The sequence below is a fragment of the Lathyrus oleraceus genome, chromosome 3 (assembly GCF_024323335.1).
Source record: "Lathyrus oleraceus cultivar Zhongwan6 chromosome 3, CAAS_Psat_ZW6_1.0, whole genome shotgun sequence".
Taxonomy (NCBI): Eukaryota; Viridiplantae; Streptophyta; class Magnoliopsida; order Fabales; family Fabaceae; genus Lathyrus; species Lathyrus oleraceus.
The window spans coordinates 324746382-324818470 of NC_066581.1; the positions used below are offsets into that span (position 1 = coordinate 324746382).

A 72089-nucleotide genomic window follows, 5' to 3' on the forward strand; every position below is an offset into this window, starting at 1 on the left:
ATTTTCCTTTGCCTTTCTTTTGTCTTGTTGATTACGTCTGCAAAGCCACATCACTATTTGACTTGTTTGCATCTCTTTCATCCCTTCTTTGTTCATGAGAGTTAAGCTTCCCTTGAAGCTCTTCCTTTCTCAATGTTGACAAGTCTTTTGATTCTTTTATGGCTACTACCACATGATAGAATTTTGGAGCCAATAACCTCAAGATCTTTGTAACAACAGATCTTGATGTTAACACTATTCCACATACCTTAATTTGATTTACCAGTTTCGTAACCCCAGTGAAGAAGTCAGTTATACTTTCACTTTCTTCCATCTGAAGCAATTCATACGTTCTTTTGTGAGTTTGAACCTTACCTCTTTCACCTTTTCAGTGCCTCCAAACGATTTCTCCAAGATTTCTCATGTTTGTTTCGCTGATTCTACATCATTGAACTTTTCGAAATTATCTGGATCAACGTATTAATGAATCATAAAGAGAGCTTTATAATCTTTCTGCATCAATTCTTTGTGTGCATCCTTTTCTTTATCCGTTGCGTTTTGTGCAAGCGGCATCACTCCCTCAATCACAAGATACCAAAGATCTTGATAGCAAAAAATAATCTTCATCTGCTTGCACCAATTACTATAATTCTTACCACTCAGAAATAAAGGACTTGTTAGAAAATTCCTGTTCGGATGATTCATCGCGCTATACTTCCCAAGAATCACACAGTCAGTGCTCTAGATACCAGATGTTGGAATTACACCAAACCTATCGAGATCTCTAAATCAAACTTGATGAACATGAATCAATTCTTCAGATTGATTCCTCATCTTGTTCTTCACTCTTCACTCGAGTGAATCAACCACACTTTGGCTGCAAGTTGATTCCGCTGCACGGAAATTCGAGAAGAAAGGAGAAGATGAATTTGGAAGAAATGAGAAATTGGGGTTTTAGAGAAAAGGGTAAGAAAAAGAATATTTCAGTAGAGTTTCTCTCTGCCTACAAACTGAAGTTTTATTCAATTTTTTTCTCTATGCAACTGTTATAGTACAATGATAAGGTATCTCCCTATTTATAGGCTGAGATTGCTTTCACACCAATCAATCTCCAATTAACCTAACTAACTCAGTTAAATCAAACAAATAAAGCTAAGTAAAAATTTTGTCGAAAACACACTTCTTTAACATTTCGACATCTATACAATTTCTGCGCAGAGCATTTCGGTAACAACAGACTATGTCAAAATGGTGTTTTGACACAAGGAATTACATTATCAACACAAACACATTATAGCGTTGCCAACACACAATTTGATAAGAATGATATGATATTATCAAATGTTTCTAGAATAATATCTTAGTATCGAGTTTTAAAATCATCACTTATATTTAGAGATTTTAACTTTCCACACCCCAATTATACCTGACACCCCCCATACTTTCAAAATGCCAAAACTGTCAATGACTAAAAATTGAGTGAAATTTTCGTTCAAACTTTCCAGTAGACCAAAACAAAACTTTCGGTAGTGTGTTGTAAATTTCTGGTATACGGGAAATTGAAAAAGTTCTGGTAAGTTCCAATTAATACCATAAATTTTGAAATTTACCATTTGATACCAAAAATTTTAACCTAAGTGAAATTTTTGATAGTGTTATTTATTTGACATTTTAAATGCTCAGGATTTTATCGACAATTATTGATGGTTGTGATTGCATCGGCAATTTTGTGTGGTCTAGAGTAAATGCAGAGTTGTATGAATAGGGGGTCACTTGTTGTTTGATAAAAATATCTCAAAAAATGCTTCTTCCTAAAAAATTATTAAGGTAGAAGCGTAGTTCAATGGAGCTTCACCTCCTGTAGAGTTCTGGATTCCGGATGACACCATGACACCACATCTATTGTTCGCCTGACGTCCAAGTTAACTGAATTATTGCCTAATATTGAAAACAAGAAGGTGAGAAAGATCGAGTTTCGTGAAAATTAGATATGAATATTAACGGAAGGGGTGAATACAACCTTATTGAGTTGAAAACCGATGAAGATGTGAAGGATATGTGGAGATCATTTTGCCATAGGTTAACAAAAGGGTCGATCGGGTTAGATGCTAAGATTTCAAGGTCTGCCGATGACATAATGAAGATGATGAAACATTCAGAATCATCTGGTAGTGTCTATGTTTTCTTATTTATCACTTTTTCTAAAGCTATGTAATCCATTATCAAATGTTAGTTTACGTTGATTTTGCATGAATGGAAGATCAAAAATATTATTTAATAAAAAAGTTTATGATGAAGATGTCTAAGTAATATACAAATAATATAAATAATACATATTATACAAAAGATGTCTAAATAGATCCCTCACGGGCTATGTTTGCAGCCCGAGATAATCTAGTATAAACCTCGTCATCTGGGTTTACCAAACTCATGAGGTTATCCATTCTCCAATGTATGGTGTCCATAAGACATCATCTACAGTCAGCGCATCAAACCTTCTCATGTACTCAGCAACACCATCGAGTTGTGACTGCCTGACCCTCTATCTCCTCACCCGTGGGGACCCCACTAGGGAATGTTGCACTCTCCTGTCACAGATGGTGGGAAAATGCTCATATATTCAGTACTAATATAAAAAAACAGACATACCAAACAATAAATAAGAAATGTTATTCGTAACAATTAAATAAGAAATCAAATAACAAATAATAGTTCCAAGTATACCTGTAACAGACTCAAATAACCAGCAAGTTGTCTTATCTCAAATATTATCGTCACTCTAAGTGCAGTATACATAATGGTCAACGCAGCACACCCCCAAGCCCAACCGATAACCTCGAGGCTACTGAACAATCACATGTACCGAACGTCGATATAAACACCTGACTTGTCTGCAAAGAGAGTACATGTTATTAGATGCATCATGTACACCCTAGTGACAACCTCATAAATCACAGTCGCAACAAACTCGTCGTACATCTTCCGAAACCAAGACATATGAAGGTGAGCGTCCTTGTTGAAGGCAAACTCATTTTGCACGACCTCCCCAGAAACTCCCAAATCTCGTGCAGCAATAGGAAAAATCAAGGAACTCGAAAAGTCCTTCAACTTCGACCAGTGTGATGTCATCTTCAGTGGGATACAATCCTGTAATAACCAAATTTTAAAAAAATAGCAATTAGCTTTCATGGCATAATAATAAAATAATTAAAGTTACACAAAAAGACATATACATCTCTCTCATAGTCATAACACCACATGATCAACATACTCTGTAAGCATCGACCGATCAATGGATCCTCCAGGAAATCCTCTATCAGTGTTTACATAGGACATGATCAAAGGAGATATAACCTATGTGTCATCAGTAACAAATGAGACCGAATCAACAACAACATTTGGCTAGACTACCGTAGCAACCACTTCGTCAACAACCACCTCATGAGCAACCACCACATCAACAACTACCTCCCCAGAAACAACCTCATATGCAACAACATCATTTGGCACTCTGACCTCATATACCACCTCATCTTTGGGTTTCTCAACTTATCGTACATTCCGATGTCGAATGCTACAAGGTGCGTGGAGCTGACCTTGCTCAGCCAACCATTTTCGGTGTGAACTTGATGGAACCACTTTCTCGGCCTGTATCTGGGAACACTCACCCTCAGCTGCCCTAGCAGCCTGAGTTTGATCTGCCGCTCTATCAATCATTTTGTTTGTAATAATGTCGTCTTTGCCTCTGTATTTCACTATAAAAGAAGGAAAAATTAATAACTATCAAAAATTTCAGAATCTACGATAAAAAACAAAATTTTTATAACTACCGAAAATTCTAAAATTTTCGATAAAAAACAAAAATTTTATAACTATTAAAATTTTCAAAATTTCCAGTAAATTTTTTTTATAACTATCGAAAATTTCCGTGGGATTTTGTATTGAAAATTTTGAAATTTACGATAAAATGTTAAAATTAATATCATAAATTTTAAAATTTCCGATACAAAATCCCAAAAGTTATGATATTTGCGATAATAAATGTACTGATTTTAAAATTTCCGATCTCGCCTCAGACTTTTGAGATTCGCACGTGGATCTAGTAAATTTCAAAAATGATATGAAATAATTTTGCAAGAAGAGTGTTTGTCTTTTTATACGCAACAACGGGGGGTGTCAGGTTCAAGTAGGGTGGTGCCAAGTTAAATTCTTCTATATTTACTTCTCCCTCCAACCTTATTTTTAAGCAAAAGTCTTATAAATTTTTTAACCTTAAATATAAGAAAATGTCAACAAATTGACATGAACTTAATGTCTTTATTCCAAAATTACTCATATATTAAATACTTAATATTGTTAATTACTCATATCTTTCTTAATAAACGTGAAATTATATATATATATATATATATATATATATATATATATCAGATTATAGATACAATCCATAGGATGATCATGTATTCTATTGTTTGCAAGCAACATGGAAATTCAGATAGTTCTATAGCATCCTTTATAACCACAGGATTTGTTGGCCAACTTAGAGGCTGGTGGGATCATTATCTCACCGAATCTCAGAAATTAGAAATTCTTAATCATAAGAAAATCATTAAGATCGAGCCAGGAACCAGTAGAAGCACTACTTTGGCTACGACTATCACGGGAGAAGAAGATACAGTGTATACTCTGTGTCTCTCCATCTTACAGCATTTTGTAGGAACCAATGTCCCTATTGGAGAAAAAATCAAAACACTTCTCCAAAACCTTAGGTGTCCTTCTCTTACCCACTTTAGATGGTATAAGGATACTTTTCTTTCAAGAGTTTATCAATTAAACAATCTCAATTCTTTGCATTGGAAAGCAAAATTTATTGATGGATTACCCCATTTCTTTTCTGAAAAGATTAGACAATCTTTAAGACAGAAAAATGACGGGATAAATATAAATTATTCTGACCTTACTTATGGTCATATAATTAGCACTTGTGTTAATGAAGGATTAACTTTATGTAATGACATAAAGCTTAGAAATCAACTTAAAAAGCAAAAGCTTTCGGAGAAACACCAACTTGGTGAATTTTACGAACAATTTGCTTTTGATCTTGGAAAATCTCCAGATAATAATAATAACAAAAATGGTCACTACAATAAAGGTAGACCTAAAGAAAAATATTTTGACCCTAAAGGTAAAAGAAAAGCCAAAAAGTTTGACATAACGTGTCATAAATGTGGCAAACATGGTCATTATGTCAACCAATGTTGGACTAAAAAAGCTCTTAATGAGATAGAAGATGAACAATTGCGTTCTCAATTAGAAAAAGTTTGACTTCTCAATTCTGATTCTGAAAATTATTCTTCAGAAGAGGATATTAATATGATTTATGAATGCTCTACTGAATGCTCTTCTGAATATTCTGACAGTAATGATTGTCAATGTAATCAATTAGATTACTAGAAATCAATTGTTGATATGAATGTGTTAAATGTTTTAACCTCAGAACAAGACGAAGCTATAAAAGCTATAGAATATATTTCTAATGAAGAACTAAAAATAAAAATGCTTGAGGTCTTAATACAAGAAAACTCTAAAAAAGATTTTCCTATTATTACAGAAGCACCTTACCAATTAAGTGAGGTTTTGTCTAGATTTCGACAGTCTAACATCCGTGAAACTCCTGTTTCTATTATGGATTGAAATAGAGAAATAAATCTCTTAAAGAATGAGATATCTCAGATTAAAAGAGAAAACTATGGTTTATCTCAAAGACTCACTTTGTTAGAATCTAGTAATTCCAAGGTTGAAGAGAAATCTTCAACTAGTAATCCTTCACATAGTGATGAATTCCTTTCTCTCATTGATAGAGTGACCTCTCAAAAATGGTTTGTTAGAATAACTTTAGTTATTAATAGAAATTTCATATTAGAAAATGAAGTTGCCCTTATTGATAGTGGCGCTCATTTAAACTGCCTTCAAGAAGGAATTATTCCCACTAAATACTTTGATAAAACCACACAATCTCTTACCCAGGCTGGAGGAGATAAACTCACGGTTAATTATAAGTTGTCTAATGCTTATATCTGTAACAAAGATATTTGTTTACCTACTCATTTTATTCTTGTAAAAAATTTAACTCATAGAATCATATTAGGAACTCATTTTCTGCATAAAATTATGCCTCTAATTAATGTTGATGAAAAGGGAATTACCTCCGCTATCAATAACAAAAGAATTACTTTTGAATTTATTACTGATCCTCATACTAGGATGATTAATGAAGTTAGAGATATTCTTCTTAAAAAAGAAAAACAAATTTGTTTTCTTAAAGAAGAAGTAGATTTATTAAACATTGCTTCTCAACTTAAGAAACCTGAAATTCAAAATCAAATTAAATTAATTGATCAACAGTTTAGAGATGAAATCTGCAATGATTTAACTAATGCCTTTTGGGATAGAAAGAAACATGTTATTTCTTTACCTTATCTTGATGACTTTAATGAAAGTCAGATTCCCACTAAAGCTAGGCCTGCTCAAATGAATCATGAGTATTTGGATTTATGCAAAAAGGAGATAGAATCTCTTTTAGAAAAAAAATTAATAAGAAAATCCAAATCTCCTTGGAGCTGCACAACTTGTTATATTAATAATGTTGCCGAAAGGGAACGTGGGGTCCCTAGACTTGTTATAAATTACAAACCTCTTAATAAAGTGTTAAAATGGATTAGATATCATATTCCTAATAAAAAAGATCTTTTAGATAGATTAAACAATGCTTTAATCTTCTCTAATTTTGATATGAAATCTGGTTATTGGCAAATTCAGATTAATGAATCTGATAAGTATAAAACAGCCTTTACTGTTCCTTTTGGACATTATGACTGGAATGTCCTTCCTTTTGGCCTTATAAATGCCCCTTCTGAATTTCAAAATATTATGAATGATATTTTTAATCCTTATACTGAATTTATAATTGTTTATATGGATGATGTCTTAGTTTTTTCTAAAACTATAGATCAACATGTTAAACATTTAAAAATATTCAAAGAATTAGTTAAACATAATGGATTAGTTATATTTGTTCCTAAGATGAAACTTTTTCAAACAAAACTTAGATTTTTAGGACATGAAATTGACCAAGGAACTATAATTCCTATACAAAGAAGTATTGAATTCGCTTCTATATTCCCCAATATTATTACAGATAAAAAATAATTACAAAGGTTTCTTGGTAGTCTCAATTATATAGCAGATTATTATGAAAATCTTGCAAAAGATACTGCCATATTACATGCTAGGCTTAAAAAGAATCCTGACCCTTGGACTGATAAACATTCTCAGGCAGTCCAAAGAATTAAAAATAAAGTCAAATGTTTGCCTTGTTTATCCCTTGCTAACCCTAAATATTTCAAAATTATTGAAACGGATGCTTCCGACTTAGGCTATGGAGGAATCCTTAAACAAATTATACCTAATACATCAAAAGAAGTTTTAGACAGATTTACCTCTGGAAAATGGAATCCTGCCCAATCAAAATATTCTACTATAAAAAAAGAGGTGCTCTCTATTATAAAATGCATTTCAAAATTTCAAGATGATCGTCTTAATAAGAAAATTTTATTAAAAATTAATTGTAGCTCAGCTAAATCAATTATTGAAAAAGATGTTAAAAATCTTGTTGCTAAGCAAATTTTTGCTAGCTGACAATCTCAATTATCTATGTTTGAATTTGACATTCAACACATTAAAGGTGAAAATAATTCACTTGCTGATTATTTAACTCGTGAATTCTTGCAGGGAAAAAATGATGACCCCGTATAGGGGAAGAGGCCGCGGTTATGGCCGTGGTGGAAGGGGGAGTAACAATATGTTACCCCAGCCAGAATCAAACATTCCTCTAATAGGGGATTGGGCTACAATTTACAAAGGTAGAAAAATGCAACAATTACCTGCATCTTTATCTAAAAGGAAAGATATTCCTTCCTCCTCCTCTAATAAAAGTACAACTTACAAAGAAGTTGCGGTTAATAACCCACCTCAAGAGCAATTGGATTATTTTGAAAATCTAGTAATTGAAAAAATCATGTATATTGATGAAGAAGATATCAAAATCAATCCAAATGATGGATGGTCTATCAAAACTAGATACCTCGAATCAAGAGGATATCCAGGCCTACATGGAAAATCTAGGCCTCACCTATAAATTCTTCTAACCGTTACCGAATCGGTAACATTTACTCACCATTACCAGAATAATAATCCTGAAAGTTTTATAAACTTCAGTAAATGTCACATTAATAAAATCCTATTACCAAGAGAATAGGGTCTTACTCCAAATGGTGAAAAGGCAATAAGAATTGCAGAAGGAAAGTATATTTACTTTAATTACTGGGACTATGTCTGAGATTTTACTCAAGCTTTTTATTATCAAAATCCCAAGAATAAGCATTCTTGGTTTTTCTCTATTAATCCAGAGATGATTAATAGACCTATACCAAATTGGTTTTATGAATGGTGGACTAAATATGGTCCGTCTTTGAAAATACTACCCAAAGAATTACTTGATTTATACAACCCCTGGTGTGACAATAGCCCATTTATTGCAAATATTTTATCTGATAATTTAATCACCGGACAATGTCCATTTTGGTTCTTTACCAAATTTAAGATTCCATGGATATGGAGATGGTCAATCACCATATCTCAAGATAAATTCGACATACCCATTTTAGAAAGAAATTTCTTCTATAAATGGTGGAACAAAATGAGTTCCGAAGAAGTCCAGAAAATAGGAAATTTAATTCAAACAGCTATAGCTGAAGACCAAAGTAATAAGGTCAAAGAGCAAAGCTCCCAACAAATGTCTATGGTAAATCTGAAGAACTTCTTCCAGAGAAAATATCCAAATGAATCAGAAGATGAAATCATGGTTATAACTTTGGACCATATGAAAAACCAATTCTTCTCCACTTTTCCAGCAAAAGCATCAAAAGATGAGGATTCATCTATGAACACCAGCTCTTCCATGGGATCAATTGATTCCCACAACTTTGACTGTTTGGCAGGAGAAGCCCAAGCAGAGGACCCAATTGCAGAGGATTTTTGGGACGCAATGATTCAATCCATGGCCCAGAAAGCAAAAGAGAAAGCAAAAAATAAGAATCAATAATCAAAGGCAGAAGATAAGAAAGAATCCTATCTTGTTTGCCATTTCAAAGCAATAATGAAAAAGAATCAATAAACAAAAGCAAACGACAAGGTTAATGGAATAAGAATCTTGTCAAAAGCAAAAGACAAGGTTAATGGAATAAGAATCTTGTCAAAAGCAAAAGATAAGAAAGAATCTTATCTTCTTATCTTAAGGGAATAAGAATCTCTTGTCTTTAGGCATAAATGTATGCACTTAATTTTCTTTTGTAAAAGTTTTTTGTTTTTTATGAATGTTTAGTAGTTCACCTACTATTGTAGGTAGATGTTACCGGCTTAAATAGTAAGCCTTTGCTTCCCTATATCAGGGGATTTAATTTTCTTTTGCAATCATGTTTTTAAAGACAAGTTTGAAAGAAAATTCTCTATACTTCTCTAGACTTCTCTACCATTTCTTTACTTTCTTATACATATTCCGATCCTGCTTCTGCTGTATATTAATTGTGGTATAATGATGAGTTTCAACATGAGAGATATACTCAATTCAGAGAATGGTTTTTAAAAAAACAATTCAAAACCCGAATTAGCTCAATTTAAAGATGAGTACTACACTCAAATGAACCTTGCGAAGGATTTCATTCCTTTTGTGAAATGGTTTGTTAACTATTTCATAAGTAAAAAACAAGAAGAAATCCTTGTTTTACAAAGACCTTGGGAAAATGTTAGAGGAGAGAAAATGAAAGCCCTTTTTCCCCCTGAACAAACGATAAGTTTGAGTCAAAATACTGAAGCTACCCCTTACCTTAACCTTCAGGTACAAAGAGTTGAACAGAATAAAGTTACTCTTAAGGAATTAAATTCCGTCATTAGGTCTCAGAATTATACCAATGCTTATCTTGTTTGCTTAGGAGAACAATTTATCTCTATGGAAAAAGATCTATTATCCATAAAAAATCTTTTAGAAAAACAAATAGCACGTCAAGATATCATTATTGACCTCATAAATAAACCTAAGGACCAGATGTCCACATCCACTATTTCGGATGTTCCTATAGTACAACCTCTTGTTTCCATAGAGGGATTTAAAATGGAAACTAATGGTCAATAATGTGTTCGTATTTTAGAATAAAAGTTAAAAGGTCTTAACATCACAGTTATGTCCCATGAAGATTATTCTGAGGATAATAACGAAAACCATATTGACCAATTATCTGATATGTTTGCTAATTTAGACATTAGTAACCTTGACATTAATAATACTAATAATATAAACCCTGTTTATTCTCCTAGGCCTATAGAAAAGTATTATTACAAACGCCCCTCACCGCAAAATTTGCTCTTTTAGGAACCTGAACCATTCCAGAATTCTTATTAAGGAAAAGCCATTTATGAATGGAATGTTGATGGCCTTAATGACAAACAGATTATAGATACAATCCATAGGATGATCATGTATTCTACTATTTGCAAGCAACATGGAAATTCAGATAGTTCTATAGCATCCTTTATAACCACAGGATTTATTGGCATACTTAGAGGCTGGTGGGATCATTATCTCACCGAATCTCAGAAATTAGATTAGGAGGAACAGAGGATATAACCCATCTGTGGAGTTTATCCAGATTTCTTGGATATTCTTCAAGTTCTTCATTTTTGATCAAATTGTTTTGATGATTATCATCACCAGAATCCATAAAAGAAACATGCTAAGAATGTTGTGATTGGTTGATACACAAAGCTAAATCTAAATAGATAACTTGGACTCATCACATAATATTAACCGAAACATCAACCTATTAAAAGTCATCTAGGCAAACAACGAATTGTTTAACTATCAACCCAATAGAATAGAAGGATTTCTCCCAAATCAAAGATGTTAAAATGTTTTCAGCAAAAAATTTCCTTTTTAGAATCATCAACAACTCCCTTCCTCGGGAAAAAGATGTTCTTAACAGAAAACACTAAAAACATTTTTTATTTTAAAAACACTTTTAAAAGGTTGTTTGGTTATCTGTTAATAAAAAGTAATGAGGAAAAGTTACCTACTTAGTTTTATCTAAGCGTAATCAACCTATCACAACATAAATTTAACCACAAATTGTCATAACAATTTGTGTAATAAAAAACTTACCGTAGATTTGGTAACCAGACGATGATACCACAATTAATATACAGCAGAAGCAGGATCGGAATATGTATAAGAAAGTAAAGAAATGGTAGAGAAGTATAGAGAATTTTCTTTCAAACTTGTCTTTAAAAACTTAATTGCAAAAGAAAATTAAATCCTCTGATATAGGGAAGCAAAGGCTTACTATTTAAGCCGGTAACATCTACCTACAATAGTAGGTGAACTACTAAACATTCATAAAAAACAAAAAACTTTTACAAAAGAAAATTAAGTGCATACATTTATGCCTAAAGACAAGAGATTCTTATTCCCTTAAGATAAGAAGATAAGATTCTTTCTTATCTTTTGCTTTTGACAAGATTCTTATTCCATTAACCTTGTCTTTTGCTTTTGACAAAATTCTTATTCCATTAACCTTGTCTTTTGCTTTTGTTTATTGATTCTTTTTCATTATTGCTTTGAAATGGCAAACAAGATAGGATTCTTTCTTATCTTCTGCCTTTGATTATTGATTCTTATTTTTTGCTTTCTCTTTTGCTTTCTGGGCCATGGATTGAATCATTGCGTCCCAAAAATCCTCTACAGTTGGGTCCTCTGCTTGGGCTTCTCCTGCCAAACAGTCAAAGTTGTGGGAATCAATTGATCCCATGGAAGAGCTGGTGTTCATAGATGAATCCTCATCTTTTGATGCTTTTGCTGGAAAAGTGGAGAAGAATTGGTTTTTCATATGGTCCAAAGTTATAACCATGATTTCATCTTCTGATTCATTTGGATATTTTCTCTGGAAGAAGTTCTTCAGATTTCCCATAGACATTTGTTGGGAGCTTTGCTCTTTGACCTTATTACTTTGGTCTTCAGCTATAGCTGTTTGAATTAAATTTCCTATTTTCTGGACTTCTTCGGAACTCATTTTGTTCCACCATTTATAGAAGAAATTTCTTTCTAAAATGGGTATGTCGAATTTATCTTGAGATATGGTGATTGACCATCTCCATATCCATGGAATCTTAAATTTGGTAAAGAACCAAAATGGACATTGTCCGGTGATTAAATTATTAGATAAAATATTTGCAATAAATGGGCTATTGTCACACCAGGGATTGTATAAATCAAGTAATTCTTTGGGTAGTATTTCCAAAGACGGACCAAATTTAGTCCACCATTCATAAAACCAATTTGGTATAGGTCTATTAATCATCTCTGGATTAATAGAGAAAAACCAAAAATGCTTATTCTTGGGATTTTGATAATAAAAAGCTTGAGTAAAAGCTTGGACATAGTCCCAATAATTAAAGTAAATATACTTTCCTTCTGCAATTCTTATTGCCTTTTCACCATTTGGATTAAGAACCTATTCTCTTGGTAATAGGATTTTATTCATGTCCTAAAAATCTAAGTTTTGTTTGAAAAAGTTTCATCTTATGAGCAGATATAACTGATCCATTATGTTTAACTAATCCTTTGAATATTTTTAAATGTTTAACATGTTGATCTATAGTTTTAAAAAAAACTAAGACATCATCAATATAAACAATTATAAATTCAGTATAAGGATTAAAAATATCATTCATAATATTTTGAAATTCATAAGGGGCATTTTTAAGGCCAAAAGGAAGGACATTTCATTCATAATGTCCAAAAGGAATAGTAAAGGTTGTTTTATACTTATCAGATTCATTAATCTGAATTTACCAATAATCAGATTTCATATCAAGTTTAGAGAAGATTAAAGCATTGTTTAATCTATCTAAAAGATCTTTTTTATTAGGAATAGGACATCTAATCCATTTTAACACTTTATTAAGAGGTTTGTAATTTATAACAAGTCTAGGGACCACACGTTCCCTTTCGGCAGCATTATTAACATAAAAAGTTGTGCAGCTCCAAGGAGATTTGGATTTTCTTATTAAATTTTTTTCTAAAAGAGATTCTATCTTCTTTTTGCATAAATTCAAATACTCATGATTCATTTGAGCAGACCTAGCTTTGGTGGGAATCTGACTTTCATTAAAGTCATCAAGATAAGGTAAAGAAATAACATGTTTCTTTCTATCCCAAAAGGCATTAGGTAAATCATTACAGATTTCATCTCTAAACTGTTGATCAATTAGTTTAATTTGATTTTGAATTTCAGGTTTCTTAAGTTGAGAAGCAATATTTAATAAATCTACTTCTTCTTTAAGAAAACAAATTTGTTTTTCTTTTTTAAGAAGAATATCTTTAACTTCATTAATCATCCTAGTATGAGGATCAGTAATAATTTCAAAAGTAATTCTTTTGTTATTGATAACGGAGGTAATTCCCTTTTGATCAACATTAATTAAAGACATAATTTTATGCAGAAAAGGAGTTCCTAATATGATTCTATGAGTTAAATTTTTTACAAGAATAAAATGAGTAGGTAAATAAATATCTTTGTTACAGATATAAGCATTAGACAACTTATATTTAACCGTGAGTTTATCTCCTCCAGCTTGGGTAAGAGATTGTGTGGTTTTATCAAAGTATTTAATGGGAATAATTCCTTCTTGAAGGCAGTTTAAATCAGCGTCACTATCAATAAGGGCAACTTCATTTTCTAATATGAAATTTTTATCAATAACTAAATTTATTCTAACAAACCATTTTTGAGAGGTCACTCTATCAATGAGAGAAAGGAATTCATCACTATGTGAAGGATTACTAGTTGAAGATATCTCTTCAACCTTGGAATTACTAGATTCTAACAAAGTGAGTCTTTGAGATAAACCATAGTTATCTCTTTTAATCTGAGATATCTCATTCTTTAAGAGATTTATTTCTCTATTTAAATCCATAATAGAAATAGGAGTTTCACGGATGTTAGACTGTCGAAATCTAGACAAAACCTCACTTAATTGGTAAGGTGCTTCTGTAATAATAGGAAAATCTTTTTTAAAGTTTTCTTGTATTGAGACCTCAAGCATTTTTCTTTTTAGTTCTTTATTAGAAATAGATTCTATAGCTTTTATAGCTTCGTCTTGTTCTTAGGTTAAAACATTTAACACATTCATATCAACAATTGATTTCCAGTAATCTAATTGATTACATTGACAACCATTACTGTCAGAATATTCAGAAGAGCATTCAGTAGAGGATTCATAAATCATATTAATATCCTCTTCTGAAGAATAATTTTCAGAATCAGAATTGAGAAGTAAAACTTTTTCTAATTGAGAACGCAATTGTTCATCTTCTATTTCATTAAGAGCTTTTTTAGTCCAACATTGGTTGGCATAATGACCATGTTTGCCACATTTATGACACATTATGTGAAGCTTTTTGGCTTTTCTTTTACCTTTAGGGTCAAAAGATTTTTCTTTAGGTCTACCTTTATTGTAGTGACCCTTTTTCTTATTCTTATAAGAATTTTTATAAGAATTTTTTGACTTATCCTTATAAGGTTTATTGCGGAAATTTTTTCCTTTTTTCTTCTTATTATTATCTAGAGATTTTCCAAGATCAAAAGCAAATTGTTCGCAAAATTCACCAAGTTGGTGTTTCTCCGAAAGCTTTTGCTTTTTAAGTTGATTTATAAGCTTTATGTCATTACATAAAGTTAATCCTTCATTAACACAAGTGCTAATTATATGACCATAAGTAAGGTCAGAATAATTTATATTTATCCCATCATTTTTTGTCTTAAAGATTGTCTAACCTTTTCAGAAAAGAAATGGGGTAATCCATCAATAAATTTTGCTTTCCAATGCAAAGAATTGGGATTGTTTAATTGATAAACTCTTGAAAGAAAAGTATCCTTATACCATCTAAAGTGAGTAAGAGAAGGACACCTAAGATTTTGGTGCCGCAATACAACAGTTCTACCATCAAACTCTCAAAGAACCCGGTTATGCATGGCAAGAGCAAACATATTGATGTGCGCTTTCACTTCCTCCGTGATTTAGTAAATGAAGGAAAGGTTCAATTGAAGTATTGCGGCACCAAACAACAGATAGTTGATATCTTTACTAAGCCGCTTAAGCTTGAAGTCTTTCAAGAGCTGAGGAAGAAGCTTGGTGTATGTGACATCTCAGAGATAAACTAGACAGTCTAGTTTAGGGGGAGAGTTGTTAGTTATTATTAATTGTTAGGTTATTATTAATATTTGTTATTTGACTTAGTCTGCACTGATTGTGAGAGAATCGTGCAGTTTGTTACCTTTGATTATGCCTAAATTGTAGGGAGTTAGTATTGCTTAGTGACCCTGCTTTCCTGCCACCACTTAGGAAGTATTCAGTTTCTTTTGTAAGCTATTTATATAGCAGTATTCTTTCTAATAAAATCTCGGTTATCAGATTTGTTAACAATAGTAACTCACATATCCCTTGTGCCATTGTCTTAAACTCTGCTAGCATTAGATCTTGATACTACAATTTGTTTTTTACTTTTTTAAGTCACAAGATTTCCTCTTAAGAAAGTACAATAACATATAGTTGATCTCATATCTACAATTGGACCTGCATAGTCGACATCGGTATATGCTTCAAGACCCACACTTCCATTTCTTTCAAATAAAATTCCTATACCAGATGTTCCTTTTAAATATCATACAATTCAGAGCGCAGCTTGTAAATAAATCTCTTTTAGCCGATGCATGAATTGATTGACTAAGCTAACAGCAAAAGCAACATCAAGTCTAGTATGATAGAGGTATATAAGTTTTTCAACTAATCAATATATTTCCATATCAACTGCAATTTCTTCTTCTGTGCTTTCCAACTTTACACTTGGATCAACTGGTGTATTTGCAGGCTTGCATAGTGTCTTGTGAGTCTCTTGCAAAAGACCAGTAATGTATTTTGGTTGAGATATGAATTTTTTGTCTTAGAGTGGACAACTTCAATTCCCATAAAGTATTTCAATTTTTCTAAGGTCTTAATCTCAAATTCCTTGGCTATGTGTATGCTCAACAATTGTTGTCCTTCCTCATCATTACATGTGACTATAATATCATCCACGTACACCAATAACGCAGTTGCTCCCGCTGTTTCAGAACGTTTGATGAATAGGGTATGGTCTCCTCGACTTTGTTTGAATCCCAAACATACCATAACTTTCGTGAATCTTCCAAACCATGCTCTTGACGATTGCTTTAATCTATATAAAGATTTTCGTAACTTGCACACGGTGTTGGTGGCAGTATGTTCACGAAACCTAAGAGGTACGTCCATGTAGATTTCTTCTTCAAGTTCACCATGAAGAAATGTATTTTTTACATCAAATTGGTTTAAGTTCCAATTGTAGTTAGTTGCTAGCGATAATATCACCCTGACAATATTTATTTTTGCAATTGGAGCAAATGTCTCTGAATAATCTACTCATAGGTTTGAGTGAATTCTTTAGCTATCAATCTTGCCTTGTACCTCTCGATAGACTCACCTGCCTAGTATTTTACAATGTATACCCATTTACATCCTACAGGTTTCTTTCCATTTGGTAGAGAAACCAATTCCTAAGTATTGTTCTTATCCAGTGCCTCCATTACCAAATCCATGGCTTGTTATATTAAGATGTAGGTATTGTTATAGTGTTCATATTTGTGACGAAAGCTTTATAGGTAGGTGAAACGTGTTCAAAGCTTAGGTAGTTGGATAAAGGGGAAAATGACTTTTTGGTACAGTTTCTAGTATCTTTATGAAGGGCAATTGGAAGATGTAAATCTTTATAGTGTGATGGTAATGGTGATGGAATTGAGTTGGATTCTGAATCTTATTCGTGAGGAAATTTAGAAATTGAATCAATAGAGTTTGAATGGCTAACGAAATTTACCTCATGTAATGTCAAACCAAACTTTTGGATATGAGTAGATTCATGAATGGTTTTTCTTCTTGTATATACTAAAATCTTTCCATATCTTACATCAATTTCAACAATTTCATCTTTTTCAGAATCAAGTTTAGTTCCAACATTGTCACTACTAGTTTCAATCTCAACGTCTGGTCCTAGAGTAAGGTCAGGATGTAGGAGAGACTCGTCTTCCTTATTTACGTTATCCCCCTGAAGATGAGTTCAATGGAATAACTTTCTTGTTCTTGGAAAGTGACATCTCTAGAGACAAAATTTATGAGATGGTGGATGATAACATTTGTAACCCTTTTGGGTGAAAAAACATCTTATGAAGACACACTTTAAGACTCTAAGATCAAGTTTTCCTCTACCATCACTATGAATATGGATGAATGTTGTACACCTAAATATTCTAGGAGTGAGGTTAATAGATGTGGACACATTAGGATAGAATGAGGATAAGACTTTCATAGGAGTTTTGGAGGAAAAGACACTAGAAGAAAAATGATTTATGAGATACGATGTAGTTAAAATTGTCTTGCCCCAATATTTCTTGCGAACTTTATTTTGAAATACCATAACATGTGTTTGATCTAACAAATGCCCATTTATTCTCTCAGCAATGCCATTTTGTTGGGGTGTTTTAACACACGAAGACTCATGGATGATACCTTCATTTCGACACAAAATTAAGATTATGATTAAAATAATCTTTTGCATTATCAGATTGAATCCTCTTAATACTCACACCAAATTGATTTTTAACCATGGATAGAAATTGAGGATACACACAACTAACTTCATTAGTAGACCCGAGTACGATCATCAATAAAGATCACGACCAACGGGCATTCGAAATAATTATAATATTAGATGGACCCCACACATCTATATGAACTAAATAAAATGGAAAATTATTCATTTTATTACTAACGGAAAAATGTACGCGCTTGTGTTTAGCAAGCTCACACACCTCACAAAGAAGACTCTATTTAGCAAGCTCACACACCTCAAAGAAGACTCTCAACGTCTAATGTTTTAAATAAAACTGGAAATAACCGCCTAATGACTCTCCCCATTGAAAGGTATATATCCTATGGAAAATTGTCACAGTTATAAGACATTTGTGGCAGTTTTTGACAACACAAATATTTCAAGGAACATTAACGAGACACTCTAAAATTCTGAATGAGCAACAATTATAGCAAAAGAGGTTCAAACCTTGGTTAAAAATGACACTTGGAAGATCACCACCCTACCACAAGGGAAGAAGCCAATTGAATGCAAGTGGATATTCTCTGCGAAATACAACGCAAATGGGAGTATAAATCGGTACAAAGCTCGACTTGTGGCAAAGGGATTTACACAATCATAAGGAGTGGACTATATGAAAAGACTTTTGCACCTGTGGGAAACTAAATTCAGTTAGAGTTATATTCTCTCTTGCTGCAAATTTAGATTGGCCACTCCATCAACTAGACATAAAAAATGTCTGCCTAAACGGTAAGTTGGAAGAGGAAGTTTGTATGCAAATCCCTCTGGGACTTGAATCAATCAATACCTCAAATATGGTGTGTCGGCTCCAAAAATCCCTATATGGCCTCGAGTAATCTTTGAGGGCATAGTTTTATAGATTAACTCGAGTTGTCGAGGAAGATGGGTTCAACGAATGCTAATTAGTTCACACTATATTTGTTAAACACTTAATAGAAGGAAAGGTAGCTTTGTTTATTGTTAATGTTGATGATATCGTTATCACAGGAAATGATTATGATCAAATTGATCATCTAAAAGGACTCTTGGCCAAGGAATTTGAAGTCAAAGATTTGGGACATCTCAAGTATTTTTTAGGGATGAAAGTTACTCGAACAAAGAATGGTATATATGTATCACAAAGAAAATACACTCTAGATTTACTTCAAAAAACTGGAATGCTTGGGTGCAAGGCAACTAATACTTCCATAGAACCGGTAAAAAGGAGTGAGGATGAAAGTCCATCGGCTGATAAAGATAGATATCAAAGCCTAGTTGGAAAACTAATCTACCAAACTCATACCAACATTGCATTTGCGGTAAGTTTGGCTAGTCGGTACATGTCAAATCTAACTGAGGGCCACATGAAAGCTATGAACAGAATCCTCCAATACCTCAATGACACACCAGGTCAAGGCCTCCACTCTAAGAGGAACTTAAACAGAGGGGATGAAGTTTACACAGATTAAGATTGTGTATCTGTGGTAGCTAGAAGTAGTGGAGAAGCAAAATTTAGAGCAATGACTCATGGTATTTGTGAAGGAATATGGCTTATAAGGATGCTAGATGAAATCAAAATTTCTGTCAATATTGTGTGATAACAAAGCTGCTATAAGTAGGGATGCTCGTGGGCCGGTTTGGTTTGGTTTCGAGAGAATATGGTGTCTAAACCATTAAATATATACAAATTGATATGGATTGGATTTGCAAATTTTTTCGATAAAGCCAAACTGAACCGAACCGAGAAACGACGGGTTGGTTTGGTTTGGATTGACCGGATACATTAAAAATGTGCAAAAATATTTGAATAACATAATTGACGACAATTAGTTAAGATTATACTATTAATAATGTTAAATTATAAACACTAGACTAGCAATTTTTCCATAATAGATTCAAAAATATCTAAAAGGAAAAACATCTAACGCAAAGGATTTTGAATGTGCAGGTTGTTCTCAGCTCTATGTTCGGTTAGCACAATACATTAACAATTTTCTAATAACAAATTAAATAGCATAACATGTCCATAAATGACACTTTACTTTTTTCTTCTTGAAGTAGAATGCTTAGCACTAGTTTCCATGATAATGATGATATGATTCATGAGAAATAATTATGGTTGATTCGGCTAGACGGATTTTCCGATAGAATATTGGAAATCCGATGTCCGAACCAATTATCATCGGGTTTCATTGGTTTGGTTCGATCATTACCCGAACTAAAGAAATGCCCAACTCAAACTCTATCGTTTTATTTGGGTTCTGGTGTGGTTCCTGCTTGTATCCTATATATACCTCATCTGTATCAGTTCTGAAATATAAATATAAAACACAAATTTGCAAAATAGTTTTTGTTATCAGTTTCAGTAATTTATCAAAAAAAATTTAGTTTATCTTATGCTGTTTCATAGTTTATAATATGGTTTAAAACTATATGTTAATAATATTGAAAGCAGGAACCTCTTCAGTTTCGGTGTGGCTTTGACATTGTTCTTCCATGGCACGAGGAAACCAATGGTTCTCGAAGAAATCTTTCCATTCAGAACTTTTTCTCTCACAGTTTTAAAGGGGGTTCAATAAGAAGGATAAATAACACTGCTATGCATGCTGACTGGCTTGGGTTTCTATTTTATGTAACATTTGAGTTAAAAAGTGACCATGCATTGTCTAGTTCCTCACTCTCTTCTCCGCCATTGCCATATCCTATTTATCTTTCTTTTGAGAGTGATCACACTGAAGAACGGTTTGATATGTTGCTTAGTTTGGATCAGTCTCTCTATGGAAACAACTATATTTGGATAATCTATATCTCTCGGAAGCACTGTCATTTTGTAAAAACAGGAGCCAATATCACATTTAAAACCCACAAAGGTTTGATTTTGAAAGAATGGGGTTTGCGAGTCATAACCAATGGAGACATAAATGGCTCAAGAATTGAAATGAGCGCACCTCTACCTTTACAGATTGTCAAAGTAAAACAAAGTGGAAGCGGAAGTAGGGTTGAGCCTAAAATCCAACTTCCTTATAATTGGTTAGTTTCTGATGAAGATGAAGCTGAGATGGATGGAGCCAAGAGGAAAGAAACCAGTCTCTTTAATCTTGGCCTTTCTACCGAAATACCACACTGAAAAAACATTATATTCTGCCAGCCCAGAGGTAATTAATTATCTTCTTAAACATGATATAACACAATAGTAATTGAAACTTATTTACCATTGTTTATTAGTATAATGCATGCAATTTTGACACTTAGAAACTCTCTTCAAACAATATGTTGAGACATGCTTCAGGATTAAATTTTGTGTGTTTTGGCTACAGTTTTTCTGGCATATGTTTGTGTGTTAATGTTGTGAAAGTGTTTGTAATATTTATTAGTTGATCTCATTTTTCAACAAATTTATTGTGTTTTTATCATGTTAATCTCGAATTGAAATTGGAAAGCAAGAAACAATAGAAATTGAATTCCCTAAAATTTGGGATAGCCTGGGACAAGGAGATAGAATTTATAGATGAAGTATTGTATGTGTCATTCATGGATTGACATTGTACAAATAAGGAACTTTTTAACATAACTTCCTATTCTAAGTTATGTGTTATATATATATATATATATATATATATATATATATATATATATATATATATATATATATATATATATATATATATATATATATATATATATATATATATATATATATATATATATATATATATATATATATATATATATATATATATATATATATATATATATATATATATATATATATATATATATATATATATATATTTGCCAATCCTTTTGTTTATATACATGATCATCCTATGGATTGTATCTATAATCTGTTTGTCATTAAGACCATCAACATTCCATTCATAAATGGCTTTTCCTGAATAAGAATTCTGGAATGGTTCAGGTTCCTCAAAGAGCAAATCTTGCGGTGAGGGGCGTTTGTAATAATACTTTTCTATAGGCCTAGGAGAATAAACATGATTTATATTATTAGTATTATTAATGTCAAGGTTACTAATGTCTAAATTAGCAACCATATCAGATAATTGGTCAATATGGTTTTCGTTATTATCCTCAGAATAATCTTCATGGGACATAACTGTGATATTAAGACCTTTTAACTTTTGTTCTAAAATACGAACAAATTCTTGACCATTGGTTTCCATTTTAAATCCCTCTATGGAAATAGGAGGTTGTACTACAGAAACATCCGAAATAGTGGATGTGGACATTTGGTCCTTAGGTTTATTTATGAGGTCAATAATGATATCTTGACGTGCTATTTGTTTTTCTAAAAGATTTTTTATGGATCATAGATCTTTTTTCATAGAGATAAATTGTTCTCCTAAGTAAACAAGATAAGCATTGGTATAATTCTGAGACCTGATGACGGAATTTAATTCCTTAAGAGTAACTTGATTTTGCTCAACTCTTTGTAACTGAAGGTTAAGGTAAGGGGTAGCTTCAGTATTTTGACTCAAACTTATCGTTTGTTCAGGAGGAAAAGGAGCTTCCATTTTCTCTCCTCTAACATTTTCCCAAGGTCTTTGTAAAACAAGGATTTCTTCTTGTTTTTTACTTATGAAATAGTTAACAAACCATTTCACAAAAGGAATGAAATCCTGCGCAAGGTTCATTTGAGTGTAGTACTCATCTTTAAATTGAGCTAATTCGGGTTTTGAATTTTTTTTTAAAAACCATTCTCTGAATTGAGTATATCTCTCATGTTGAAACTCATCATTGATGAGTTGTCTCATCTTTGCTACCAGGGGAGTAATCTAACATTATAACTGGAAATCCATGTCTGACGGAGTAGGTGATTCTACTCTTGGAGTATTGGGTTTTTGATAAATTCCTTGGGGAATTCTATTTTCGCTAAGTCTTATATTCTCAATGACCTCTATCTCTTCTCTTGTTTGAGAAGTAGAAGGTCTAGGTAATTGGCTAGAAGTTGTGAAAAATTCACTAACTGAGTGTCTAGCAGATAGAGATATGGGTATCCTAATTATTCTTTTAGGAGTGAAGTTTATTTCTAGATCTCCTTCAGTAGTTTGAATTATTTGATTTATATCCCTATTAAGGATAGGTTCAGGATCTATTTCCTGGGGAAGAGACCATGTCTCTGGGAAGTTTATTTCATCCCATTTTATCAATCTATTGGTTGCAACATTGGAAGTTAACAAATTGGTTTGAACCAAAGTAGTAGTTCCAAGGAACGCTAATTGTTTTGCTTTGGGATTAAGCGTAGTAAGAACCTTATAGTAGATTCTATAGCATATTGCTATGATTTCACTTCCAGGTTTGAAATTGTAACCATCAGTAAGAACAGTTAACTGAATAGCATCTAATAAATTCTTATCAGATAAAGATAGAGTTAAATTTGGTGAGACATCAAAGTAAACTGGTCCATGACACAGACTTGTCTCTACCATAGCAGCTAAAGATTGTTTGAAATCCTTACATCTACCATCTCTAACATAAGCCATTATGTTAGAATTTAAACCTAATAATGTTAACGATTTTAAAGCAATTTGAACCAATCCAATATGGATAAAATTATACTTTTTAAAAGGTTTCAAATCTTTTTTAGTTAACAGTTTGATTGTCTGTTTTTCTTTAGAAATTTGAATTGTTTGCTCTAGAGTTTTAACAGCAAAACGAGCAAAAACATTTATCTTACCAAATCTATAAATTTGATTAGGAGGAACGGAGGGTATAACCCATCTGTTGAGTTTATCCAGATTTCTTGGATATTCTACAGGTTCTTCATTTTTGATCAAATTGTTTTGATGATTATCATCATCAGAATCCATAAAAGAAACAGGCTAAGAATGGTGTGATTGGTTGATACACAAAGCTAAATCTAAATAGATAACTTGGACTCATCACATAATATTAACCGAAACAGCAACCTATTAAAAGTCATCTAGGCAAACAACGAATTGTTTAACTATCAACCCAAAAGGATAGAAGGATTTCTCCCAAATCAAAGATGTCAAAATGTTTTCAGCAAAAAAAATCCTTTTTAGAATCATCAACAACTCCCTTCCTCGGGAAAAAGATGTACTTAACAGAAAACACTAAAAACATTTTTTATTTTAAAAACACTTTTAAAAGGTTGTTTGGTTATCTGTTAATAAAAAGTAATGAGGAAAAGTTTCCTACTTAGTTTTATCTAAGCGTAATTATCCTATCACAACATAAATTTAGCCACAAATTGTCATAACAATTTGTGTAATAAAAAAACTTATCGTAGATTTGGCAACCAGGTGATGATACCACAATTAATATACAATAGAAACAGGATCGAAATATGTATAAGAAAGTAAAGAAATGGTAGAGAAGTCTAGAGAAGTATAGAGAATTTTCTTTCCAACTTGTCTTCAAAAACTTTGATTACAAAAGAAACTTAAATCCCCTTATATAGGGAAGCAAAGGCTTACTATTTAAGCCGGTAACATCTACCTACAATAGTAAGTGAACTACTAAACATTCATAAAAAACTTATACAAAAGAAAATTAAGTGCATACATTTATGCCTAAAGACAAGAGATTCTTATTCCTTTAAGATAAGAAGATAAGATTCTTTCTTATCTTTTGCTTTTGGCAACTTTTGCTTTTGACAAGATTCTTATTCCATTAACCTTGTCTTTTGCTTTTGACAAGGTTCTTATTCCATTAACCTTGTCTTTTGCTTTTGTTTATTGATTCTTTTTCATTATTGCTTTGAAATGGCAAACAAGATAGGATTCTTTCTTATCTTCTGCCTTTGATTATTGATTCTTATCTTTTGCTTTCTCTTTTGCTTTCTGGGCCATGGATTGAATCATTGCGTCCCAGAAATCCTCTACAGTTGGGTCCTCTGCTTGGGTTTCTCCTGCCAAACAGTCAAAGTTGTGGGAATCAATTGATCCCATGGAAGAGCTGGTGTTCATAGATGAATCCTCATCTTTTGATGCTTTTGCTGGAAAAGTGGAGAATAATTAGTTTTTCATATGGTCCAAAGTTCTAACCATGATTTCATCTTCTGATTCATTTGGATATTTTCTCTGGAAGAAGTTCTTCAGATTTCCCATAGACATTTGTTGGGAGCTTTGCTCTTTGACCTTATTACTTTGGACTTCAGCTATAGCTGTTTGAATTAAATTTGCTATTTTCTGGACTTATTCGGAACTCATTTTGTTCCACCATTTATAGAAGAAATTTCTTTCTAAAATGGTTATGTTGAATTTATCTTGAGATATGGTGATTGACCATCTCCATATCCATGGAATCTGAAATTTGGTAAAGAACCAAAATGGACATTGTCCGATGATTAAATTATCAGATAAAATATTTGTAATAAGTGGGCTATTGTCACACTGTAGCCCAATCCCCTATTAGAGGAATGTTTGATTCTGACTGGGGTAACATATTGTTACACTGATTCTACCTTTGTAAACTGTAGCCCAATCCTCTCTCTCTCTCTCTCTCTCTATATATATATATATATATATAGTAGAAATCTAATAAAAGATAATGCAAGTCAATAGTCACCACCAACCTGGCTCTGATACCAGAGCAGTAGGGGCCACTAAAATAATAATAATAATGATAATAATGGTGAAAATATTAGTTAAGATAAAGATATTATTGATAATCAAAATTGTAAGAGTAAGATAATATGCGGAAGACATGGAATACATGTTGAAGATATTAAAAGACTTGCTTTTATTTATGAAAAATACTTACAAAGGATGGCAATCAAGATTTCCAAGTTTTAAGACTGAAAACTCGAATGCCTTTCACAACACACAAATGATCCTTTTATAGGCAAGGATTCACACGGACTTCAAACTAAATTAAACTAAGCATAAACTTTATACAAAGTAATGACCCACATGGTCTGAATAATTGAAATAAAAACAAAAACTTTAATAAAGTAATGACCCACATGGTCTGAATAATTGAAATAAAACAAAAACTTTAATAAAGTAGAGTCAATAATTCAAAAGTAATTCTGAGTGGAAGGTAATTGAGGACAACAAAGGGGGCCGTGGTTGTCTTGAACTTCTTATCTTTATCATAATTGATTTTATCTTCAAAATAATTCTGACAAGAGGATTCTTCAAAATCTTATCTTCATCATAATTGAACTTATCTTCAACATAATTTAGAGGTCTATGATTCCATAACAATCATCTTCATTATTATTTTCAGAAGTGCTAGAAGCACTATCACTTTCAGATAAAGCAGTCATAGCTTCTTTAATTCTGTTCAAGAATTCTTTATGGCTGGAAGTAGCAGATAAAGAGGCAAGTAATTTTGATTTATCTAATAAGAACGATGTATCTTCTGGAGAAATAGCCTTTTCTTTGCAAAGACCTGGATGAGACTTGAACCAAGAATCTAATCTTGATGGAGAAAGCAAATCTGGATTAAACTTTGACCACCATTTAACAGAAAACTTCTTGACCAATTGAGTAGCAGAGGACCCTTCCCATAATGGATCAGTTGAAAAGGTCCAAGATGAAATCCATGTAATTCCAAAAACAGCACAAAAACATAATAAAGACTTATAATCAGGACAGGTAGTTTTTGCTGTAAAATTGTTAAAGGCTTTTGAGGCATAATCTGGAAATATTTCTAAAATTGGCCCAACAATTATGAACCACTGGATAAACCAATTAGGAAAGCTAAGTGAAATATCCTTGTTGAACCATATAAACCAAGTGTGGTTGAAAGGTTCGACCGACAAAAAATTGAACCAAGCATCCATGTAATCAAAGTACGAATAATATTGTGGAGTAAAGGCTCTGGAAAAAGATTTTAATTCTGATGGAGGTTGATTCCAATCAGAAGGAGATAATACCTTATTAACTTTGAATTTAGAGAACTTTATCTTAGACTTATCACTCGGATCTGTTTGGTGGGTAAGAGTAATAGACTCAGAATCTACCAAGATAAATTCGTAGAATTTTCTGGTCTTGGTTTGGTCTTTAGGAATGAAGTAAAATCCTGGGGGGAAAATTCTTGAAATATTTTGTAATAAAGAGGAATTTGGAGGACAGTAAAGGGTTTCTAAAGGTAATATTGGTATAGACAAATCTTTGGTAATAAAGGTCGATTTGGGTGAAGAAGAAGGAGGTGTATAGTAGGCTAGTTTAGACGGGTAATTTTTCTGGATAGATAATGGACTGGTAATTTGAGATGTAAAAGCTAATGGAGTTAATAATGTAGGCTTAATAGTTGTCAGGGGAATAGCAGTAATAGGAGAGGTAACTTTGGAAATAAAAGATGGAGAACCTAAAATTATTTCCTTATCTTTTTGATCTTTAATGGAAGGACCATAATCATCTCTGGGGTCAACTGATTTTTTACTCATGTTTTCCCTGTAAAAATTCTCTGGTTAGAAAATCTGGTAATGAATTTTTAATTCCTTGAATATGCTCGATTTCAAAATCAAAACAAGAAAGTAATGCTTGCCACCTAGCAAATATATGTTTTGAAACTAAATTTTTAACATCCTTTTGTAAAACACTCTGTGCAGCTTTGCAATCTGTTTTTAATAAAAATGTTTTTGAAAACAAGTCATCTTGAAATTTTGTAATACATAAAACAATAGATAAAATTTCTTTTTTAATAGTACTATAGTTTAATTGAGCTGGGTTCCAAGTTCCAGAATAATATCTGACCACTTGTTCCTTTTCCATGCCCGGAAGTATTTGTTTTAGAACTCCCCCAAAGCCTATGTCTGAGGCATCGGTTTCAACAATAAGGTTGGCACTAGGATCAGGTATCCCTAAACAGGATAATTTTTTTAACTATTTTCTTTAATTGCAAAACACTTTGGGTCATTGAATCATCCCAAGGAGGAGGATTCTTCCTAAGTCTCTTGAATAAGGGTATACAAATGGTTCTTAAGTTGGGTATGAAGTCAGCCACATAATTTATACAACCTAAGAATCTTTGCAACTGGGTTTTATCCTTTAGTTCATCTGGAAATTTATTAATAAATTCTAAAGATCTACTAATGGGGGTATACATACCTTGAGAAATATCAAAACCCAAAAATCTTACTTTAGATTGAAATATTTTAAGTTTCTTTTCAGACAAGACTAACCCATTCTCTTTAATTATCTCATAAAATAGGTTCATATGTTGTATATGTTGATTTATAGAATCTGAAAATACTAATATGTCATCTAAATAGACTATGGTAAAGTGCGAGTAATCATTAAATATAGTATTCATAATATTTTGGAACTCGGAAGGAACATTTTTTAAACCTAAAGGCATGACATTCCATTCACAGTGACCAAAGGGCACCACAAAAGCGGTTTTATATTTATCTTCTTCCTTTAATTGTATTTGATAATATCCAGATTTAAGATCAAACTTTGAAAATATACTTTTATTATGTAATGTGTGGTCCAGGTCGTAATTTTGAAAAGTTTTCTTATTTCACTGTTTCTTTTTTAACCATAACCCTGAGCTTTGAATTTCTCTAAGGGTACCTGCTGGTAGTGTGTGGTCCAGGTCGTAAGTCCAGATAGGTGAGGCAAACCCGTTGGTTTAGCACACTGAGTTGCCGTTAAGAAAACAAACAATAAGGGGGAGGATAGAGATAGATAGTGGGTGAGAAACTTGAAGAATAACTAGTTCAATTGAATAAAGCTATTTGTATAAATATTGTTTTAAAACCATGTCTCAAATCATCAAGGCTTTTAGTGAATTAGGATGTAGTTCACGGAGTAAAATTAATAACCGAACCTTGGTTCCTGCTACCTTAAATAATGATAAAATTGAATTAGATCAAGATACCTTCCAAAACCAAGAATTAGAAATTCAGGAAATGGAAAATAGATTAGTTAACTGGTCTATGCCAGAAATTAAATTTAAAGAAATATATAAATTGGTACTTTTGATTTTAAAAGTCAAAAGATTATTCATACTATTGAATCCGCTACGTCTGTTAGTAACAAGCATGAAACTATTAATTTGTTAAATAAAAAATTATTAGAAACACATTATAGAGAAGGTTATCGCTATATCCATCTAGGATTAATTCAGATAGCTATAAAACCATTACATAAACTAGGGTTAAACACCCCTATATTGCTAGTTCTTCGAGACACTAGAATTAAAGACTTTCATAATTCAACTATTGCTATAGTTGAATCAAATCTTAACGATGGTCCAGTCTACTTTAACTGCCATCCCAATTACTCTATGAGCTTGGCTGATGAATTCACTAAAAATTCATTAGTTATATACGTCCAGGGTCTAAGTGATAATTTTAATCCTGGAGTTGCCAATATTGACGTTATTAGTAGAATTACCTACAAAGTCTCTAATGTTAATTATGATTTTAAATCACTCAAAACTACTCCAAGAAATGAAACTTGTATTATTGAAGCAAATCTTAGCAGGTCCAATGTTATGACCCCAAAAATACTGACTGCTTCGGATATTATAGAAAAATTCCCTCAAGAATAGATATTACAGGATGTGGTTAAATCTGAAAAGATTGAGGCCAGAACTATTAGAGATGTTATTCAAGATATTGATGGATCTGTCAGGATCAGGATGAATAGAAGCCAATCATATCGCTATCATCAATCTAGTTGTATTGGGTCAACATCTAGTGCTAGACATTCAGTTGATTCAACAATTAGGGTAAATCTTGCAGGAGTAAACTTTGCTCCTACAATCCCCAACCGCTATACTCTGAGAGGACCTCTAGGTCACCCTCTCCAACTGAATCCCAAATACTAGGTGTTATTACAAATGACGACCCCTTTGTCATAGACAAAGCTTGGATTAGAGCTGACTTTGAGGCCATTTATAATTTAGAAAAGAGAAATTGGTATTTCTCAAATTTCTCTAAAGATCAGACTCAAATGTATTTGCAAAATTTTTATAGGTTTCTAAAAACGCATGAAATTAATATCTATTTCTTTACATGGTTTGAATTACTCTGTCTAGAAGAAGAGATAGAAAACCCTTTTGCTGTTAAGATGTATTTAGATGCTAATGTTAGGATAAGTACCAAATGGAAAACTTCTAGGAAAGAAATTATAGAGTCGGTTCATCCACCATTGGAAGCTATTAGAATTACCCCTTCTAAAGAGAACATAGAAATAGAAGCTTCACCATTTAAATCGATAGCTAATCCTGTAGATCAGAGAAAAGACATTAATAATCTGCATAGTCAGATTAACTATTCAAACCAAATACTTCACACTATGTCCCAACAATTAGATAGGATAGAAAACTCGATTCCTCAACCTAAGGATGTTAAAGACTATAAATTGGATCCTACTCGACCTATTTATCAATACCATACTCCTTCTAACCAAGAGTTGAAAGGAATGAGTTTAGGTCGTGATACTACTCATAAAATAGAGGAATTGGTTACTAAATTAAAATCCTTAAACATAGAAACTTCTTCAGGAGAGATAAATACTTTATCTCGAGACGAAGAATACGACAATATGGTGAGTAAATTAGGCGGAAGAGCCCCAAGACCTAAAACACGAAACTATTATCCTAGGCCTTTGTTTGCTGATGTGCAATTTGAAGAAAGAAGTAGTTTTATAGAAAATAATTATTCAGGAGAATCCATTGTCGAATGGAATATCGATGGTGCGTCTGAACAACAAGTTTTGGATACAATACAAAACATGACCATGGCTGCTACTGCCTTCAAACTTAAAGGAAATACGGATAAACATACTAAAGAGATATTAGTTATGGGATTTACCGGGCAATTAAAAGGATGGTGGGACAACCTCCTTAGTTCAGAAGATAAATACCAAATAGATGCAGCCGTAAAAACAGAATCTAACGAAGAGATTTGTGTTACAACCCTCTTATATGCTATTACTAAGTTCTTTGTAGGAGAACCCCTTAAACTCCAACAAAGAGCAGCTGACCAATTGCTAAACCTTTATTGTCCAACCATGTCTGATTATAGGTGGTATAGAGATATGTTCTTATCTAAACTATGCCTTAGGTCGGATGGTGCGGCAGATTATTGGAAAGAGAGATTTATTAGTGGTTTACCTAGGTTATTTGCAGAAAAGGTAAAAATTAATATTAAGCAAAACTTTAATGGAATGATCCCCTATCAGTCATTAACCATTGGAGAATTATCTAATTATGTAATTGAAACTGGTATACAAATTTGTACAGATTATAAATTACAAAATAAGATCAAGAATGAAAAGGCTAGTAATAGGCGTGAAATGGGATCATTTTGCGAGCAATATGGAGCTACTCCTTTGAGAGCTCCGAGTAACCCCAAGAATAAAAACCCTAAAAACCCTGCTAGAAAAGGAAGAAATAACTTCCATTATCATAAGAAGTAATTTTACAAAGACAAGCCAGAATTTTATAAAAAACCTTACAAGAAAAATTATGGTAAGAAACCTTACAGAAAATATAATAATAAATCTAAACCCAAGGATAAAGATGTTAAGTGTTATAAGTGTGGTCGTTTTGGCCATTATGCTAATAAATGTAAGGTTCAAGAAAAGATTAATCAACTGAGTAACTTAGACATTTCAGAAGAATTAAAAGAAAGTTTAATATCTACTTTAAATAACATCTTGTTAAACTCGGAGGAAGAAGGGTCGTCAACATCTGAAGAATCTTCTTACGAAGAAATACATCAAATTGACAATTCTGAAAAATCGGATTATGATTCTGATGAATGTTTAGGCCTAGATTTCTGTAATTGTGACAATTGTAATAAAATAATTAATGTTTTAACAAATAATCAAGCTAATACTTTGATAGGAATATTAGACAAAATGGAAAATTCAGAAAGTAAGAATGCTTTCATGAGACAAATTAAAATATTATAGATGAAAATGATATTTCCAAAAAGATATTCACAAAGTAGAATTTAAAAATGTTATGGATTTATTTAAGAAACCGGTTGAAAAAACTGTTTCTATTAAAGATTTACAAGAAGAAATTAGTAATTTAAAAATGAAATTAGAATTCTAAAAACCAGGGATGATGAGATAGAAATTAAACTTTTAGAGTTACAAGGAAACATGATTATTCAGAATCAATCCAATAAAAACTTAGCCTCATCTAGCTTAACCAAAAATGATGAGGAAACTATTGTTCTGAATAATGAAGATGGGTATATTAACAAAATAGAAAAATTAATATCGCATAAATGGTATAGTAAAATAAATCTCATTGTTAAAGATAAAACTTATGAATTAATTGCTTTGATTGATTCAGGAGCAGATTTAAATTGCATCCAAGAAGGGTTGATCCCAACCCAATATTATGAAAAAACCAAAGAATCTTTAAGAGGAGCCAATGGTAATAGATTACAAGTTTCTTACAAATTATCAAGTGCTAAAATTTGTAAAGATCAGATTTGTTATAAAACCTCTTTTCTTTTAGTAAGAAATATTCATGAGTCCATTATTCTAGGAACCCTTTTCTAGCTTTACTCTACCCTTTCACAGTTAATAATGCAGCTATAACCACTAATGCTTTAGGGCGTGAAATTAAATTTGAATTCTTAGAACCACCTAAGATTAGGGATCTTAACTCTGTCCAGAGTAAGGTTATATCATTTATTAATCAAATTAATAATAAAAGAAAACAAATTAATTTTATTAACAAAGAAATACACTATAAAAAGATAGAAGATCAACTGCAATCTCCAAGCATTCAAGAAAAAATTAAAGGTATACAAAATAAATTCATTAAAGATCTTTGCTCAGAACAACCTAATGCTTTCTGGAAAAGAAAAGTGCATACTATCTCATTACCCTAGGAACCCCTTTTCTAGCTTTACTCTACCCTTTCACAGTTAATAATGCAGCTATAACCACTAATGCTTTAGGGCGTAAAATTAAATTTGAATTCTTAGAACCACCTAAGATTAGGGATCTTAACTCTGTCCAGAGTAAGGTTATATCATTTATTAATCAAATTAATAATAAAAGAAAACAAATTAATTTTATTAACAAAGAAATACACTATAAAAACATAGAAGATCAACTGCAATCTCCAAGCATTCAAGAAAAAATTAAAGGTATACAAAATAAATTCATTAAAGATCTTTGCTCAGAACAACCTAATGCTTTCTGGAAAAGAAAAGTGCATACTATCTCATTACCCTATGAACCTGACTTTAAGGAAGCAAATATCCCCACTAAAGCCAGACCAATACAAATGAATAAGCAAAATTTAGACTATTGTAAAAAAGAAATAAAAGATTTCTTAGACAAAGGATTGATTAGGCCCAGTAAGTCTCCTTGGAGTTGCTCCGCTTTCTATGTTACCAATGCTTCTGAGCTAGAGAGAGGAAGTCCTCGGTTAGTAATAAACTACAAACCCTTAAATAAAGCATTACAATGGATTAGGTATCCCATACCTAATAAAAAAGATTTGATAAACAGATTACATAATAAAAGTATATTTTCAAAGTTTGATCTTAAATCTGGATATTATCAAATACAATTAAAGGAAGAAGATAAATATAAAACCGCTTTTGTGGTGCCCTTTGGTCACTATGAATGGAATGTCATGCCTTTAGGTTTAAAAAATGCTCCTTCCGAGTTCCAAAATATTATGAATACTATATTTAATGATTACTCGCACTTTACCATAGTCTATTTAGATGACATATTAGTATTTTCAGATTCTATAAATCAACATATACAACATATGAACCTATTTTATGAGATAATTAAAGAGAATGGGTTAGTCTTGTCTGAAAAGAAACTTAAAATATTTCAATCTAAAGTAAGATTTTTGGGTTTTGATATTTCTCAAGGTATGTATACCCCCATTAGTAGATCTTTAGAATCTATTAATAAATTTCCAGATGAACTAAAGGATAAAACCCAGTTGCAAAGATTCTTAGGTTGTATAAATTATGTGGCTGACTTCATACCCAACTTAAGAACCATTTGTATACCCTTATTCAAGAGACTTAGGAAGAATCCTCCTCCTTGGGATGATTCAATGACCCAAAGTGTTTTGCAATTAAAGAAAATAGTTAAAAAAATTATCCTGTTTAGGGATACCTGATCCTAGTGTCAACCTTATTGTTGAAATCGATGCCTCAGACATAGGCTTTGGGGGAGTTCTAAAACAAATACTTCCGGGCATGGAAAAGGAACAAGTGGTCAGATATTATTCTGGAACTTGGAACCCAGCTCAATTAAACTATAGTACTATTAAAAAAGAAATTTTATCTATTGTTTTATGTATTACAAAATTTCAAGATGACTTGTTTTCAAAAACATTTTTATTAAAAACAGATTGCAAAGCTGCACAGAGTGTTTTACAAAAGGATGTTAAAAATTTAGTTTCAAAACATATATTTGTTAGGTGGCAAGCATTACTTTCTTGTTTTGATTTTGAAATCGAGCATATTCAAGGAATTAAAAATTCATTACCAGATTTTCTAACCAGAGAATTTTTACAGGGAAAACATGAGTAAAAAATCAGTTGACCCCAGAGATGATTATGGTCCTCCCATTAAAGATCAAAAAGATAAGGAAATAATTTTAGGTTCTCCATCTTTTATTTCCAAAGTTACCTCTCCTATTACTGCTACTCCCCTGACAACTATTAAGCCTACATTATTAACTCCATTAGCTTTTACATCTCAAATTACCAGTCCATTATCTATCCAGAAAAATTACCCGTCTAAACTAGCCTACTATACACCTCCTTCTTCTTCACCCAAATCGACCTTTATTACCAAAGATTTGTCTATACCAATATTACCTTTAGAAACCCTTTACTGTCCTCCAAATTTCTCTTTATTACAAAATATTTCAAGAATTTTCCCCCCAGGATTTTACTTCATTCCTAAAGACCAAACCAAGACCAGAAAATTCTACGAATTTATCTTGGTAGATTCTGAGTCTATTACTCTTACCCACCAAACAGATCCGAGTGATAAGTCTAAGATAAAGTTCTCTAAATTCAAAGTTAATAAGGTATTATCTCCTTCTGATTGGAATCAACCTCCATCAGAATTAAAATCTTTTTCCAGAGCCTTTACTCCACAATATTATTCGTACTTTGATTACATGGATGCTTGGTTCAATTTTTTGTCGGTCGAACCTTTCAACCACACTTGGTTTATATGGTTCAACAAGGATATTTCACTTAACTTTCCTAATTGGTTTATCCAGTGGTTCATAATTGTTGGGCCAATTTTAGAAATATTTCCAGATTATGCCTCAAAAGCCTTTAACAATTTTACAGCAAAAACTACCTCTCCTGATTATAAGTCTTTATTATGTTTTTGTGCTGTTTTTGGAATTACATGGATTTCATCTTGGACCTTTTCAACTGATCCATTATGGGAAGGGTCCTCTGCTACTCAATTGGTCAAGAAGTTTTCTGTTAAATGGTGGTCAAAGTTTAATCCAGATTTGCTTTCTCCATCAAGATTAGATTCTTGGTTCAAGTCTCATCCAGGTCTTTGCAAAGAAAAGGCTATTTCTCCAGAAGATACATCGTTCTTATTAGATAAATCAAAATTACTTGCCTCTTTATCTGCTACTTCCAGCCATAAAGAATTCTTGAACAGAATTAAAGAAGCTATGACTGCTTTATCTGAAAGTGATAGTGCTTCTAGCACTTCTAAAAATAATAATGAAGATGATTGTTATGGAATCATAGACCTCTAAATTATGTTGAAGATAAGTTCAATTATGATGAAGATAAGATTTTGAAGAATCCTCTTGTCAGAATTATTTTGAAGATAAAATCAATTATGATAAAGATAAGAAGTTCAAGACAACCACGACCCCCTTTGTTGTCCTCAATTACCTTCCACTCAGAATTACTTTTGAATTATTGACTCTACTTTATTAAAGTTTTTGTTTTATTTCAATTATTCAGACCATGTGGGTCATTACTTTATTAAAGTTTTTGTTTTTATTTCAATTATTCAGACCATGTGGGTCATTACTTTGTATAAAGTTTATGCTTAGTTTAATTTAGTTTGAAGTCCATGTGGATCCTTGCCTATAAAAGGATCATTTGTGTGTTGTGAAAGGCATTCGAGTTTTCAGTCTTAAAACTTGGAAATCTTGATTGCCATCCTTTGTAAGTATTTTTCATAAATAAAAGCAAGTCTTTTAATATCTTCAACATGTATTCCATGTCTTCCGCATATTATCTTACTCTTACAATTTTGATTATCAATAATATCTTTATCTTAACTAATATTTTCACCATTATTATCATTATTATTATTATTTTAGAGGCCCCTACTGCTCTGGTATCAGAGCCAGGTTGGTGGTGACTATTGACTTGCATTATCTTTTATTAGATTTCTACTATATATATATATATATATAGAGAGAGAGAGAGAGAGAGAGGATTGGGCTACAGTTTACAAAGGTAGAATCAGTGAACAATATGTTACCCCAGTCAGAATCAAACATTCCTCTAATAGGGGATTGGGCTACAGTGTGACAATAGCCCACTTATTACAAATATTTTATCTGATAATTTAATCATCGGACAATGTCCATTTTGGTTCTTTACCAAATTTCAGATTCCATGGATATGGAGATGGTCAATCACCATATCTCAAGATAAATTCAACATAACCATTTTAGAAAGAAATTTCTTCTATAAATGGTGGAACAAAATGAGTTCCGAATAAGTCCAGAAAATAGCAAATTTAATTCAAACAGCTATAGCTGAAGTCCAAAGTAATAAGGTCAAAGAGCAAAGCTCCCAACAAATGTCTATGGGAAATCTGAAGAACTTCTTCCAGAGAAAATATCCAAATGAATCAGAAGATGAAATCATGGTTAGAACTTTGGACCATATGAAAAACTAATTATTCTCCACTTTTCCAGCAAAAGCATCAAAAGATGAGGATTCATCTATGAACACCAGCTCTTCCATGGGATCAATTGATTCCCACAACTTTGACTGTTTGGCAGGAGAAACCCAAGCAGAGGACCCAACTGTAGAGGATTTCTGGGACGCAATGATTCAATCCATGGCCCAGAAAGCAAAAGAGAAAGCAAAAGATAAGAATCAATAATCAAAGGCAGAAGATAAGAAAGAATCCTATCATGTTTGCCATTTCAAAGCAATAATGAAAAAGAATCAATAAACAAAAGCAAAAGACAAGGTTAATGGAATAAGAACCTTGTCAAAAGCAAAAGACAAGGTTAATGGAATAAGAATCTTGTCAAAAGCAAAAGTTGCCAAAAGCAAAAGATAAGAAAGAATCTTATCTTCTTATCTTAAAGGAATAAGAATCTCTTGTCTTTAGGCATAAATGTATGCACTTAATTTTCTTTTGTATAAGTTTTTTATGAATGTTTAGTAGTTCACTTACTATTGTAGGTAGATGTTACCGGCTTAAATAGTAAGCCTTTGCTTCCCTATATAAGGGGATTTAAGTTTCTTTTGTAATCAAAGTTTTTGAAGACAAGTTGGAAAGAAAATTCTCTATACTTCTCTAGACTTCTCTACCATTTCTTTACTTTCTTATACATATTTCGATCCTGTTTCTATTGTATATTAATTGTGGTATCATCACCTGGTTGCCAAATCTACGATAAGTTTTTTTATTACACAAATTGTTATGACAATTTGTGGCTAAATTTATGTTGTGATAGGATAATTACGCTTAGATAAAACTAAGTAGGAAACTTTTCCTCATTACTTTTTATTAACAGATAACCAAACAACCTTTTAAAAGTGTTTTTAAAATAAAAAATGTTTTTAGTGTTTTCTGTTAAGTACATCTTTTTCCCGAGGAAGGGAGTTGTTGATGATTCTAAAAAGGATTTTTTTTGCTGAAAACATTTTGACATCTTTGATTTGGGAGAAATCCTTCTATCCTTTTGGGTTGATAGTTAAACAATTCGTTGTTTGCCTAGATGACTTTTAATAGGTTGCTGTTTCGGTTAATATTATGTTATGAGTCCAAGTTATCTATTTAGATTTAGCTTTGTGTATCAACCAATCACACCATTCTTAGCCTGTTTCTTTTATGGATTCTGATGATGATAATCATCAAAACAATTTGATCAAAAATGAAGAACCTGTAGAATATCCAAGAAATCTGGATAAACTCAACAGATGGGTTATATCCTCCGTTCCTCCTAATCAAATTTATAGATTTGGTAAGATAAATGTTTTTGCTCGTTTTGCTGTTAAAACTCTAGAGCAAACAATTCAAATTTCTAAAGAAAAACAGACAATCAAACTGTTAACTAAAAAAGATTTGAAACCTTTTAAAAAGTATAATTTTATCCATATTGGATTGGTTCAAATTGCTTTAAAATCGTTAACATTATTAGGTTTAAATTCTAACATAATGGCTTATGTTAGAGATGGTAGATGTAAGGATTTCAAACAATCTTTAGCTGCTATGGTAGAGACAAGTCTGTGTCATGGACCAGTTTACTTTGATGTCTCACCAAATTTAACTCTATCTTTATCTGATAAGAATTTATTAGATGCTATTCAGTTAACTGTTCTTACTGATGGTTACAATTTCAAACCTGGAAGTGAAATCATAGCAATATGCTATAGAATCTACTATAAGGTTCTTACTACGCTTAATCCCAAAGCAAAACAATTAGCGTTCCTTGGAACTACTACTTTGGTTCAAACCAATTTGTTAACTTCCAATGTTGCAACCAATAGATTGATAAAATGGGATGAAATAAACTTCCCAGAGACATGGTCTCTTCCCCAGGAAATAGATCCTGAACCTATCCTTAATAGGGATATAAATCAAATAATTCAAACTACTGAAGGAGATCTAGAAATAAACTTCACTCCTAAAAGAATAATTAGGATACCCATATCTCTATCTGCTAGACACTCAGTTAGTGAATTTTTCACAACTTCTAGCCAATTACCTAGACCTTCTACTTCTCAAACAAGAGAAGAGATAGAGGTCATTGAGAATATAAGACTTAGCGAAAATAGAATTCCCCAAGGAATTTATCAAAAACCCAATACTCCAAGAGTAGAATCACCTACTCCGTCAGACATGGATTTCCAGTTATAATGTTAGATTACTCCCCTGGTAGCAAAGATGAGACAACTCATCAATGATGAGTTTCAACATGAGAGATATACTCAATTCAGAGAATGGTTTTTAAAAAAAAATTCAAAACCCGAATTAGCTCAATTTAAAGATGAGTACTACACTCAAATGAACCTTGCGCAGGATTTCATTCCTTTTGTGAAATGGTTTGTTAACTATTTCATAAGTAAAAAACAAGAAGAAATCCTTGTTTTACAAAGACCTTGGGAAAATGTTAGAGGAGAGAAAATGGAAGCTCCTTTTCCTCCTGAACAAACGATAAGTTTGAGTCAAAATACTGAAGCTACCCCTTACCTTAACCTTCAGTTACAAAGAGTTGAGCAAAATCAAGTTACTCTTAAGGAATTAAATTCCGTCATCAGGTCTCAGAATTATACCAATGCTTATCTTGTTTACTTAGGAGAACAATTTATCTCTATGAAAAAAGATCTATGATCCATAAAAAATCTTTTAGAAAAACAAATAGCACGTCAAGATATCATTATTGACCTCATAAATAAACCTAAGGACCAAATGTCCACATCCACTATTTCGGATGTTTCTGTAGTACAACCTCCTATTTCCATAGAGGGATTTAAAATGGAAACCAATGGTCAAGAATTTGTTCGTATTTTAGAACAAAAGTTAAAAGGTCTTAATATCACAGTTATGTCCCATGAAGATTATTCTGAGGATAATAACGAAAACCATATTGACCAATTATCTGATATGGTTGCTAATTTAGACATTAGTAACCTTGACATTAATAATACTAATAATATAAATCATGTTTATTCTCCTAGGCCTATAGAAAAGTATTATTACAAACGCCCCTCACCGCAAGATTTGCTCTTTGAGGAACCTGAACCATTCCAGAATTCTTATTCAGGAAAAGCCATTTATGAATGGAATGTTGATGGTCTTAATGACAAACAGATTATAGATACAATCCATAGGATGATCATGTATATAAACAAAAGGATTGATATATATATATATATATATATATATATATATATATATATATATATATATATATATATATATATATATATATATATATATATATATATATATATATATATATATATATATATATATATATATATATATATATATATATATATATATATATATATATATATATATATATATATATATATATATATATATATATATATATATATATATATATATATATATATATATAACACATAACTTAGAATAGGAAGTTATGTTAAAAAGTTCCTTATTTGTACAATGTCAATCCATGAATGACACATACAATACTTCATCTATAAATTCTATCTCCTTGTCCCAGGCTATCCCAAATTTTAGGGAATTCAATTTCTATTGTTTCTTGCTTTCCAATTTCAATTCGAGATTAACATGATAAAAACACAATAAATTTGTTGAAAAATGAGATCAACTAATAAATATTACAAACACTTTCACAACATTAACACACAAACATATGCCAGAAAAACTGTAGCCAAAACACACAAAATTTAATCCTGAAGCATGTCTCAACATATTGTTTGAAGAGAGTTTCTAAGTGTCAAAATTGCATGCATTATACTAATAAACAATGGTAAATAAGTTTCAATTACTATTGTGTTATATCATGTTTAAGAAGATAATTAATTACCTCTGGGCTGGCAGAATATAATGTTTTTTCAGTGTGGTATTTCGGTAGAAAGGCCAAGATTAAAGAGACTGGTTTCTTTCCTCTTGGCTCCATCCATCTCAGCTTCATCTTCATCAGAAACTAACCAATTATAAGGAAGTTGGATTTTAGGCTCAACCCTACTTCCGCTTCCACTTTGTTTTACTTTGACAATCTGTAAAGGTAGAGGTGCGCTCATTTCAATTCTTGAGCCATTTATGTCTCCATTGGTTATGACTCGCAAACCCCATTCTTTCAAAATCAAACCTTTGTGGGTTTTAAATGTGATATTGGCTCCTGTTTTTACAAAATGACAGTGCTTCCGAGAGATATAGATTATCCAAATATAGTTGTTTCCATAGAGAGACTGATCCAAACTAAGCAACATATCAAACCGTTCTTCAGTGTGATCACTCTCAAAAGAAAGATAAATAGGATATGGCAATGGCGGAGAAGAGAGTGAGGAACTAGACAATGCATGGTCACTTTTTAACTCAAATGTTACATAAAATAGAAACCCAAGCCAGTCAGCATGCATAGCAGTGTTATTTATCCTTCTTATTGAACCCCCTTTAAAACTGTGAGAGAAAAAGTTCTGAATGGAAAGATTTCTTCGAGAACCATTGGTTTCCTCGTGCCATGGAAGAACAATGTCAAAGCCACACCGAAACTGAAGAGGTTCCTGCTTTCAATATTATTAACATATAGTTTTAAACCATATTATAAACTATGAAACAGCATAAGATAAACTAAATTTTTTTTGATAAATTACTGAAACTGATAACAAAAACTATTTTGCAAATTTGTGTTTTATATTTATATTTCAGAACTGATACAGATGAGGTATATATAGGATACAAGCAGGAACCACACCAGAACCCAAATAAAACGATAGAGTTTGAGTTGGGCATTTCTTTAGTTCGGGTAATGATCGAACCAAACCAATGAAACCCGATGATAATTGGTTCGGACATCGGATTTCCAATATTCTATCGGAAAATCCGTCTAGCCGAATCAACCATAATTATTTCTCATGAATCATATCATCATTATCATGGAAACTAGTGCTAAGCATTCTACTTCAAGAAGAAAAAAGTAAAGTGTCATTTATGGACATGTTATGCTATTTAATTTGTTATTAGAAAATTGTTAATGTATTGTGCTAACCGAACATAGAGCTGAGAACAACCTGCACATTCAAAATCCTTTGCGTTAGATGTTTTTCCTTTTAGATATTTTTGAATCTATTATGGAAAAATTGCTAGTCTAGTGTTTATAATTTAACATTATTAATAGTATAATCTTAACTAATTGTCGTCAATTATGTTATTCAAATATTTTTGCACATTTTTAATGTATCCGGTCAATCCAAACCAAACCAACCCGTCGTTTCTCGGTTCGGTTCAGTTTGGCTTTATCGAAAAAATTTGCAAATCCAATCCATATCAATTTGTATATATTTAATGGTTTAGACACCATATTCTCTCGAAACCAAACCAAACCGGCCCACGAGCATCCCTACTTATAGCAGCTTTGTTATCACACAATATTGACAGAAATTTTGATTTCATCTAGCATCCTTATAAGCCATATTCCTTCACAAATACCATGAGTCATTGCTCTAAATTTTGCTTCTCCACTACTTCTAGCTACCACAGATACACAATCTTAATCTGTGTAAACTTCATCCCCTCTGTTTAAGTTCCTCTTAGAGTGGAGGCCTTGACCTGGTGTGTCATTGAGGTATTGGAGGATTCTGTTCATAGCTTTCATGTGGCCCTCAGTTAGATTTGACATGTACCGACTAGCCAAACTTACCGCAAATGCAATGTTGGTATGAGTTTGGTAGATTAGTTTTCCAACTAGGCTTTGATATCTATCTTTATCAGCCGATGGACTTTCATCCTCACTCCTTTTTACCGGTTCTATGGAAGTATTAGTTGCCTTGCACCCAAGCATTCCAGTTTTTTGAAGTAAATCTAGAGTGTATTTTCTTTGTGATACATATATACCATTCTTTGTTCGAGTAACTTTCATCCCTAAAAAATACTTGAGATGTCCCAAATCTTTGACTTCAAATTCCTTGGCCAAGAGTCCTTTTAGATGATCAATTTGATCATAATCATTTCCTGTGATAACGATATCATCAACATTAACAATAAACAAAGCTACCTTTCCTTCTATTAAGTGTTTAACAAATATAGTGTGAACTAATTAGCATTCGTTGAACCCATCTTCCTCGACAACTCGAGTTAATCTATAAAACTATGCCCTCAAAGATTACTCGAGGCCATATAGGGATTTTTGGAGCCGACACACCATATTTGAGGTATTGATTGATTCAAGTCCCAGAGGGATTTGCATACAAACTTCCTCTTCCAACTTACCGTTTAGGCAGACATTTTTTATGTCTAGTTGATGGAGTGGCCAATCTAAATTTGCAGCAAGAGAGAATATAACTCTAACTGAATTTAGTTTCCCACAGGTGCAAAAGTCTTTTCATATAGTCCACTCCTTATGATTGTGTAAATCCCTTTGCCACAAGTCGAGCTTTGTACCGATTTATACTCCCATTTGCGTTGTATTTCGCAGAGAATATCCACTTGCATTCAATTGGCTTCTTCCCTTGTGGTAGGGTGGTGATCTTCCAAGTGTCATTTTTAACCAAGGTTTGAACCTCTTTTGCTATAATTGTTGCTCATTCAGAATTTTAGAGTGTCTCGTTAATGTTCCTTGAAATATTTGTGTTGTCAAAAACTGCCACAAATGTCTTATAACTGTGACAATTTTCCATAGGATATATACCTTTCAATGGGGAGAGTCATTAGGCGGTTATTTCCAGTTTTATTTAAAACATTAGACGTTGAGAGTCTTCTTTGAGGTGTGTGAGCTTGCTAAATAGAGTCTTCTTTGTGAGGTGTGTGAGCTTGCTAAACACAAGCGCGTACATTTTTCCGTTAGTAATAAAATGAATAATTTTCCATTTTATTTAGTTCATATAGATGTGTGGGGTCCATCTAATATTATAATTATTTCGAATGCCCGTTGGTCGTGATCTTTATTGATGATCGTACTCGGGTCTACTAATGAAGTTAGTTGTGTGTATCCTCAATTTCTATCCATGGTTAAAAATCAATTTGGTGTGAGTATTAAGAGGATTCAATCTGATAATGCAAAAGATTATTTTAATCATAATCTTAATTTTGTGTCGAAATGAAGGTATCATCCATGAGTCTTCGTGTGTTAAAACACCCCAACAAAATGGCATTGCTGAGAGAATAAATGGGCATTTGTTAGATCAAACACATGTTATGGTATTTCAAAATAAAGTTCGCAAGAAATATTGGGGCAAGACAATTTTAACTACATCGTATCTCATAAATCATTTTTCTTCTAGTGTCTTTTCCTCCAAAACTCCTATGAAAGTCTTATCCTCATTCTATCCTAATGTGTCCACATCTATTAACCTCACTCCTAGAATATTTAGGTGTACAACATTCATCCATATTCATAGTGATGGTAGAGGAAAACTTGATCTTAGAGTCTTAAAGTGTGTCTTCATAAGATGTTTTTTCACCCAAAAGGGTTACAAATGTTATCATCCACCATCTCATAAATTTTGTCTCTAGAGATGTCACTTTCCAAGAACAAGAAAGTTATTCCATTGAACTCATCTTCAGGGGGATAACGTAAATAAGGAAGACGAGTCTCTCCTACATCCTGACCTTACTCTAGGACCAGACGTTGAGATTGAAACTAGTAGTGACAATGTTGGAACTAAACTTGATTCTGAAAAAGATGAAATTGTTGAAATTGATGTAAGATATGGAAAGATTTTAGTATATACAAGAAGAAAAACCATTCATGAATCTACTCATATCCAAAAGTTTGGTTTGACATTACATGAGGTAAATTTCGTTAGCCATTCAAACTCTATTGATTCAATTTCTAAATTTCCTCACGAATAAGATTCAGAATCCAACTCAATTCCATCACCATTACCATCACACTATAAAGATTTACATCTTCCAATTGCCCTTCATAAAGATACTAGAAACTGTACCAAAAAGTCATTTTCCCCTTTATCCAACTACCTAAGCTTTGAACACGTTTCACCTACCTATAAAGCTTTCGTCACAAATATGAACACTATAACAATACCTACATCTTAATATAACAAGCCATGGATTTGGTAATGGAGGCACTGGATAAGAACAATACTTAGGAATTGGTTTCTCTACCAAATGGAAAGAAACCTGTAGGATGTAAATGGGTATACATTGTAAAATACTAGGCAGGTGAGTCTATCGAGAGGTACAAGGCAAGATTGATAGCTAAAGAATTCACTCAAACCTATGAGTAGATTATTCAGAGACATTTGCTCCAATTGCAAAAATAAATATTGTCAGGGTGATATTATCGCTAGCAACTAACTACAATTGGAACTTAAACCAATTTGATGTAAAAAATACATTTCTTCATGGTGAACTTGAAGAAGAAATCTACATGGACGTACCTCTTAGGTTTCGTGAACATACTGCCACCAACACCGTGTGCAAGTTACGAAAATCTTTATATAGATTAAAGCAATCGTCAAGAGCATGGTTTGGAAGATTCACGAAAGTTATGGTATGTTTGGGATTCAAACAAAGTCGAGGAGACCATACCCTATTCATCAAACGTTCTGAAACAGCGGGAGCAACTGCGTTATTGGTGTACGTGGATGATATTATAGTCACATGTAATGATGAGGAAGGACAACAATTGTTGAGCATACACATAGCCAAGGAATTTGAGATTAAGACCTTAGAAAAATTGAAATACTTTATGGGAATTGAAGTTGTCCACTCTAAGACAAAAAATTCATATCTCAACCAAAATACATTACTGGTCTTTTGCAAGAGACTCACAAGACACTATGCAAGCCTGCAAATACACCAGTTGATCCAAGTGTAAAGTTGGAAAGCACAGAAGAAGAAATTGCAGTTGATATGGAAATATATTGATTAGTTGAAAAACTTATATACCTCTATCATACTAGACTTGATGTTGCTTTTGCTGTTAGCTTAGTCAATCAATTCATGCATCGGCTAAAAGAGATTTATTTACAAGCTGCGCTCTGAATTGTATGATATTTAAAAGGAACATCTGGTATAGGAATTTTATTTGAAAGAAATGGAAGTGTGGGTCTTGAAGCATATACCGATGTCGACTATGCAGGTCCAATTGTAGATATGAGATCAACTATATGTTATTGTACTTTCTTAAGAGGAAATCTTGTGACTTAAAAAAGTAAAAAACAAATTGTAGTATCAAGATCTAATGCTAGCAGAGTTTAAGACAATGGCACAAGGGATATGTGAGTTACTATTGTTAACAAATCTGATAACCGAGATTTTATTAGAAAGAATACTGCTATATAAATAGCTTACAAAAGAAACTGAATACTTCCTAAGTGGTGGCAGGAAAGCAGGGTCACTAAGCAATACTAACTCCCTACAATTTAGGCATAATCAAAGGTAACAAACTGCACGATTCTCTCACAATCAGTGCAGACTAAGTCAAATAACAAATATTAATAATAACCTAACAATTAATAATAACTAACAACTCTCCCCCTAAACTAGACTGTCTAGTTTATCTCTGAGATGTCACATACACCAAGCTTCTTCCTCAGCTCTTGAAAGACTTCAAGCTTAAGCGGCTTAGTAAAGATATCAACTATCTGTTGTTTGGTGCCGCAATACTTCAATTGAACCTTTCCTTCATTTACTAAATCACGGAGGAAGTGAAAGCGCACATCAATATGTTTGCTCTTGCCATGCATAACCGGGTTCTTTGAGAGTTTGATGGTAGAACTGTTGTCACAATGCCACAATACTTCAATTGAACCTTTCCTTCATTTACTAAATCATGGAGGAAGTGAAAGCGCACATCAATATGTTTGCTCTTGCCATGCATAACCGGGTTCTTTGAGAGTTTGATGGTAGAACTGTTGTCACAAAAAATCACCGGACTTTTGCTTCCATTGTACTCTAACTTGGACAGAACCCTCTTCATCCAAATCAGTTGGCAAGCACAGGCTGACGCAGCTACAAATTCCGCTTCTGTGGTGCTGAGTGTGACTATAGGTTGCTTCCTTGATGACCATGCTACAGCTGCATTGCTAAGTATGAAGGCATAGCCTGAGGTACTTTTCCTATCATCGATACATCCGGCATAGTCGCTGTCTGTGTATCCCACAAGCTCCTGATTTCCTGATTTTTGATAGAAAATCCCAAAACACACAGTTCCGTTCAGATACCTAAGTATTCTCTTTGCTGCCATAAGGTGCATCTTAGTTGGTTTTGCCATATATCTACTGACTACACTAACTGCATACATCAGATCCGGCCTGATAGTTGTCAAATATAACAAGCTACCAACAAGTTGTTTGAACATGGAGCTGTTTACTGTCACACCTGCATCATCTTTATCAATTTTAACTCCAGGAACAGTAGGATTTAGGGCCAAGTTGCTTTCCTCCATCCTAAACTTCTTCAAGACCTCCTCGGCATATCTCTTTTGAGAGATGAATATTCCACTGTCGAGCTGCATAACCTCTAAGCCAAGGAAGTAGTGCATTCTTCCCAAATCAAACATTTCAAATTCCTCCATCATTGATTGTTTGAATTCTTTCAACATGGCTTCATCGTTTCCAGCATAAATCAAATCATCAACATATAGGCTAACTATCAAATGCTTCCCTTGTTGATTGATCTTGGTGAACAAGGTTTGTTCGCTTGCTTCTTTATCGAAACCCATATTTCTGAAGTGTGCTTCAATCCTGCTAAACCAAGCTCTCGGTGCTTGTTTAAAGCCGTATAAAGCTTTCTGTAGCTTGTATACCTTAGTCTTCTCATGCTGCACTTCATAGCCTTTTGGCTGATCAACGTACACCTCCTCTGTAAGTTCACCTTGTAAGAATGCAGACTTCACGTCCAGCTGATACACAACCCAGCTTCTTTGCGCAGCAAGAGCCAAGATCATACGTACGGTGTCTAGCCTTGCCACCGGCGCGTATACTTCTTCATAATCAATTCCATGTTGTTGCGCATATCCCTTCGCTACTAAGCGAGTCTTATACTTGTCAATCTCACCATGTTGATTCAATTTTGTTTTATACACCCATTTGACCCCTATGCTTACCGCTCCCTTTGGTAATTCAACTAGAGTCCAGGTTCCATTCTTTTCAATGGACTGAATTTTCAATGGACTGAATTTCAGCACCCATGGCTTTCTTCCAATTGTTATTTAGCACAGCTTCATCAAAGGATTGCAGGTCAAAACTTGCTGCAACGTCAGAGTTTGCGACAACAGAGTTCACCACATAATCATCCATCCACCTTGGAGTTCTTCTAATACGCTGGCCTTCTACTGCCGAACTTTCAGTTGTAGCTACTACATTTTCATCCTCAGCTGCATTCTCAACCTCCTCATTCTCATCTGTTGAGTGACCTATATCTCCACTGTACTTAATGGTTTCTTCATGCTTTGACTGATCTTTTGGTGTCACTGTATCACTCTCTTGGTCAGCAATAGTAATATCCATATCTCCCCATTCAAGCTGATCATTGCGAAACTCTCAATGACTTGTGTTCCAATCCCATTTCTTATTTTCTTCGAACACGACATCTCTGCTAACAATGATATTTCCTTTAATGGGATTGTATAACCTATATCCCTTCGACTCGGCACTTACTCCAAATAAAACACACTTAGTGCTCTTGTCATCAAACTTGATTCTTCGAGCATCTGGAATGTGGACATGAGCAATGCAGCCAAAAACTCTAAAGTGCTCGACTGTGGGCTTCACTCCGGACCAAGCCTCTTCGGGAGTCATTTCTTTTACAACAGAGGTGGGGCTCCTGTTAAGCACCTGGAACGCCCAACTAACCGCTTCAGGCCAAAAAACCTTAGGCACTTCCTTCTCGACAAGCAAACTTCTGGCCATGCTCATGACAGTTCGGTTTTTCCTTTCGGCAACTCCGTTTTACTATGGCGTGTAGGTTGTGGTGAGTTGTTGTTTTATCCCTTCTTGTCTACAATAATCAGTAAACTCGTGTGAGGTAAACTCACCTCCACGATCAGTTCTCAAGCATTTTATAAATAAACCGGACTCCCTTTCTACCCGACTTTTAAATTGCTTGAAAGTAGAAAATTCATCACTCTTGTAAGCAATAAAATACACCCAAGCTTTCCTAGTGAAATCGTCAATAAAACAGATGGGGTACCTCTTTTGACCATGTGACATTGGCGAGATGGGTCCACATATGTCGGCATGTATAAGCTCCAATCGGGCTTCAGCTCTCCACGTGGCTTTTCTTGGCATGATCTCCCTGTGTTGTTTTCCTTTCAAACACCCAATGCATACAGCATTCGTTTTTCTAGAAGCAATGATTTCTCCAAGATTTGGCAAGCCTTTAACCATGTTCTTGCTCGCCAAAGTTTGGAGTCCAGTATAGCTAAGGTGGCCATACCTGCAGTGCCATAGATGCAATTTCTTGGATGTCAGTTTGGAAACAACATTCACTTGACTCATTGGCAACCGAGGAGGTCTTCGAGAGCAATATGAACATTCTGTTGAGTGTCATTCTGCTTTCAAGGATAAGGCCCTTCGATAGGTGATAGATTTTGCACTCATTGTTCTTGATTAGAAAAGCCAAACCTTTCTCCTGCAGCTGTCCAATACTTAGTAAATTGTTCTTCAATTCTGGAATATAGAACACTTCTTGAACAACATGACGGACACCGGCAAGATTTAACCTAACACTTCCTTTGCCCACAACCTTCATCTTCATATGATTCCCTAGACTGACTTCTCTTTTGAACCCTTCTTCCATGGTACAAAAAAGAGAGAGATCTGCGCTCATGTGGTTGCTGCACCCACTGTCTAAGAACCATACAGTATGTCCCTTTTCCTCTGATGCTTCAATATAAGCCATAAGAAGCATCTCTTCATCCTTGCTCATCTCGGCATAGTTAACCGTCTTCTCAAGATTAGGACATTCATATTGAAAATGCCCTAATTGGTGGCATTTGTAACATTCAACTGTTGCTTTGTTGTAGCTCTGCCGGCCTCGTCCACGACCTCTTCCTCCTCTGAAGGTGTGCCTCCCTCGACCTCGACCACCGGTGTCACCATAAGAACCATAAGAAACCGCCAGCGCTTGTTCTTCATCTGGTTCCCTCCTAAACTTTTGTTCATGGACCAAGAGAGAACTTTGCAAGGCATCAACTGTGAGCGTATCAACATCGTTAGCTTCCTCAATGGAACACACAATGTAATTCCATTTCTCTGTCAGTGTTCGCAGAATTTTCTCTACGATTTTGACATCTGTCATGTCTTCACCGCAATTTCGCATGTCATTGGCTATGGTCATCACCCTGCCGAAGTAGTCATTAACTGACTCCCCCTGTTTCATAGCCAACACTTCGAATTCTCGTCGGAGTCGATTGAGCTGAGCACGCCGGACCCGATCGTTCTCTTGGTACTTCATCTTCATGGAGTCCCACAACTGCTTAGAGGTGTCCTTCTTGGTGATGGTTCAAAGAATTGATTTGTCCAAGGATTGGAACAAATAATTCTTCGCCTTCAAATCCTTAAGCTTCAAATCATCCAGGGTCTTCTTCTGGCATCTGTCTGCACTTCTCCTTCTCTAGGCAGCGTGTAACCGTTCTCCACCACAGACCAATATTCTCTGAATCTCAAGAGATTTTCCATGACCATTTTCCAATGATCGTAATCTCCATCGAATTTGGGAATGGAGGGTGCAGAAAATCCAACTTCGGATCCCATATCCCAGACACTCTTTTGTTGCACTCTTGTGAGTTCTTTTCTCTCGCTCTGATACCAGATGTTAACAAATCTGATAACCGAGATTTTATTAGAAAGAATACTGCTATATAAATAGCTTACAAAAGAAACTGAATACTTCCTAAGTGGTGGCAGGAAAGCAGGGCCACTAAGCAATACTAACTCCCTACAATTTAGGCATAATCAAAGGTAACAAACTGCAAGCACGATTCTCTCACAATCAGTGCAGATTAAGTCAAATAACAAATAATATTAATAATAACCTAACAATTAATAATAACTAACAACTATGGCTAGAATTGATTTTAGAAGACTTAAGGATAAAGTGTGATAAACCAACGAGACTTTATTATGATAGTAAGTTTGCTATTAGCATAGCCCATAATCCAATACAACATGATAGAACCAAACATATTGAAGTTGACAAACATTTCATTAAAGAAAAATTAGATAATGATCTTATTTGCACTCCATATGTGTTCTCCCAAGATAAATTTGCAGATTTTCTAACTAAAAGAATGAACAACAATAACATTAAAAGAATTGGTTCCAAGTTGTGAATGGTAATATATATATATATATATATATATATATATATATATATATATATATATATATATATATATGTATACCAGCTTGAGGGGGAGTGTTGTAATAAATAGTTAATTTTATTATTTTTATTTTTAGTATTATCAATAATTCATGTTTGGATCTATAGTAAGACCCATTAGATCATAATACTCCATTTAAAGAGATTAATGCCTATATATTTATTATCACACACACACACACATATATATATATATATATATATATATATATATATATATATATATATGTATATATATATATATATATATATATATATATATATATACACCAGCTTGAGGGGGAGTGTTGTAATAAATAGTTAATTTTATTATTTTTATTTTTAGTATTATCAATAATTCATGTTTGGATCTATAGTAAGACCCATTAGATCATAATACTCCATTTAAAGAGATTAATGCCTGTATATTTATTATCACACACATATATATATATATATATATATATATATATATATATATATATATAGGAATTTTTATTTTTTTTATAGATTTTCCACACAAATGTATGTGATCCTAATATGGGAAATATTTGACAAATAGATAAAGTACCTTATTATAAAAATTCTTATTAACTTTGAAAGCTCAAATTGGATATTAGAAAAGTGTATGAGCAATGCAACAAGTCTAAATATATTGGATTCTAGTAGAGTCTCATGATATTTCAGTAGAGAAAACACATGCATTCAATCAAAATAGGGAAAGAAAGCGACAGGAGATATGTAGATTATTACGCACCTTAACTAGTCTTAGTACCCATGTAGCAAAGAGCAGATAGAAATCTTTGTTTGCGAACAAGGATTCTGACTTAGAGCAATTGAGAGAGTTAAAAACATATAATCCTGATCTATGATTATGGGATCCAGATGTTGTTTTAAAATATCTTCCCACTGATTCTGATGGACCACTTTCATTTGCAAGCTCGGGTAAACTTTGAAGCTTATAGCAATGGGACAAGTTTAAATATGATAGATTCTGAAGACAACTCAAGGTGGATGGAAGTGAAGTAAACTTATTTCCCTGAAGATTTAGTCTTTCTAAACAACTTAATTCTCCAATAGCATCAGGCATTATAAAAATACTACAAAAGCTTAAGTCTAAATAAGTTAGAGAGTGCAAGGGAAATGTGGAAATCCCTCCTAGATGCACCTTAGTAAATTTAGAGCATCCACAAAGATCCAGAGTTATGAGAGATGATATCTTATTAAAACTGGCAGGTATTTCAACAAGAGTTGTGCAGTCTCTCAAACTTAAGAATTTCAGATTTGAAAGGATCCCAATTGATTCATGAATCGTGGACAAACTTGCACATCGATCCATATCAAGATAGTGAAGAATTAATAATCCATCAAAATTTGGAGTGTTTTCAAGTTTGGTGCAATCAGAAAGGCGCAGAACTTTTAGAGACTCTAATCTTGGTGTTTTGCCAAAATCAAGATTAACTAGACCACTACAGTTCTGCAAACTCAAGAATACAAGTTCTGTAAGAAGTCCAATTGATGGATGCACCTCCACCAAGTTTATGCATCCTGTAAGATCTAGCCGCTCAAGATTTAGCATTCTTTCAAAACGGGGAGTCACCTTGAGATTTTTGGAGTTGCTCAAATCCATCCTTTTTAAATTGGGGAGACGCTGTGAAGCGAGAATCAACAACTAAAATGTTAGTATCGTTGTGTTAAAACTTGAATTTCATTAATTCACTCCATTATATGATTTCAAAATTGCAATAATAAATTTAAAATCCACTTACAAACCTACTTGCATTATGTTTCTATACCATGAAAGGAATGAAGTTTAAATCAAGGACTTGTTAGGAACCCATAAATTGTATTCAATAAAAAGAACATTATTATTGAAAAATAAGGAAAGTAGGAGAGAAAACATTCCTCCAAAGGTGTCATTTTCTACAACAGAGTCATTGCTCCATTCACTGAAGAGGAGCGCTATCAATACACTCTCTAATACATTCTTTCAAAATACAATGTTAACAGATTGAAATTCAAATGGATCACACTAGATCATGTATTCCCCAAATAAATTTAGTGAGATTCATTTGAATATCAAACAATTAAAAAGTGTGTATTTTATTGAGGAATGTGTAAGCATAATTCTTCACGGAATAGTTACAAATCAGAATTGTATCCCTCATATCCTAACAGAATTTCATACACTAACTCAATCTTACTGACTCATAAGCTTACTTGCATTTTAAAAACCACCACAAGTATTCGGTCCACTGAACCGACTAATCCGGTTCGAGGGTCAGTTATGACATCAAGTGGTTCCAATCCCCTCCCAATCGCAGTTGCGGGGATCGAACTGTGGTCCTCCCTACCAAGTCCAGCGCCAATCACCACTGGACCAACTAACGATTGGTGATTGATAGTGGGAATTAAAGAAGGGTATTTTAATCTAGAAATCATCTAATACCCTACTTTGTTTAACTTTTCAATTGTTTTTTCCTTTTCTGGAGCGTGAATAGAAGAAAATTGCAATAATTAGAGAAATACCTGGATGCCTATCCATAGTTGTTCAATGTTGCTACCCGGCATATTAAATTCTACAAGGTTATATGGTTGAAAATTTGATGGCAATGACGTGAAAGGATAACCATTCCACAAGAGATAGCATAGAGAATCAGAAAGAAATTTAAGGCTTCCGGGAAAATTTGAATGATATAATATGAGCACTTTCAAGTTTTTCATTTTTGATAAATCTTCATCCCTCAACGGATTGAAATCACATACATCCTTCTTCTGATTTAAAATTATGGCTTTTGCTTTCATTGACTCCTGGGAATAAACATATTATAAAATAGAATAAAAAAGTAAACGATTTAAATGAATTATATTCCAAGAGAAAGGTCATGTGAGGAAATATAAGGTTTCTCAGTTAACTAGTTGCTAGTTTGAGTACTCACTTGTCTACTTAGAGTTAGATATATATTAACATTCGAGTAAAATAATGTAAATGGAAAACATAGAGTCTATAGAAGGATATATTACCGGTTTTGTAGTCATTACATCATATAAATCACTGTAAAGCCACAATCTGCTCCATAATCTTGGCTCATCAGGATGTTGTTCCCGAACACTTTTCTTCCCCAACTCTTGCAACATTTTATGCATATGAATTTCTTGGTTTCTAATGGTTATGAACGATTTTTCAGCAATAAGTGAAATTCCAATATCAGGCTGCAATCCACAAGCATCTAGAATTCTCCTCACGTAATCCTCCCTCTCTCCATCAAAGAAGCAAGCAACGTGCAAAAATATTTCTCTCTCTCTTTGCTCGAGTCCCTCAAAACTTGACTGAAGCACTTTCATGATTCCACTATCTGGATTATTCTCCAATCCTTCCAAGGTAGCTCTCCATTGGGTAGTATTTCGATTATACAAGAAAGAACCAAGTACTCTAATCGCTAATGGAAGACCTTGAGCATATTTTAGTACCTTAGGAATAAGTTCTGCATAATCACTACTAGGATTATCATTTCTAAAGGCTTTTCTACATAGAAGTTCACGAGCGTCATTGTCATTCATCAATTCAACCTTATGAATTCTATCCGCTCCATACAATTCAAGAATATGCACATCTCTAGTGGTTATGATTATTCTACTTCCTGGAAGAAGTAGTTTGGGATTTATGTGCAATTCTTGTAATTGCTCAAATTGATCAACATCGTCAAGAACTATAAGGAGCTTCATGTTGTATAGCCTGTTTAGTATAATTCCAGATATGTCGGAAGAAGTGTATGTTTCCAGATTTTTTTCTTTCAGAGTTTGACGAAGAATTTGTTTTTGAACAGCAATAGCACCGCCATCTCTATAAATGGTGCTAACATTCTCGATAAAACAACAAGCACCAAATTGATAGTGATGTGAGATTGTGTCAAACAAGACAGTTGCAAGAGTTGTCTTTCCTATGCCATCCATCCCCCATATTCCTAAAACTCGAAACTCATCACCATGTGAGCTTAGTTTTAAAACATTTTCTAATATTTTTACTCGAGGTTGTATTCCAATAAGTTCATCAGCAATCCCTAAGAACTTCCGACCCAAATTTTCTATTATAACCTGAACAATATTTTGAATTTGTTCAAATTCTGGCCTGCAAAAGACATGAGTGGAAGAAAAAAAGTGGATATAATATAACCTTGTCGTATAAAGGTGTGCAACTTACTTCCTTCCACACATAAGAGAAAAAATAAATAAATTTTGATTAAAAAAAGTTGATTATCTTACGTGATATTTTGAATTTGAACACCATATATCAAATTTGTCAAGAAAAAAAAATTGTATACTTACTTATCCCTGACATCCCAACCAGCTAATGAAGCCAAATAGGCCATATATCTCTTCCACACATCAACCTTGTCAGGGTCATGTTTGAATAGCAAAGAATGGAAAGCAAAAGCACCCTCGTAAGCACCATTCTGTTTTCTCACATGAGATGGATCAACATCGTAGAAAACCGGACAAACAATTTGTTTGATTTCATCATGGAAATGAGCATGAGCAATAGCAAGCATTTCATCCAAACACCAAGTCGAACAAGGATAATCTTTTGAAAAGACAATGATAGAAATTCGTGAATGTTGAATTGCATGCACAAGTTGAGATGAAATGGATTCACCTTTCTGAAGTTGTTTGTCATCCTTGAAGACAAAAATACCTTTTCTAATGAGATTAGCATAGAGATGGCCAACAAAGGTGTTGCGAGTGTCTGTACCTCTGAAACTGATAAACACGTCGTATTCATATCTACTGTTTTGGAGGTTATCTTCTGTACTAGTCTGATTCGAGGTTGATGGCCGACTACCGGTCAGGGCCCTAGTTACTTGCGAGCTAAAGTATTTCCAAATCACTGACATAACTGTCAAATGAAAATCATTGAATCAATTGTATTAAAAGTAAAATAATATAAAAATTGAATTACTATGATTAGAAAGGGGAAAATAACTCTAACCTAGCTATGAAGTTCTCACCTGAAAATTGAGTGTATCTTCTCTCGTTAAAATCTCAAGTTGGCTTCTCACTGTTGTGTGAATATAGGTTGGATGATGAATGAATTGATGCATGAAGAAGAATTCAGATGCTGAGATGCGATGGGAAGTCGACGGTGAGTGGGGATTCTACAGAGAAAGTGGACCATCTTACTTGCTCATTATGAAGGAGACACCAAACAAATAGTAACTGGCTTGGACTTTAGTCCTTGTTTGAGGGAAATTTCAGGAAAACGTGTATCACGCGGACGCGGCTACTTATCACTTTCCTATTTCTTATTATTACAATAAATTGGCAATTTAAATTTTAAAGTTTATCTTTTAGAATATTTAATTGTAATACAGTAATTTTTTAAGTTTTTTTTTTTTATATGAAAGTCCTTTAAGTTATTCCCTCCGTTCTTTTATAAGTGTCACTTTCTTGTAAAAGAATTGTTTCTTTTTAATTGTCACTTGCAAAGTTCACTAGTACAAAAAGAATAATATAATTTGTAAATTTACACCCGTTTTACAAAAAACGGGTGTAAAAAGCAAATGCGGTGGCAGTTTTGTAAATAAAGTCTTATTTTGAATTTTAGTACGTAACAATAGACACCCTATTTTTAAATAACGGGTGTAAATTCAAATATTATTTATTATCAACTCTATATTACACCTGATATTCAAAAAAAGGGTGTAAATTTAAAAATAAAAATAAAATATTCGTGCCTTAAACAATAACTTTTATTATTCTTATTTGTTTAATCTTAAATTTTCTTAAAAAAATAATAAATTTTAATATTAATATATAACAATAGACACCCTATATTTAAAAATAGGGTGTATAATTATAACAATATAAATGACTAAATTTATATTAAACCCGTTATATTAAAATAGAGTGTAAATTTTGGAATATTAATATAACAATAGACACCCTATATTTAAAAATAGAGTGTATAATTATAACAATATAAATGACTAAATTTATATTAAACCCGTTATATTAAAATAGGGTGTAAATTTAGGAATCCCTAACTACAATTTATCATTACCGCCTAAAATATAACCATGACTTCTCATGTTCCAAATTTTCTTTTCATTTCACATTTTAGAAACTTTTCATCATCGATGAAGTGCAAGAAATAGTGAAAAAGGAACAAAGAACGTGATTGCTCGGAAATCTTCACAACCCACAACGGCTTCATCATTCTTCTTTACCGTTTTCTATACTCTCTTTTACGCTGCTTTGGATATTAAAGTTGATTCATTCGTTGTTGTTCTTACTTTTCTTTGCTGGGTTTCTTCTAGTTTCATCGTTAATTCCATCAGTTTCGAACTCGCTTGGAAGGTACTTTATTCATTTATTCGTTTGTTTTCATTCATCTACTCATCAAAATTGATTCGCTGACGGTGAATCATCCACGTGCTTGACGGTTTACAAAAACGGCGGTGCTCCGGCGGTGTTCCAATCCCCGAAATGCCCTCGCTGGAGACTCTTCGATTACGATTCTTCTCCTCGAACTGCAACGCGTTGTCAATCTTCGATGCTCCAGGGTCGAAGAAAATCACAAGAGGATCGCACTCTCTGTGTACTCGATGTTCGCATTCCATTCCCCGGTAAACTATTCACTATTCCAATTTCCTTTCTGTTTCGTGTTCCAGAGGCTTCTTCGGAAGATTTATTTCTGATTCTATGTGTTTGTTGCTGGAGCAGGTACGATGGGGATCAGGGAGGTTGTAGTTGGAATTGTGGCGGTTTTCGATGGACATAACGGTGCTGAAGCTAGTGAGATGGCGTCAAAACTTTTGATGGAGTATTTTGTTCTGCATACTTATTTTCTTCTTGATGCAATGTATTCTGTTGTATCAAAGACTTCCACAGGAAAATTGCTTCACAGGCGAGACCATGATCACGGAAACTTATTGCATAGGTGGAAAGAGATTTTAGGTTGGCAATGGCATGAACTGCATTCTGAAAGGTGGTTTTGCAATTGCATTGCAGCTATAGTTCTACATTTTATTAATAGCTAGCACTAGAGAGGTGTTTTTGCATCTCTAGTATTGTTGATCAAACCTCGAGTATAGTTTATCATGAATGGTTGGTCTTATGTAAGCTGTGAATGTAAATGTGGCATATTGGTGCTTTCTTTTTAAGAATTTATAAGGAATGCGTATCAGTTAGAAATGTGTTATTTACAAAGTGATTTTTGTTTGGATAACTTTTGAATATCTATTTTGCTGATATTTGGTTCGGATTTGGAGTTGTTTTGTTGGTTTATTAGTGTACTAACTATTTCAAACAGCATTTAGTTTTACATTAATTTAGTTTCTCGCATTTGTGTGTCTGTATCTCATCTAAAATTACTTTTCCAGGTTGCAGAATGTATTTTCTGCTAATTTTGATGATTCTTTTCACTTGGAAATTTTGAAGGAAGCATTGTTGAGAGCAATCCATGATATTGATGTAAGGTTTTCTGAGGTGAGATTGAATTTTTGTTCACTTTTACAAAACTCTGTTTGATACAGTTTTGTATGTGTTCTTTATTGACATCTTTCAATTGACCTATGAAGGAAGCCTCTAGAAATAACATTCATTCAGGATCTACAGCAACAGTTGTATTGGTTGCAGATGATAAGTTTTTGGTTGCCAATATTGGGGATTCTAAGGCTTTCTTGTGCTCTGAAAATTTTCAGTCTCCTAAGGAAGCTAAAGGTGAGAAAGATTATGAAATACAGTATAACCAAACTTCCATTATTAAAGATATAAGTTTATCATGTCTTTATTAGGATATCGCATAAAGATTATATTGTTTCTCCTTGCTTCTGTCTAAACTTTAGACATAAAATATAAATATAATATTGTGTGTGGTTATGATAAGGTGACCGGCATACTTTTTATTTAAAGAAAACATGACTATTGTTGTTAATTTTAATATATATTTCTGTAGCCTCCTTATTAGAGCTATATAGGCAGACAGAGCGTGATGGTTCTGTTTCTGTGTGGGATCGTGAAAAGTATAGATTAGCTTCTTCCCATGGGCTCAATCATTTTGCAGTGAAGGAATTGACTAGGGATCACCATCCAGACAGAGAGGATGAAAGAACTCGGGTGGAAGCTGCTGGTGGTCAAGTTCTAAATTGGGGTGGTTTGCAAAGATCAATCCTGATGCACCACTTGACAAAGTTTGTATTCTCAGCTGTGGAATATGCACTGGTATCTATATGGAAGATCTCTAACTTGAGATATTAATATATAACTAGGCTTGATCTATGTTTTCCTAATATAATTTGCATTGATGGTTATAGGTCTTGGTGCTACTATCAATGTTGCAAAGCCAAAACCTGGCTCTTCTGTTGCTATCTTTGGACTTGGAGCTGTTGGTCTTGCTGTATGTTCCTCTTATACCTTTGACTGTATATGTGTGTTAGTGTTGCAGTTATGATTGGAAATGAAATGAGCCAATATTAATGTCTGCTCTTTTCTTTAAACCATACTTTAGGCTGCTGAAGGGGCAAGGATTTCTGGTGCATCTAGAATCATTGGAGTTGATTTAGTTTCCAGCCGATTCGAATTAGGTACAATGTGTTCTTTGCTCCATCTAATGATTTAAGATAGTGCTCAACATAAATTCAATGACTTAACTTTGGTAATAATTTTGTTCCCAGCTAAGAAGTTTGGAGTGAATGAGTTCATGAACCCGAAAGATCACGACAAACCTGTACAGCAGGTTATTGCTGAAATTACGAATGGAGGTGTAGATCGTGCTGTTGAATGTACCGGTAGCATCCAAGCTATGATCTCAGCATTTGAATGTGTCCATGATGTAAGTAAACATACTTTTCTTTTTTATTTTGTTGCTAAAAAGCTTATATTAGTACTACTTACAGATGCTGAACCTTGACTTGTTATTATTTCTAAGGGTTGGGGTACTGCTGTACTTGTTGGAGTTCCAAGCAAAGATGATGCCTTCAAAACTCATCCTATGAATTTCTTGAATGAGAGGACTCTTAAGGGTACCTTCTATGGCAACTACAAGCCCCGCACCGATCTTCCCAATGTTGTTGAGAAGTACATGAAGGGGGTAAGATTCTATATATTGGATTATGCAGTGCATTAGGCGGATTATCTAGTATTGCATAATAATATGTTATCTGTATTGCTAATGTGATGTTACTGTGATATTTAATGCAGGAGCTGGAACTTGAGAAATTCATTACTCACACAGTACCATTCTCAGAGATCAACAAAGCTTTTGATTACATGCTGAAAGGGGAGTCTATTAGGTGTATCATCAGAATGGAGGAGTAATGCTCTAAAACATTGTTGAAACAGTCTCACTAGGGGACTGAGTTTTCTATCTGGTTGTTGAAAAAATAAATAATGGAATTGTTGTATATTCCATTTTGGTTTATTTAATTTGTGGCATTTTTGTTGTTCTACACTTGTTTTGCTTAGTTTAAGTTTTCAGTTTATGTATTGGAATATGAAAAATCTAAAAGGGTGTTTAGTAAAAATCTGAAGGTATCAATAAATATTTAGTCTTTATTTGAGTTAATATCTATATTTTATCTAATTAAAATGATTGTGGATTCAAAGTAAAAATCTTAGGCATAGTTGCTTGGTTCCACTCAATTAGAGAGGTTATATTTAGACCTTCTGTATTGTTTGGCTCACAAACCTTATCCTAAACTATAAGGGCATTTTTGCTTCCTGAATCTTTACCACACCATAAGAAGTTCCTGCATATAGACTCAACATGACTAATAACTTTCTTTGGAAGCGGGAAAACCTGCATGCAATACCCCGTCACAGCAATTACACCTTTTTTTATCTAAAACAGGGTGTAATAGGTGACAATTTACACCCGTTTTATATTAAATAGGGTGTAAATGTCTTAAAATTTAATGTATATATCTACCAATTACACCCTTTTTTTAAATCTAAAATAGGGTGTAATATATTCTCTTTTTACACCCGTTTTAAAACGGGTGTAAATTCTTCATACATATCTCACCCTTTGAATTTACACCCTATCATAACGGGTGTAATATGTATAAAAAACGGGTGTAAAATCTTCTTTCTGCACTAGTGGTTCAAGGTAGTATTAATTACAATTTTGTCAAAATTACCCCTAGATAATGATTGGAGAGTGAGAAAAAATAAAGTGGATGTAATAAATAATTAAGGGTATTATAGGTAAAAGAAGAATTATTGTTTGAAAAGTAATAATAATGATTAGCTTCCTTGGTATGTGTAAAAAATCAAAAAATGACACTTAAAAAGGAACGGAGGGAGTATATAACAGTTATGAAATTGGTCATCTTCTATGAATATGTTCTAAAAATGTATAGTTGTCATTAACAGTGTTTATGTGGTTGTAATGCTGCTGAGATGACTGTAATTTTGCTGAGATGTAATTGTTGTAAATTAATATTTATTTATTAGATAAAATCCTCTCATTTAAGCAGCATTGCTAAACCTGTGGAAAAGAGTTGATGCAAACGAATAATAGAAATGAAGGATTCGAGGGAGACGAACTCAAAAGCGAAGTATTGAACGTTGAGGTAAGTATCATTTTTCCTATGAAAATGCATTTGTTTTATTGAAGTCTAGGGTTTTGTATGTGGTCTCTTATAGCCTTTGAATTCTTTTGATCTTTTCACCATTTGCAATGTCTCCATCTAACCAACGAATCAAGCTCCTCTGAAGATGCTCGAACGTCTCCGTGTTCTAGAGTCGAATCTTCAGCGAAGGTTTTACTGTCATATAAATCGAATCGACATTTCTCTTGTGCATATAAGGCGACATATAAGACAATATTTTCAAGAAAAATTGAAGGAGAGACTTAGAAGATAGGTGAAAATGATAGGGAGGGGATGAGGTATATATAGAAAACCCTAAACAACGCAATAGCCACTGCATGTGGCGTATGCATAGCAACGCCTTGGTTTACTATTTAATGGGGACTCTTACTGTGACATGGATGTTCTTGGATATCAACTCAAAGCCAACTTTGAAGCCTAAATCATCTGGAGCGGAGGAAAGTGTCCCAAAATAGCAGAAATCATCTGCGAGGGTGGTTAATAATGTCTGCAACATTCCGATTTTCCAACTTCCCAAGTCTTGTGTCAAAGGGGATGTGATTGTAATTGTCATACTAGAATATGAGTATTATAAAGGGGTAGAGTCTTGCAGACACAATCTTCATAGGATAATTGTCTGACCAAAAGGTAATACTCCCTTAATTATGGTTGGTTTGTGCAATAAATTATCTAAATAAGGAAATCGATAGGGAGATGAGGTGTTACATCCTTGGGGAATTAGTACTTTGAATTTTCCTTTTCAACTATAGAAAATATCATAAGGGTTAAAGTTATGAGCTCGTGTTACATCCTTGGGGAATTGGATCATGATTTAATGTAATACCTGTCATACCCCAATTTTGTCTGAGCATTTTAAAATTTTCATACATTCGACTCTATTTTCAGTTTACATCACATGCATAGTATATCATGCATTTCATCATGAATAATACCTAAAATATTGACCAGAATAAATTTTCGGACATACAGTCAGACCGGTTGAGTCATTTCTCAAGTACATGTAAAATCAGCGGGTAAAAAGTCTCGAAATCAAGCTTGCAGACGTTAGTATTATTAATTTATGGTTCGCGTAGTTTGACCTGGTATGCTCGTTATATTTTTCGACGACTTTTTCTGTCGCATTTTGATCAGTCTATTCATGTTTAACCGGTCAAAATTAAATTAAACGTTGTATTTTTCTAAGAGTTTTATTTCGCGCTGACCATTTTAATGCATTCACTTTATTTTTTCGGGCACTTTTGCGCCCGATTTTTATTCATTTTTAGTCGTTTTATTTGTATCCCTTTGTCAAACTAATCAAAAAAATAAAATAGATTTTTTATACTTGCAGTTTAATTTTATCATGTTTACTTTAAGGTGTATGATTTTTTAGATTAATCGATTTAATTTCATTTTTATCTCATAAAAATTTCAAAAAAAGTTATTTTAGACATTTTAAATTATTTAACAATTTGTATTTTCTTGATTTCATCCTGATCGTTAAAATCTAATTAACTAATAGTGTACAAACATCATTCATATGTTTCTTTTCTAGTTAATCAAATAATATATATATATATATATATATATATATATATATCCCTGACACCTCTATTCTCTCTCATTAGCCAAATACACAAAACTGTCTCTCTCATTAGGATTTAAAGAAACAGAAAAAGATACTTTCATATTCTTTCCTACAAAAATACTCACTACAAAACTCGTCTCTCTCATTAGAATTAAAAGAAAAAGATCGAGCCAATAAGGAGGACACAAGTACATACTACAAAAATACTTTCATATTCTTTCCTCACTACACACGTTATCTCTCCACTCTCTGAGATTTTTCAAAAAAATAAAATAAAATAAAAAGATTCCTTCTTCTCCTCACGACAACACCTTTGTACCACATCATTCTTCATATCTCCTCCGCCTTCACTCACAATCGACAAAATCCTCTTCACCATCTCGATATACTCCATCCACCGCATCACATATCGTCATTTCGGATGTCCAAATCTCCTTCTTTTAAAATTACGTTGATGATATGGCAAATTGATGAATCTCTATTGAATGACAGTGTAAAATTACTTTACAGTATCAACTCACTATCTTTAATCTCTATTCAAAAGGGGAAAAAATATACGTCGACAGTGTAAAATAATTTTACACTGTCAACCAATCAACGACGTGCATCCAATCACATCACACTTTAATTTTAAAATTACGTTGATGATATGACAAATTGATGAATTTCTATTGAATGGTAGTGTAAAACTTTTTTACACTATTAGTGCACTGCCTTTAATCTCTATTCAAAAAGGAAAAAATAATATATATCGACAGTGTAAAATAATTTTACATTGTCAACCAATCAATGATATGCATCCCACCACATCACACTTTAATTTTAAAATTACATATGACAAATTGATAAATTTCTATTGAATGACCGTGTAAAACTCCTTTACACATGAGTACATTATCTTTAATCTCTATTTAAAAGGGAAAAAAGAATATACATTAATAGTGTAAAATAATTTTACACTATCAATCAACAACATAACGCTTGAATTTTAAAATTAAGTTGATGAATTTCTATTAATAATAGTGTAAAACTACTTTACATGGAGATTGAATCCAATAAAAATTTAAAATCCGATAAATAAAACTTAATTATTTTACATTAAATCTCATTTTAAATTTCGCGTGAAAGCTTTGCATTATATTGCTTGCTTTTCTCAATATAGACTTAACATATAATATACACCGTAAGGATAATGATTTGATTGTATATTTCTTTCCAATTTCAATTAACACAAATAAACTTATAAATGAACTTGTTGAAAAGTGAGATCAACTAAAATTTAATTAATAATTATTAGAAACACTCTTACAATATCAACACTCACAAAGATACATGCTATAAAAACTAAAAATATTGTAGCCAAAACTCAAAAAATTGCAGAAGATGCAAACTAGAAAATTTAAAGGTAAAGCCCAAGATTAAAGAGATCAATTTCTTTCCCCTTGGCTTGAACCGTCTCGGCTTCATCTTCGTCAGAAACTAACCAATTATAAGGAAGTTGAATTTTAGGCTCAAACTCATTGCCACTTCTGCTTTCTTTTACTTCCAAAACCTGTAAATCAAGATCAGTTCTTGGTCTCCATTCTTCTCCTTCCGCGTCTTCATTGGTTATGACACACAACCCCCATTCCTTAATAACCAAACCTTTGCATGCTTTGAATGTTATTTCTGCTCCTGTTTCTACAAAATGGCAGTGTTCTCTAGAGATAAATATCATCCAAATATAATTTCTACCTTGAACCTGGTTAAGTTCCAAATTCATTCGCATATCAAATCGTTCTTCAGTGTGTTCACTCTCAAAAGAAAGATAAAAAGGACATGGCAATGGCGGCGAAGAAGGTGATTCATGATTATGATTATGATTATTCGACTCAAACCTTACGCAAAAGAGAAAACCAACCCAATCAACACCGATAACCGAGCTATTTATCCGTACTATTGAATCCCCATTAAACCGATGAAGGAAGTGGAACAACAACTCTGAAAAAACACCATCTTTATACACACCATTAGTTTCCACATGCCAAGGAAAAATAATATCAAAGCCACATCGATAATGAAGAGGTTCCTGATAACAAGAACATAAAATACACTTATTTATATATTCGCATATCTAATTCCACTAAATTAAAATGAAAACAAGATAAGATAGAATGCGTACCTTAACGAGTCTTATTACCCAGGTAGTGAAGAGCCAATATATATATTGGTTCAAGATGAAGGGTTCACCCCAGTAGTAATTGGCAGAGTCAAAAATATATAATCCCGATCTATGATTACGAGATTCAGACGTTGTTTTAAAATATCTCCCCGCTAGATCTGATCGACCACTTTCTATCGGTAGCTCGGGAAAAGTTTGAAGCCGATGACAATGAGACAAGTTTAAATACGATAGATTGCGAAGATAACTCATGGTGGAAGGAAGTGTAGTAAACTTATTTCCTTGAAGATTTAGTCTTTCTAAACAGCTTAATCCTCCAATAACATCAGGCATTGTAGTAATATTGCAAAAACTCAAGTCTAAATAAACTAAAGATTGTAGAGGAGAAGTAGAAATTTGCCCTAGTGGCAGTTTGGTAAATTTAGAACATCCATAGAGATCTAGAGTTGTAAGAGATCTCAATATGTTAAACTCCTCTGGTAATCTAAATAGATTTTTGCACTCTCTTAAACTTAAGAATTTAAGCTTTTCAAGAGCTCCAATGGATTTATGAATGGTGAATAAACTTGCGCATCGATCCATGTCGAGATACTGAAGGAGTAGCATTTCAGTGAAGTCTGGAGTGTGTTTGAGTTTTGTACAATCAGAGAGACGAAGAACTCTCAGAGAGGTTCACTACAAGAAAAACTCCCCCCTGCCACATGATTATCACGTGGCAAAGGTGAAAATCACTTCACTAGTCAAAAATAGCGACGTGTTGATTCACGTCGCTGGAACGCGTGTGGCAACTTTTTGTGACGTGATAAACACGTCGCTAATTTGCCAAAGGCAAATCACGTCGCAACATTGTGAATTAACTTGCTTCTGCGCTTAAACTTTGCCACGTGATATTCATGACACAACTTTGCCACATGAATATCACGTCACAACATTTGAAAATGGATGGTATGTTGCCACATGAAAATCACGTGGCAAATTACCCACGTGATTTACACTTCACAACTTAAAAACAAAATTAAAATAAAAGATAAAATATATTGTTATTATTAAATTATATTATTAATAAAAGATAAAATAATTAATAAATAATAAAATATAGAATAATTAATAATTAAGTGAAATATTTTTAAATTAAAATTACACATATGAAAATGTATTATAAAAATAGCAAAGTAATTATTTATACAAAAATTAATATTTAAAACTAAATAAATATTACACATCAAATTCGTCGTCATCTTCATCGTCTTCACTTGTTCTTTGATTTTGATTTCTACTCATGGACTGCATAAATTGTCTCATTTGCTCCTCCATATCGTGTTGTCTTTTTTTCATTTCCTCTAATTCGGCCTTTAACGCCGCCTCACTAACTCGGTTCCATACTTCACCGGGTTAGAAACGAGGGGGAGGCAAGTCTGTTACTCTTATGCCTTTTTTGAAGTCATTCTTATTTCTTCGAAAGACATGATCTTTCGGTAGGAATCTGCGGTGACAGTCAAACCACGAACTTTTCCCCCCTTTTTCCAACGTGAACGCATGAGAGTGTTCCATGCAATGCGGGCATCCCATTTTTCCATGTGTCCCCCAACCGGACAACATGCCATATGCGGGAAAGTCGTTTATAGTCCACATCAAGGCTGCTCGCATAGTAAAGTTTTGTTTGCAAGATATATCATAAGTCCATTCTCCAATCCATAACCTCTTCAAATCATCAATTAAAGGTTGTAAATACACATCTATTCCAGCTTTTGGACTCTTTGGACCTGGAATGAGGCAAGTCAAAAACATGTATGGTTTTGTCATGCACATCTCAGGAGGGAGGTTGTAAGGGGTAACAATAACTGGCCAACAAGAATATCCACTTCCAGACGCTTGGACATATGGAGTAAAACCATCAGAGCATAGTCCAAGTCTGACATTTCTAGGTTCTGCTGCAAAATCAGGATGTATCATATCGAAGTGCTTCCATGCCGCACCATCAGATGGATGTCGCATTGTGCCCGAACTTGTTTGGTTTGTATGATGCCATGTCATTTGACTTGCACTATGCATTGAAGCAAACATTCTTTTTAACCTTGGTATGATCGGCAGATAAAACATGGACTTCACTGCCACATGTTTTTGCTTACGGTTAATGGCTTTACTGCGAACTTTGTATCTCGGACTCTTACAAAACTTACATTCCTCCAACGATCCATCATTAGTACCAAACTCATTATCGTAAAACAACATGCAACCATTAGTGCAACAGTCAATCTTTCTTACCTCTAAACCCAATTTCGACACCAACCTCTTTGCATCATAAAAACTTGTGGGAAGGTTGTCTTTCGTAGGAGTTGCGTCCAACATCATTTTTGCAAAGAATTCCAAACACTGGTCAGGAACATTCCAATTGGACTTGGCGGCCAATAATCTCACACACATCGATAATTTTGAGTCTGACGACCCTTCAAACAACGGCGTATTCATTTCTTGCAACAATTGATAAAATTTTTGAGCTTCCTCATTCGGCAACTCTTCCTGATCGAAGTCTTGAGGTTCATCATAGGTCACGTTAACCCCAAAAGCATCGCCAACCATGTCACTGATCAAACTAAATTCTTCCCGGTGTTCCATATGTGATCGACTGCTAGAAGCATGTGTAGTCGTAGTCCTTTGTACATTACTCGGCAACTGTTCTCCATTATATGTCCAAACCCAGTAATTTTTAATGAAACCCCTTCTCTTCAAATGACGTTCTACTTCCTCCGGGTCACTAATTATAGGTCTACATTCACATTTTAGACAAGGACATCTTACTCCTCCTTCGCTTAGACAACATTCTTGAGCGAAAGCCCATGTGATAAACCCTTTAACTCCTTCCTCAAAGTTCGGTTTAAGTCCACGTCTTCCTGGATACGTTCTATCGTACATCCAACTACGATAGTAATGAAAATATTCCATACTGCACATTTATAAAATCGTTACTATTTTAATTTCAAAAGTGATATTCCTCTATCGTCCAATTTAAAAATCGTTCTATCGTACATCCAACTAATTATTACGTACAATTTAAAAAAAATATATTATACTATTAATAAATATATAATATAACTATTATATACTTTATTGTTTAAACTAAACATATATTTATAAAACATATACCCTAATATGTGTTATTTAAAAAAAAAACATTTTAGACATACATATTATTCATACTAATTTTTTTTATAAACATATTTTTAATATAAAAATATATATGAAATTAATGTTTTGTTTTTTTATACATTATTTTAAACATAATATTAATAATACAACTTCTATTTATTTAGTTATCTAAATAATATATATACACACTTATCAATTTTTACTCAAAACACTAATCTATTATATTTTTTAAACTAACCATATTATCTAAATAATAATACAACTTCTATTTTTAGACATGATTCATATTACTTTTTCTAATAAACAAAATATTTCGTTTTTTTTTATAAATATTATTCTGTTTTAATATTTTGTTTAAAAAAAATTATATATTATATTTCTAAAAAATATAATGTGCACATATATAAAGGCATTAAATAGTTTCTAAACAAAGTAATATCAAAGTTTTAATATTTCCAAGCTTGACATGATTTTCTTTTGAAATTTATAATTTCTCTAGAAATAATTAAAAATGATTTTATAAATAGGGTATTAATAGAGAGGATAGTATTGGTATTAATAGTATATTATATAAAATCTATTTCTAAACTATAAAAATTTAATACATAAAATATTCTGTTTTTTTTGTATAATACATTAAATATATAATACATTAAATATTCTGTTTTTTTAAAACTATTATATATTATATTTCTAAACAAATTCTAAACAAATTCTGTTTTAATAATACATTAGGGTATATGTTTTATAAACAAATTCTAAACAAATTCTAAATATATAATACATTAAATTTCTAAACAAATTCTATTTTAATACATAATGTGCACAAAAACAAAATCCAGTCCAAACAAATTCGGTTTTAATACATAATAAGCACAACACATAATCCAGTCCAAACTCAATACATTTAACTAATCTGAAAATAATTAAAAAAAAAATTAAATTTCACAATTTTGAATATACCTGGATGAAGACTTTGAATCTGTTTGCTCCAAATTCTTGAATGAATAATTCACTCTTAGCTATTTCTTAAAAAAAAAATACAATAATTAAAATAAAATTCATATATATTAAACAGAAATGGGTTTAAGTTGAAATAATAAAAGTATTTACCTTTAAATTTCCAATTTCAAAATGGATCTGAAGCTTGAAGGAGAGAAATGGGTTGAAGGAACTTGAAGGGAAAATGGGTCTGGTGGAAGCTTGAAGAGGAAACGAAGAAGAATGAAACGGTGAAGGGAAGAGGGAGAGAAGAGGGAAGTTAAAGGAAAGGTTCCCACGTGGTAAACACGTCGCTATTTGCGACGTGATTTACACGCCACAAAACATTCAACGGTCATCTATAACGTCTCTCTGAACCCAGTACCCACATGCTTGTCACGTCGCTATTTGCGACGTGATTGTCATTTCGGAAATTAAATTACACCACATGTACCCACGTGATCAGCACGTCACTAGTTGCGACGTGAATTACATTTCACAAAACATTATTTGAATTTTAAATTTAAAATAGCGACGTGATCTGCATGTCACTACCAAATTTTAATTATTTTCATTTCCCCCCAACCTGAAAAGTTGTCATTCCATTTTTTTATTATATTTTACCTTTAGCCACGTGAAATTCACGTCGTAATTGGCATTTTTTGCCACGTGCATTTCACGTCACTAAATCACGTGGCTGCACAAAGTTATTCTTGTAGTGGTTAACCTTGGTGCAAAGCCGAAATCAAGGCTCACTAGATTGATACACTGTTGCAAACTTAAGAATACAAGTTTTGTAAGAACTCCTATCGACGGATGAACCGTCGATAAGTTTATGCATCCTGTAAGATCTAGCCGCTCAAGATTTTTCATACCTTCAAAGCATGGAGTTGTGATGAGATTTTTGGATTTGCTCAAATCCATCCTTTTTAAATAGGGGAGTTCCTGGCCAACAAACATTAGGATTAATCATCAATATGAAGAAAAACAACTATAATTATAATTATAATCTCTATCGATGTGCATATCAATATCAATGTCGGTGTTTGAAACTGACACTTTCGATGTGTGATTATCGTGATGTGTGTCCATAGTTGTTCAATGTTGCTATCAGGCATATTAAATTCTACAAGCTTATATGGATTAAAATTTGGCAAAGAATTGAAAGGGTAACCATTCCACAAAAGATAGCGTAGGGAATTAGAAAGAGATAAAGGTCTTTTGGAAAAAGGCGAATGATATAGTATCAGCACTTTCAAATTTCCCATTTTTGATAAATATGCACCGCTCAACTCATTGAATTTGGAGACCTCCTCTTCCTTTTGATTTATGATTATTGCTTCAGCTTTTATTGCTACCTGAAAAAAAAATAAGTGTGATAATATTATAAAAAATTCCCTCCGTTTTTTTATTATAAGTCATTTTCGACTTTTTACACGTATTAAAAAATGTAATAATTGTGATATGAAAAAGATAAATTATAAAGTATTTTACAAAATTGTACTTCATTAATGATATTAGAAAGACAAATTGATATAATTGAAAGAAGAGAGAATAATAAATATTTAAGGGTATAATAGGAAAAATAACATTAATAATTCATTGGTATTATAAAATGACTTATATTGTGGTACAAAATATTTTTTCAAAACCACTTATAATAAAAAACGGAGGTAGTATATAAATTAATGAACTATTGTAAATCAAATTAACATCGATCTATTTCTGGGTTATTTTTCTTCAAGCATATCTAGCCATGCATATTTTTTCGGCTTGGTCTCAAGCTCCAATCGACTATAATCTACTCCAAAACAGAATCTTATAGGTCGCGCCGCGAAAAATACCTAAACGCATCGCACATTCGAAGATACAATAGAGTCGTCACCAGACTTTATTTATTCTAAAGGAAAGAGAAAATATCGATAAAATCCAAGGAGAAGAGAAACAGGTAAGGAAGTCGGTTATGCAATGGGAGGTATTCCCTCACACTCGTTATACTCAACAGGAACTACTATGCTTGTTCTTCATGTGTATGGTTGTTGTTATCTGAAGATTACTTGTTATCGGTAATGGAGAGAAATTAGTGTCAAAAAAGAAAATAATTATTAATGTGTTCGTCAAGATTTCGAACCCTTGTGTCTACGTATCCTCATTTATGCAATAAGAAAGTCAAAGATTCGTAGTTCCGGTCACAAAATGGAATACTTGTTGATTGTTTTTAGTGGACAATGTTAACATTGCGTTCTAATGGTTAACTTTGCTTGTAAGCTCACGTCATGGGAGGCTTAAGTGTTTGTTTATTTGTGATAGAATAGATGCACTTGGATCATATTCTAGTGTTGTGTAACTGAATTGTGCTTTTCGATGCCAAAGTTAGTTGGTTAGTTGTAATTGACTTTTGATAGTTGGTCATGTTCAGTTAATTGGATTGAGTTAGTTGATTGACAATGTTAGGTTCAGTTGGCTCAAAGTGATGAAATCAGGTTTAGTTAGATGAGTGGTTAGTTCAGTTCACCCTTACTTTGCTCGATTTTATTTGGTCTGTTGTGAATTATTGTGTTGCTCTACAGATTGTATCAAATATGTTCATGGTCATGTGGCTGGTGTATGGTAAGTTATGTCATGTTGTTGTTACAATT

General features: G+C 33.0%; 3 protein-coding genes across 7 annotated transcripts in view; 1 reads left to right on the forward strand and 2 right to left on the reverse strand.

Annotated features, from left to right (window-relative positions):
* Positions 1-32885: 32885 nt before the first annotated feature.
* On the reverse strand, positions 32886-56244 carry LOC127127435 (disease resistance protein RUN1). Of its 5 annotated transcripts, none has more exons than XM_051056619.1 (7): positions 55991-56244; positions 55311-55878; positions 54009-55113; positions 53514-53795; positions 51742-52635; positions 40522-41221; positions 32886-33133 (listed from the first exon to the last, which is right to left on the reverse strand). In XM_051056619.1, exons 2-6 carry the CDS (start codon positions 55874-55876, stop codon positions 40550-40552), a joined length of 3519 nt encoding a protein of 1172 aa, XP_050912576.1. In that variant the 5' UTR covers positions 55877-55878; positions 55991-56244; the 3' UTR covers positions 32886-33133; positions 40522-40549. The 5 variants fall into 5 exon arrangements, with proteins under 5 accessions (XP_050912576.1, XP_050912577.1, XP_050912578.1 ...); XM_051056620.1 differs by having other exon boundaries at positions 32902-33128; XM_051056621.1 differs by lacking the exon at positions 32886-33133 and adding an exon at positions 36474-36799.
* Positions 56245-57709: 1465 nt separating this feature from the next.
* On the forward strand, positions 57710-60402 carry LOC127131098 (alcohol dehydrogenase 1-like). Its single transcript, XM_051060033.1, has 10 exons — positions 57710-57969; positions 58364-58469; positions 58562-58703; positions 58939-59005; positions 59122-59204; positions 59297-59379; positions 59491-59566; positions 59657-59814; positions 59911-60072; positions 60183-60402. Exons 1-10 carry the CDS (start codon positions 57710-57712, stop codon positions 60297-60299), a joined length of 1254 nt encoding a protein of 417 aa, XP_050915990.1. The 3' UTR covers positions 60300-60402.
* Positions 60403-64560: 4158 nt separating this feature from the next.
* The window catches only part of LOC127131100 (disease resistance protein RUN1-like), a 14646-nt gene continuing 7117 nt past the window's right edge, over positions 64561-72089 (reverse strand). The window contains 4 exon segments of the mRNA XM_051060034.1: positions 64561-65229; positions 65323-66016; positions 70178-70399; positions 70531-70808. Coding sequence (XP_050915991.1) covers positions 64561-65229; positions 65323-66016; positions 70178-70399; positions 70531-70808 — 1863 coding nt within the window.

Bases quoted from the DNA above. Each gene is read 5' to 3' on its own strand.
- LOC127127435 (XM_051056619.1), bottom strand. From the start codon at position 55,876: ATGTCAGTGATTTGGAAATACTTTAGCTCGCAAGTAACTAGGGCCCTG. The intron at 53,796-54,008 runs GTAATATATCCT...GTTTATTCCCAG, and splicing joins ATGTAATGACTACAAAACCG to GAGTCAATGAAAGCAAAAGC. The intron at 41,222-51,741 runs GTGCGTAATAAT...TATTGAAAGCAG, and splicing joins GGGTACTAAGACTAGTTAAG to GAACCTCTTCAGTTTCGGTG.
- LOC127131098 (XM_051060033.1), top strand. From the start codon at position 57,710: ATGGGGATCAGGGAGGTTGTAGTTGGAATTGTGGCGGTTTTCGATGGA. The intron at 59,205-59,296 runs GTATCTATATGG...TGATGGTTATAG, and splicing joins CAGCTGTGGAATATGCACTG to GTCTTGGTGCTACTATCAAT. The intron at 59,815-59,910 runs GTAAGTAAACAT...ATTATTTCTAAG, and splicing joins CATTTGAATGTGTCCATGAT to GGTTGGGGTACTGCTGTACT.